This window comes from Electrophorus electricus, chromosome 5, assembly GCF_041902795.1.
Source record: "Electrophorus electricus isolate QZ-2024a chromosome 5, ASM4190279v1, whole genome shotgun sequence".
Taxonomy (NCBI): domain Eukaryota; kingdom Metazoa; phylum Chordata; class Actinopteri; order Gymnotiformes; family Gymnotidae; genus Electrophorus; species Electrophorus electricus.
In genome coordinates, this window is record NC_137501.1 from 23,762,283 (window position 1) to 23,823,230 (window position 60,948).

A 60,948-nucleotide genomic window follows, 5' to 3' on the forward strand; every position below is an offset into this window, starting at 1 on the left:
AAGTGTTATTTTAAGATGAAATGTATATTTACAGAATTGGTCAAACACTTTCATGCAGAACAACTTATATACTTATCATTACGACAGTACATGCACTCCCTGGGAAGCAAACCCATGGCACTGGTATTACTACCTCCATACCCTATCTGGTTCTGTTATGAACTAGAGGCAACACTACCTTATATCCAGGACTGAAACCTTGTTTTTTCTTGAGTGTAATCATGCCTACATGTCTGCACACAACTGTACCTGTTGTTCTGTATTTAAACCCATGTCGGTGTGTGCGTCACTGTCGGTCATTGTCTCTGTTCACATTGCTTTCATTCATGTCCATGTTCACATTGTCAATGCCTGTGTTCATGATTGCTGTTTATGTTATGTGTGAGTGCCACTGATGTATGCATCTTTCAATAAACGTCTGTCACCGTCAGGAGAGTCTGTGCATCCTGCTCCGTGCCCTGTGGTACTCGAGCCATTACACAAAGTTTACCAAATTCTCTCCAGGACACCAGGCTCAGGTCCTTGTGCATGCTGAGACGTTTTTTTTCTTTGTCTTTTTACCCTGCCTTATAACCATCCACAGGTGCACCACTTTAGTAACCACAGGTAAGTAACGTAATCTGGAACCCCCCTGAATGTCAGTGTCTGTCCCTAACTGTGTGACCATAACCATACCTAATAGTTGTACTGTTTGTAATTCAGTTTTTTGACACAGAACATTAATGCTTTTGAATCTGTAAATAAATGTATGTAAATATTACAACTTGTCCAGTTATGAATCACCAAAACTTTGATTTAAAATGTTTTATTTGCTTAGTGATTTGTAGAATGAATGGTACAGAACTATATAGAATGAGTTTTACATAAACGCACATACCATATATTCAATACCATACAATAAAACTGCACTACAAAATACTCAGATCTTAACAAGTGAGAATATCTTAATTCTAAAGTAAATATCTAAAATTAAATACCTAAAATTTAGAAATTTCTCATTTACAGATTGTTGTAAGAATATTAAAATTTGTAACATATTTCTAGAAGTCATTTTATAAAGTAATTTTATTAATTATCTGACCATACTGGCAGATAATTTTTGATATATGTATTTAAAGGGTGCCTACTTCAAAAAATATAAACTGTAAGACATTCACTATTTGTATAACAAGAACAGTTTTAATATGCACTTTTCTTTTGCTATAATGTCCGTTACACCCCAAGAATGTCTTATGTTGTATTTATGTTTATTTTTAATAAGTGTGCAGCCCTTTTATCAACCTGGTTGTGTCAAATGTGCTATATAAATACAATTTTCCTTGCCTTTCTTTATGAAGTCAGAAGTTGTCTGGGTGGAAAAATGCCACCTATTGTTAAAAAAAGATATCAGTAAATGATGTCATCTTGCTATAAAATCAGTAATGTAGGTAAGAATTGAAAAGGCCAAAGCAAAGCAAACATTATTCAAGTTGTATAATAGGTTTGGAACCCTGTTAGTCAAATTTAGACATGCCTGGGAGTTATTTTAAAATATGAGAAAATTACTAAATGCAATTTATGAACAATTTATGAACAGTTCTTGCACTCTGAACATAGTGAAATGTCCATAAATTACAATACATTTTGTTCTATAAGAGAAAGCTTATAATTTTTTCCAGATTACTGATTGATGTGTTTTTACATATAGAGCTCTCCACATATAACATATTTCAGTCTTTAGGCTTTGTAGTTCTTGTAAAACATCCTTTACCATTAATTAAAAATATCAGTCACCCAGATTTACAGGGCAGATAACCAAAGGGCTTGAGTTGGTTTCACCTTGCTTAAGATGAGGGCTAAAATAGGGCAGAATTTCATCTTCAAATACACAGCCAGTAAAAGAGTAAATGTGAGCCTTGGCTCCTATATCATAGAAGGAGACCAGCTCCATTTGTTGGTCTACAAACACGCCCACTTTCTGAGGCTTATCTTGAAGCAAGAGTGGGATTGGAGAGTCTTCCAGAGCTGCGTATTGATCCCCATTGTAATGCACGATGACCCAGTAGCCTTGGCTTGGTTTAAGGGACAAATTCCCCTTTCTGTTGGCCTTCTCCTTTGCTACCCCAATATCCCAGCCTTGTTTGTCACTGACATCCACTACCCAGAATGACTTGTCCCTGGGCAGCTGATTCAGGCCCAAAATACTTGCAAAGACATCAAACCTGTCAGAGCTGTCAGGGACAGTCCTTCTCTCTCCAGTGTCTTGGACTTCTCTCATATCATCAGACACCAGAAGCTGAGCATTAGAAGTGTTGGGATCCAGTGTCACATCCACTGGAAAGCAATAGTTAACATGTATGTCAGGTGAAAAATAAGTGGCAAAGTCATTTGATTATTCGCTATTTACAGCAGCAAAGGGGCCTAGGGAAGAAATAGAGCACTATTTAAGAGAAAATAGTCAGTGACACTGGTTAAAATAGCTGGTTAAAGTAATATGTCATATGATCCAAATGGAAAAGATAGCACTAAAAAATGTTCATATCTGTGTATATCTGTGACCCTTCCTTAGCATGCTAACATTGTTCTTGGATGCAGTGCAACAGTGTCCGAACAAATATATTATTGTGGGTATATTTTTTCTTTAATGGTTTATTAATTTTTAACAGCAAGATATGACTGAAGTAAAATAGTTTTATATTCCCATTCAGTGGTTTACTTAATTTTCAGCTTTTTAAGTTATCATTTGAATACATTTCAAAGTAGAGATTGCCCAATACCCTTTGGCCATAGATATAGAGAAAAATGTTTGAATGAAACTTAACTAGTGTTTTATTAAACATTCAGCCAACATTTAATAAAACAACAACAGAACGGAAATATGAGAAAACACTTCAAAAATCAAACAAACTGGCTACTCCTAATATACCAATGACCTTGCGTTATTGGCAGCCCACATTCTATGCTATTCATGCCTCCAGTTCCACACATTAGAATTCCTATGTGTATAAATTATTCCTGTGTCTAGGCTAGGTGGATCATTGTTATTGCTGTGTTGGTGTTACTGGCCCAGGTCTGCCGTATATGTTTTCATTAAACAGCTTTTTTATTCTGGACTTTATGCTTGCTTCCTGCCCCTTTTTGCTGCAGCCTTTTTGCACACCATCAAAGAAGGAATATCTGAAGTTGGAAAAGTACAATGGACTGAAAAGAACAAGGTTGTCTCAGTGGTGACAGAGGCACTTTGGGCAGTGACCCATAACCTGGAGGAGTGGGTCCAACAGATGCCAGGAATGACAACTTTAGCCTCAGTCCAGAAGAGCAAAATCCTACGCAATAGCAAAACTACTGTGCCACACTCTTAAATTCCCAGGTCTCTGGTAGAAGGCCAGAGTGTAAAGGAAATTATATGGACAAGAATGTTTCGAATATATGTATATGCACACCTTTTACCACATAAAACATTCAGCCTGCATACACTGTATTCTACCAACCATATAGTTCTTAAACGGCTTTGATAAATCAAAAAAGCTGTACAGTAGGTCCATTTATCTAAAGAAGCAGTTATGGCAATTATTACTTTTAGAGCTGCTGTTGTTGCTTTTCCAATTGTCCTGTTTTAATAGAAGAAACTGAGCAACAGTTGATCCTTTGTGGATTACTTGATATTAGGAAGAGTTTACAAATCTTTTCTGGTGGTTTAGGGTCTCTATATAATGGCAGAGGACACTCTAGGAATTACTCTAGCACACTCTTTTGTGATATAATTATATAATGTCTTTTAATTCTTACCAGAATACTTCTTAATCCTTTCAATTTCTACAAGGCAAATGGGTAAAGAGAGAATTATAGATCTTACATGTATGACAAAGCATATGTAACAAATAGCTAAACAATGGAAATTAGAAATTATGGAAGTTAGAATTTTTTTTCCCTCACCAATGCTGGAGAGCTTGTTTAGCTCAGTCTCAGTGTCAGTTTTCATAATTTTCACCAGGTTCCTCATAGTGCCAAAGGTCAAATGTGTATCCATTGTGACATTAGTCCAGTCTTTGCCACTTTCTGATGCTGGGACTGTCTGGAGATAATTCTGAGAAAACAGATTACACCATTGAAGTTACTACAACACACAGTATGTCATAACATCTTAATGACAAGGGCATATGGGCTCATTTATCAGCTATGACACAACCAATACACAGCAAAAACAAAAAATAATGCTATACATGCATATACTTTAATTTGAAAAACATGAATGCCTATTTTTCCAGGTTTAATCTGTTTTTAGAAAACATTATATTCCAATTGTAGGTCACAATCACAATTGTGGGACTTGTGGTTGGTTGCTGACCTGTAGGAAGAAAATGTGGTCTTCTTCCTCTGTGCTTGTTTGTAGTTTATAGATGATCTTTTTGAATTCAGTGATCTCTCGCTGCAGCTCCTCTGACAGGTCCTTCAGTTCCCTTTCCACATGACATGCCTTTTCCTCTAATGGACCCAGTGCCTCCTGCTCTGCCTCCCCCACCACCTTCCTCACAGCTTCAAAAATCTCTTTTATCTCTTCTTTCTCTCGCTTAATCAGAGCCTGTAGAGATATCACCAGCAGAGGGTGTTAGAACTGTTGTTCAGATTTTTCTTTCTTTTCACTACACCAGTTATTACTCTTTTGTTGTCCCTTGTATTTGAATTAATGAACAAGAACTTATGAATAAGAATTACATTAAAGTATAGGTCTGTTCAACACATAAAAACAAAATAGGCTATGCAGTGTGAACCACTAATATAAATTATAAATTAGTTTGGAAGACACACCAGGCACTTTTCTGTTGAATGTTGAAACTCTTTCACCTTCTCCTGATGGTGCTGCATTCTCTGTTCCATGTTTTTTATCACACTGGCTAGTATTTTCTGTAAGTAAAACAAACAAACCATTGGACAATTTCCCTCTTCTTTGGAAAATCTGATTCCATCCATCTACATGAAATCCAGTAGTATTACATTAGACCTAACTTGATTATAGCATGGAAGATATATGATGGTTATTACCTTTCTAGAGACACTTTCATTTTCCACAGATGTCACCTCTGTCCCTTCCTTCACACACAGGCTGCAGATGCACTTGTCATTCTGAATACAGTAGAGCTCCAGAGGCCTGCCATGGACCAAGCATGCCCGCTGGTCTAGATCCTTCACTGGAGCCACCAACTTATGACCTTGTAGGCGCAACTTGGTTTGGTGCCCCTTTAGATGATAATCACAGTATGACATCAGACATATCAGACAGGATTTGGTTGCTTTACACCTGCCATTGTTAGGGCACATGTCACAGGTGATCTCATCTGGGGCTTGAACTTTTGAACCCAAGCCATGGATTTGGCGGTATTCCTGCAGGATAGATTTGAAAATAACATTTATTGCGGGATTTTCCAATAGGGAATGCTTGCACAGAGGGCAGGCTCGGGTATTCTCCAGGTGGTGGGACAGGCATTTCTTGCAGAAAGTGTGGCCACAAATAGAAGTCACTGGCTCATCCAGCATATCCATGCAAATTGAGCAGGTGAGATGATGAGGGATGAATGTATCTTTCTGTAAAGCACCAGAATCTGTAGTGGATGTAATTGAGGAAGTAGCCATGTTGAAGATCTGCCTTAACCTTAATTGTGATCACAGGCGTGGTTCACTTCAAGTCAACATAAAACAGAATGGTTAAAGACAATGGTTAGGACTGAACATCTCAGCAGTTTTATAATGGCATATCAATAAAGAATTCAAATATAAACAGATTCATATTTTGGTACTAGCAATGAATGCAATGGAGAAAAAAAATAAGCTGAACAACCTTTCTGTAATTAGATAACTCCAATAATAGATAGATACATAGACAGACAGATAGTACAATTAAACCTACACAGATAATCACAATAAGTATTAAACTTAGATAGATAGATAGATAGATAGATAGATAGATAGATAGATAGATAGATAGATAGATAGATAGATAGATAGATAGATAGATAGATAGATAGATAGATAGATAGATAGATAGATAGATAGATAGATAGATAGATAGATAGAGTGAGAATACTACAGGAATATAAACTTTACTTGCTGACTGCCAAATAATGTGCTCATCTTTACAAACATTCAGTCTTCAATCATTTGTATAACCACCTGGTAACAGACTGAAAAATAAACTCACACCATAATGCTAACAAAGTAAGATTTACCTTATTAATTCTTTTATGCTTTCCTTTCCTTTTCCCCCCCTCATTCTCTTTCTCTCGCTCTCTGCTGTCTGCTGTTTTAACTCTCTCCTTTGAGTTTCATTTCCATTTAAGTTTCATTTCTTCCAAAAGACAAATTACTTCCGTGTTCCTTGTTCAAAAAGGTCTGTATTTGCATACATTTTCATGGATATGTTTGTACTGTTCATCACAGACTGAACAACTGGATGTTAAGTGGTGGAAACGGACAAGAGAACACAAAAGGTTTTAATAATAATGGTTGTTGGTATACTAAGATAGTAATACAGGGAACAAATTGTTCATGTGGATTCATGAACGCTTTTGCATGAACAATCCACTTTTCTGGTCGGACAACATAGCATGCTGATTCAGCAGAGTCATTTGGGAAGTGTGCAAGTCATCAAAGCTAAGGTTCAACATTCAAAATAAAGAACAATTAATGTATTATATACTAGTCATGGGAGTAACTTTGCTTTGATTAATACTCAGGACAAGAATGCTGATTGGGTGTTGCATTCCCCATAACAAATTAAATCTTCAGCAGACACGACAACTGAAAAGAAATCAACATTGGGCCTGAAAGGAAGGATTTTATGGCCAGCTTTGTCTAAAAAAAAATTCAGTAAGAAAAATAACATTTAACAATTGTTAAATGTATTCATTTTTTATTAATAAAAATTACATATATATTTTAATAACTAAAATGCTATTTCTTCATATTGTTTTTTATCACGTTTTCTGTTTTAAAATCTACTAAAGAATGTGACGGCCTGAGTGCCGTAGGGCGCGGAGCAGGACGCACAGACACCCTCGACTTTGACGGACGTTTATTGACACATAACGCATATGACGACGGCACTCACACTTAACATAAACGGTTCAAATGAATACACGTAACACTGGCATGAACACTAACACTGGCAACACGAACATATACGGTTAACATGAATACACGTGCGACTAGCAACACAAACAATGACCAGCGCCGATGCACACACCAACAGGGGCACACACACAGACGCACAGCATTAAACCAGGTGCAGGCGTGTGCCATCATGGGGGCGTGGTTACAAACAATACAAAGTGACTCCTACTGCACGCGGAGGGCCGTACCACGTGACCAGTGGCAACGGGAGCGTTCCGTGACAAAGAAATTTATCAGGATGTTTATTTTGACAACATTTTATTCGGTATTAAGTGTTGTTATAATCACAATGCTAAGCTAACCAAATAGATTTTTTCCACATGGGCTTAGTGTCGTGTCTCCACATACTGTTAACTGCAATAAGCTGATATGAAAGATTTTATAAAATATATTTAGTACACTTTCAAATGTGGTGGCGACATAATTAGCCAATCCAGAAAGTAGTAAGGGAAATTATGACTATAGTATTAGTTAAGCAACAGATGTGCAATATTGATATATAATAAGCTTGTTAGCTGCCAAACAGTGGAGCTGTATTTGGCTTTCAGTGTTAACACATTTCTAGTTAATTTATCTTAAATGTGTCACAAAGTGACTTACAAATTGCAACTAATAGTTAACCTATGGCTAACCTTAGGTTTACTAACAGCTTGCTTTAGTTTCCCATGTGCTGTTTATCGTTTACTGTGAAGGTCAATTGGGTATTACCAAATAATCAGCTTTTCGTGCAAAACTACCAAGAATTGAGCAAAAAGAGGAAATAAATAAATGCACTGGAATTGAATATTTGTAGCATTAATATACAAAAATATTAAATAAATTAACCTGGTCAAATTATATACCTCACCCCCACCCCCACGCCCCCACCCTGCTTATACATCCTGCCTCCCCTTTGGCAGCCCATGTAAAACTATCTAGATTAAGTAAGCACTGATCTTTATGTATGATAATCTAAGATAGTTTCATTTTCATTACTAAAGTCCACTGGGATGGCTAATACACAGAGGTGTGTATTAATTAATGCTCTACATTTACTTAAGTAACTTTTTGAACAAATTCTACTTTTAAAAAGTTATTTTAAAAGAGGGTACCTTATACTCTTACTCTAGTACATTTGTGAGGTCAAACATTTATATATAATTTTTTTTTTTTCTTTTGACCACATGCAGGAGCAGTTGTTAGCTAGGCAACATAGGATATCTAGCTAGCTATCTGGTCTTATTAATTGGTCGCCTAATTGCAAGTTAAATATAACAAACTGTAAGATGTCTTATAAGGTACCTTTGGCAAGAGCTTGGAACATTCCCAGAAACTGTACTAATCACAAAGTGATCACCAAGTCCAATGCGATACTTGTGGTTTATGTTATATGCACAATATTTTGCTGATACAACATAAAACAGCCTGTTTATTATGTATTTTTGCAGTTTTCAGGATTCCCTAACCTATCTTATTTGCATCTACATGTATGGCATTTAGCAGATGTGATCTACACAATTGATTTTAGCTGATTACTTGGAACAAACAGTTTATAACTGATTACACTCACATATTATGTATAGTAGGCCGATGGAAAATCGTAAAATCAAAAAGTGGACCTCCTCTGTTTTGCTGGACATCGAAGAAGGACGTTTCTGATACCACATAATTTGTGAATTTCATACACCTGTACTTATTGTAAATCTATGCCTGAGAGAGACAGGCCCGAGTGCCGATGGGCGTGGAGCAGGACGCACAGACTACCGAGATAAAGTGAAACATTTCTTAGCATAAAACACGAACGGCAATGGTGGCACTCACACACAACATTAACGACAGACATGACTTATACATTTAACTAAACACAGGCTACTACAGTAACATTTAACAATGACTACACATACGTTTTAAATACATCAGCAAACAAACAATGACCAATACGATGCACACACTATCATGGAGGGCGTGGCTACAAATGAACACGACGCACACACGCGTCAGGCCGTAACACGTGACTCGGGGGCGGGGGCGTGATACACACACACACACACACACACAACATATATATATATTTTACCGCGTTATGAAATGAGTTCCAATGAAGTAACCTGCTACTTTTAAACAGATACTTTCTTACTTTTACCTAAGTAATAATTTATATGACTACTTTTTCTTCTACTTGAGTAAATATTATTTTAAAGTAACAGTACTTTTACTTGAATACAGTTTTTGGCTACTCTATCCACCTCTGCTAATGCATTACTGAGAGAGCACTTAGCCTATGAATGTTACAGTTTTTTTAGAATAAAAAATACCTCACTGACAAGGTTCATTTAAGAAGATGTAATGCAGGTAATGAAACATGACAACTGAAGTTAATATATATATTTTTATATATAGTGTAGTTTTTTCATACCGCACTGTGCAAAAAAACAAAAACAAAAACAAAACAAAAAAACAAAAAAAACCGGACACATTTGATGTCCATTTGAGATTGAGATGAATGCATATTTTTATACTATTTATTCCTCTAATGTGGGCTACAAGAAAACTTGTTATTAATAGCTGACCTGTAGAAAGATGATGTGTTCATGAAAATAATTAACATTATACAAAGTAAAATATGCCGCTGAAGACAATTGTATAATGTACACTGATTATATATAAGTCTGTTTTTACAAAGCATTTTATCACTGTAGGATGGTACAAATATCATATTGCTTTCCGAAGTCCAGGTGCAAACTAGATGCTAATCAGTTGCAACAATTTCTATTATCTTTGCTCTAGTGTTTCCTTCTCTTTCAGCACAGTTTGCTGTGGGTGCTTTCTGTCACCGGGCAGATGCTTAGTATGTCTGAGGCCTTATCACAGCAGTACAGGTAGAAGAATGGGTACAGTTTCTCCCTGAATGAATCCATGAAGGTGTAGATGTGGCTCTTTATGACCACATCATAAAACGACACTTGTCCTTCCTCAAAGTCGACATAGACACCCACCCTCTTCAGCTTGGGCTCAATAGTAAGCAGAAGTGGTGGGGAGGAGGAGACACGGTACTCATTCCCCTTCTTCATTGCTAGTGCCCAATAGCCATGTGCTGTGCTTACTGTAATCCGCCCCTTTCTCCTGACAGATGCACGGGCCACGCCCAGGTACCAGTCATCCTTTTCACCCACTTGAACCTCCCAGTAATGCCGGCCAGAGCTGAAGCCCTGCTGGCCCAGGGCAATGACCACTGTGTCAAATCGCTCTGGTGTGTCTGGTATGTCCTGCCATGCCCCCAGATGACGCACTTGTCGTCTGTCCTCTGACAGCTGCAGCCATGGATTGGCTGTGTCAGGGTCAAGTATTACATCAGCTTCACAAACAAGAGGAAAACAACAATACAACCAAAAATTAACAGTGATGTTAGGACACTGCATTTTATGCAAAAAATAGATAGTAATTTATTATCTATTTTTTATAAGGCTACATCCAAACTGTACCTGAGTATTTCTGAATTATCTTAAGCTCTGGGAGAAAGAACAAAATGGAAAGCAGTTCTTGTATATCTTCTTGTATATATTACATATCATTAAATATATGATATAAAAATATAGAACAGTAATGGGCAATAATGAATCACCAGTTTCTGCAAGTTTCTCAATCTCCTGTGTCAAGGTCTCCTCCAGTTTGGACACAACTCTTCTAATGGTCCCTACACACTGGTCAGTGTGCACATGTGTCTCAGACCAGTCCTTAGTTTGTGGATGAGTGATTAGAGATGGGAACTTCTATAAATGGAGATTTATATCATTAAATGTCATAAGATGATTTTCTTGATATGCACTGCAAAAGATAAATGTATTGCTAGCACTCTTTGACACAGGCCACAAGATAGCAAAAGTGTACAAGAGCATTTACGTTCAAATCTTCTTCATACCCTTTGTGGAAAAATAGCCCAAGAATACCAAATGACTGCAGCCAAGCAGCCATGATAGTACATATAGCAGCTGTTGTTACATTTGTACTGTTTAACTTTCATATACCCACCTGGAGAAAATGAATGTGGTCCTCCGTGTGGGCAAGATGACTTAGTTCAGTGTTCCTCATCTTTAGCATGGTGATCTCCTGTTCTAGCTCCTCAATGAGTCCCTGAGCCCAGAGCACTGTTTTCCTCTGCTTCTCTTCAATAGCTACAACAAGCTCAGCCTGGGCCTTCTGAGTTGCATGCACCAAGTTCGAAAACACCTGCATACTGTGCTCAATCTCACTCTTGGAACTGCTCTAAAGGTAGCAAGACAATCACAACAAAACATCAATAACAGGTGGTGTAGTTCTTGGTTACTATGCAGTGATCAAACACATATTATGAGTTGGGATAATTTCTTAAACTACCTCATATTTTGTAATATGAAGATATATTCCAATATAGATAGAATGTTAGAATGACCATACTAAGCCTTCTCAAATATTCGAACATGATTAGCATGCTGGCCAGTGAAGAAGTGAAAATAAAAACTTACTTTATTCAGTTCTACACAGTGTTTGATTTCCTTCACCTTCTTGAGCCGTTCTTGAATCATCTGCTGAACCTCTGCCTCTGTTTTCCTCATCTGAGCCTAATAATCACCGGGATTTATTATAGTTAAAAAATGTGTACCTTCAAGTATTTTGCCAAGTTTTTCCAGTATGTAATTAATTTTTAATGTTTCTTCAACCTTTTCTTACTCACTTTCCTTTCATTCCATTCTCTTTCAACAGGCACGGTGTAGTGTGCCCTATGGTCCATTTCTGTGCAGAGCACGCACACCATGACCTGGTCTTTCTTGCAAAACAGCTCCAGTAGCCTCTCATGCTTTTTACACATGCGGTCCTCGAGATTCTGCACAGGCTCAATCAACTTGTGCTTGGTAAATCTGGCTGTATGTGTCTTTAGGTGCTCTTCACAGTACGATGTGAGGCACACCAGGCAAGACTTGACAGCCTGTTGCTGGGTAGCAGTGCAAACGTCACAAAACACTTCCCCTGTCCAGGGTCCACTTGATGGGATCAGTTCAGGCAATTCTGTGGGGAGCTCTTCTGTAAGATGCTCTTGTTCATAGACCTCTAGCTGCTGTTTTTGTTGTGGTTTCACAATGGGCTTGGCCCTCATTTCTTTAAACTGCTCTGCAATCTCACGCAGTACAGTGTTGATGCTGATGTCTGGCTGCTTAAGGAACACCTTCTTGCACATGGGGCACATGAAGAGGGAACTAGTTTTCCAGTAGCTGCCAATACAGGCCATGCAGAAGTTGTGTCCACAGGGGATAGAGACCGGATTAGTGAAGACATCCAGGCAGATGGAACAGTGTACCTGTTCTTCTGCTAATATATTTGTAGGTGAAGCCATTGCTGGGTAGAGGGGAAATTTTGTGATTTGAACTGAAAGATATTTCAGAGAATGAACTTGTGGATATAGAACTGATCCCTCAACTCATGATTGTCCAGTGCAACAATGTTACTATTACTAACTCTTTGCATTTTTAATTAATTTGACTTCTCACACACAAAAATATCTCAATATCTACACATTTTAACCATATAGGTGGCATTATGGCACCATGATCAAGCATATTCAAAATTTTGATTAGTAATCCTTCTGTTTGGATTGTTAGCATATGGTTTCAGGAGAATGTAACAGGGGTCTGCAAGAGCACTGAAGGCCTGGCTATTCATAGAGCTCCAAGATTTCCAAATATACCACTGCACTGCTTCACCTCACTACTCTCAAACAAGGACATTCATATCCATAAATTATCATTAAACAATTTGAGGTTTGAAAATAGTTTAGTGAAGTGTGCAGTGTAGTTTAAGAACATGTGAGACTTTGACAAGCAAGCAGTTGACTTCCTTCATGCTTGGCATTAATGCTTACCCAAATGCTACTTTCTCTTATAAAATGTGTCTTCTGTTTAGGATCAGAAAGAAGTTGTTGTATGTGTTAGTGAACATTGCTGTTCTGTTGTAAAACTACTACATATAGAATTTTAGATGGAGACTCACCAGGGAGCTGTAGCTGCTAAGATCCCCTGAAAATAGTGACAGCCCTGCACTAGGCAGCAGTGATATGCGACACAGCTGACTCCCCCCTTGGAAACACCACCCTCTCTTCTCTTAGCCGAGTTTCAAATTTACTCTTCCAGACCATGGGCCTCTCTAGCCCCAGTGTTAACCCCTTGCATGCCACTCCATTTTTTTTTTACTTCTTTCTCCTAGTCCACTTTCCACTTTTATGTAAACTGTAATTATATGTAATTATACAGAGGGAATTAAATCTACCCATAAGCAAGAAAGTGATATAAAGATATTTTTTATTTCAGTTTAGAAACCATACAAAACATACTTGAAATTAAATTTAGTGCACTGTATATAGTCTGTAATTAATGATCATTATTATTTTTTGCTAAATGTTTGTTAGAACACTTCAAAAATGAAGTTTACTTTATATGTCCATGTGAAAAATGTAGCCTTAGTCTTCTAAAAATCACCTATAAGCTCTCTGAGCAGTCAACAATTAAATATCCACCAAAATTGAATACCAGTTGATTGGAGAATTGATCCTTTCACTAACCATCAGCGATTTAAAAAAAAATAATAATAAATAAAAACCTAAACCTATCTGCTAGTGAATACCTCATATAAGTCAGAGAAACAGTCAGGTTTTTTAAAGTTGATGCAAACTGTTCCTTAGCTTTAACCATGCTTCACTGCTGTGATCACCAGGGCCCCCAGGTTCTTTCCCTCTTGGCAGACACAGGGACTAAAGATGGGGTACACGCTCTCGTCAAATGTGTCCAGGAACGTGTAGAGATGAGCCTGTGCCTTTATGTCATAAAAGGACACCTGTCCAACCTCGTGGTCCAGGAAGATGCCCACCTTGTGGGGCAGTGCAGGAAGGTGCAGAGGGATCCTGCTGGAGGCAAGTGCTTTCACCTCGCCATCCTTGAGCCACAGGCACCAGAAGCCACCTTCTGGGCTAAGTCGGATGTCACCCTTGCGACGGGCAGATGATCGGGCCACGCCGAGGGTCCATGCCTTCTTGCGGCCCACCTCCACCTCCCAGTAGTGCCGGCCAGAGGAGAGGCCTTCCCGGGCGAGCACAAATAGGGCAGGACTGAAGCGGCGTGGGCTGTCCGAATGTGACATAGACTTGCGGCCTTCTTCATAACGTACCTGCCGCCCATCATCAGAAACCACTAGATTACGCTGAGCAGTCGCTGGGTCCATAAACACCTCACCTGCAGCAGAAAGAAAAAAAAATCTTTTTGGCAGTCAGTCATCCAGGTGTAGAAAACAAACCAGAAATATTAAATTCCTGTCCTAGTGAAATTCAACAGATCCTGCCTGTGTGTTCAAAACTTAAGATATCCAAAACTTAAAATAACTTAAAATACCACTTACTTGAGTAGTTCTGTAACATTCTTAGCTCTGTAAAAAATAGTCAAAGTTATTAATAGCACTGATGTCGATAACAATAAAAAGGTAAACCACAGGTACGAGACGATTTTAGAGAGACGATTAGACATTTATTCCTGTCACCTGGCATGGTCCTCTGCAGCTATTCAATAACTGCTCTGCAACAAACTACCAACATGATTAGAATGTTTTTGTTTGATTAAGCTGACCTTTCCCATATAGGTGCTTCACATTTTCATGAAACTTCTCAATTAGACTGCTGACAGATTTTCTGATTGTGCCTAGATGCAGATCTGTGTTCACCGACACACTGGACCAATCAGCAGGCTCAGGAAGAGAGGGCAAAGTGGGCATGAGCTGTAAGAGAGAATATAGGTGAAGCACATGCACACACACACACACACATGCACACACACCTACGCACACACCCACGCACGCATGTACACACGCAGGCACGCACATACACACCTGGAGGAAAAGCACTTTGTCCTGGGTGTGCATGAGGCCATCCAGCTGAGTGGCCCTGTTCCTGAGGACATTGAGCTCATGCTCCAGTCGGGTGGCCAGGTCCCGTGCTTGCTCCTCAGCCTGCCTCTGCTGCATCGTGATCCGCTCCACTACCTGGGCCTGGCTCTGCTCTAGCAATCTCTGCAGCTCCGCATACACTGCCCAGCTGTCCTCAATCTCCCGCTGACTGTTTGACTGCAGGAGGCATACATACAATTAGCTTTACTGACCTTGTGCTACCTACTGCTTAGTGTGTGTCAGGAGAATGTGATAACATGATAAAATGTTTTTTACCAATATTTTATAGTTTATATAAAGACCACTGCCTCCAGTGTTGTACATGTTGCCCAAATTCATATAAAATGCAGCTCTCCTTCATCTATACAGCTACATATAAACAAATCCACATTAACTGCTGTGCCTGCTCAGGTTCCTTCTCACCAATTAGAGTTCAGGAGGGAATTTCAACTAGACAGGTGAAAGACATACATGGACACACACACACACAAACAGCTTACTCCATCCCTCTTGACTTCAAGTAACCAAGTGCTTAAAAAACAAGAACAGGCATCTATACCAACATATAGTAACATACTAAAACATCCAGTTATCAAGTCAAGACCTATGTAAATACTGAAGACATCAGTATTTACCAGTACAGATAAAATAAAATAGGGCGATTCATTTCATCTTATCAATTATTGAAAAAACAACAACAAATAACATTGCTTTCTTGATCAAGGTCTGTGGTCTGTGTTACAATTCAGATAATAATTGCAAATATGATCATGTGGTGGTAGTACATCTCTAAAAGGATACATCCAACACACATTTGACTCTAAACTTCCCCCACACATATGCACACATCCTTGCAAACATTCAGGTTTGTACAGTAGCTCAGATGGCAATAGCATAGCTCATCCATGCTGGGACGTTTGGTTTTAGTGTTTGGGAGCACCTGGACTGACTGGTTTAACTGCATAATGTCCTGAATAAACATTCCCACATAGTGTGCTCCCTGCACACTATTACAGCAGTGCACATAACCTCCACAATGTTATTTTTCCTTTACATAATCACCCATTTTTTATTATTTTATGATTTTTCGCCTATATAACTTCATCTCAGAGCATTAAACTATGCTAACATCATTTTAGCATCATGGAAGCATCAACAGAATATTGGGACTAAACGTAGACAATTGTTTTCACTTCAGTGGAATTAAACTTCCTTTCTGTGACATACTTAAAGGTACCAATGGACTTTATTTTATTCAGTGGAGGATTTGCAAAAAAATGTTAGATAAGAGATGTGTGATACAATATTTAGTTCTATAGTAAAAGGTTAGAATGCATTTCTTTTACAACACTGATCAAAATCAGACCTTTGATATCCCCTCACCCCTGAAAAAACGAAAGACAAAGATCTGGCACTTGTGTCAATTCATCCTCATTGTATTTTTAAACACAGCTCTAGCTGAGCTCCGTTTACAACCTATGATTTAATCCATCAACTAGCCTAAAGCTGCAACACTAACCTTATGCTCAGTCAGCATGTTATTGACACCAAAGCATACTAAACGTTTTCTCTAAGGGAATAAGAAGTTTAAATTAGGTCTTGTCAGAAAGTCCAACCCATCAATATTGTATGCTGCATACTCTATATCCTATTTGTCACTGTTTTCCTTTTAACTGGAGACCACTCCTTCCTGGCATTAATGAAACACAATTCTGTATGGGGTTTTATAAAAACATGCTTTCGATTTTTCTATTTTCCTTTTAATCCTGCTGTATTATGAAAAAAAGCTCTGTAGAATATCTATCTTCCCAAAACGTTGTTTTACTACTACTGGATGTGGAGAAGGAGGTAAATATTAGCAGTGGAGCTACTGGTTAGGAAAGTATGTTTAGAAAAAACAGGAATTTGCACATACAGAAGTATCTAATTTAAGCTTGAAGAAGCGATTAAGCAACTAAGGATCTTGAGTTGGGTCTGTTGTTTCTAATTGAGAGTAAATGTATTCTACACACTTTTGTACATTTTACTCTTTGCTCTCCACAAATGTACCCTCATTATTTATATTCACATCAATTTAACTATTTCAGTTTGTAAATAAGGATCAATTCAATCTGATTATATTGCTCTTTTAAAATATGCGCTTTCATTGTTCTCTGAATTTTAAGTTATGAATATTGCTGAATATTTTGGGGATGACCACACAAGCTTGGCCTCATTCTAATAACATAAAGAGGACTTACTTTGATCTCTTTGATGGACTGTTTGATCTCTTCTAATTTCTTGGCTCTCTCTTTGATTAGGTGTTTCAGCTCTGATCTTGTTTTCCCAAGCTGACTCTGTAAAACATGCACTTTGTGTCATTTTGGAAGCGATAGTAGGAACACTTACAGTGTGGCCACTGAGATTTTACAAAATAGAAAAAAAGGGAATTAGGAAAGAATTCAAGATCCATGAGTCCTGTTGGATAACACTTATCAGCATAAGTTAGAGGATCATCTGAATATTTAATATGGCCTTCAGAAATACAATTTGGAATGTGTTAGGAAGTGTTAAACACCAAGCATCTCTTTCTGTGATTACACCACCCCTGTACTCACTGTTTTCTTCTTGTATTCTCGTTCAGCTGGGACGATTTCATGTGATTTATGAGTGAGCTCTGCACATTCCCGGCACACGCACACCTGGTCGTAGCGACAATATGTCTCTAAGAGGCGATCATGCTTCCTGCACAGCTTGTCCTCCAGGTGGTGGATGGGGTCCATCAACTTATGTTTTGCAAGGGTCTTGCCCTTCTTGTGGTGCCGGAGGTGAGTCTCACAGAAAGAGCCAGGACAGTTCAGGCAGGACTTCATGGCCTTCATTTTCCTCCCAATACACGCATCGCATGGGACATCTCCAGATTTGGCGAAGTCACCTCCGTCTTCATCCCTTGCCACAGCTGCTGGCGAACTCCCAATGCCAGTCATAGTGGTGGCATCAGTACCCCCGGGTGAAGCCACAGACAGGCCCTGGAACTGCTCAGCTATCTCAGCCAACACACGGTTCACGCAGAGCTCTGGCTTTTTGGAGAAGCTCTTTTTGCACATGGGGCAGAGAATTTTCTTGCTGTGGTTCCAGTAGCCCTGCAGGCAGGCCTTGCAGAAGCTGTGGCCACATGGGGTGGAGACTGGCTCCACAAACACCTCTAAGCAGATGGAGCATGAGAACTGCTCTTCAGAGACAGGGCGACCCCGAGATGCTGGGCCTGAAAAGATGAGATAGAGTGGGAGAAAGTGGAGAGTGAGAGAGTGGGAAGCAGAAGGACGAAAAGTACCCAGTGAGTGCTGAAACTAGAAAAAGATGCGCTGTTGGTGCAATATTCTGCAAATGTTTGTGAAGATCCCACATGTATCAGCATGCATACACTGCTACAGTAATTTCAAATCACAGGGACATTTCTTGTGGTCTTTTTGTGTTGGCTGAGGCCACTCCTGAAGGCATGCCAGTTTTGTGTATATATATATATATATATATATATATATATATATATATATATATATATATATATATATATATGCAGATATTGAATAATGCTCCTCCAGTTATTCTACTTCTGTGGTCTCCACTGGTTTTATCATTCGCTTTTACCATGGCATTCACAATCTGTCTCATTCACTCTTCTTGTGACCTCACTGCCTAGATGGGGTCATAACAGTCTACACCAGTTTAGATTCCATCCTGTCCTGTGGAGGCACAGGACTCCTGATTGTTTTCTGAAGTTTTTCTTCTTTTGGTATAGCAGAGAGAAGCCTATTTATCCAATGAATGGAACACTTGCAGCTAAGTGATGCAGCCCTCCATATAAAGTGTGAAAAACACATTCACAAAAGGATATAAAGGTGCATCTCCATTGGTACTTGTTTATTGTTTGTGACTTGACATGCTAAAAGTTACAATACAAAAAGCTACATTAACAATAATAAAAAAAACAACTAAATAGCTCACACATTGCAAGCACCCCCAGCCTTTTTAACCGCAACCTTGCAACTAAAAGCATTTTCTTACTCATCTCTGGCTCCCATGGTGCTCTCTGTTCTAATGAGCCAAAGTTTAATTTACATTTGTCTGCTTTATCTTAGCAGAAGCAAGCGAGGTCTTTGCTACATAAATATGTATCTTGCTTGAAGAATGCCTTTTGGCAGAGGCATAGGATAATCCACTCTTCAAGGTATGAGTCTGTGAAAGTTCATATTTACCAATTATTAGAAATATAAATTATTAAGGATAGTAATGTCCCCTATGCTTTTTTTTCACTGATCTTAAACAGTATATGTCTTCATATGTTTATGAATTAAGAGCAGCTCAACAAGAAGCCTGGAATGGATGCCTTCTCTTAGACCCATATCGTAAAATCTCTAGATGTGCTTAGAAAGGATGGACCTGAGCCATAGTTGTAATCACATAATGATAACTGAAAAGAGAAGACAGCATTCTGCCCACCACTTTGGCTTTTCACATGGAACCACTTGGTATTGGTCTTTTAAATAGCCCAGAACTTTTCACAAATGCAGTATTGTAAACTTATCACTGATGTAAATTTACATGTTGTATAGTCATATGTAGTTGTAAGCTTTATACTTTTGCATATTCATGAGTAATTATATTTTCCACCAGTAGGGGAAAGCATTAGGAATGCAAACATAGAAATGACATGAAAGTTAAAAAGGGGTAACATAATATGCATTTGTATAGTACATTGCTTAGGCATTCTCCGTTTAATGTAAGTAGAAGTTAGATGCCTTATACATGTTCCTTGAACTATTTTTGGGTAATGTTTAATGAAAGAGGGTTTTTTTGGTTTTTTTTGTAGCAAATTAGCCTTATTGCTGTTCTTGCTCTTGTGGGCACACAACATACATATAAAAAATGTGTCCCATGAATACTATTCCAAAGTCCAGTAAATGATAAATTTATTTCACCAGAATTTCGCCATGGTCTTTAAAGTGTAGATGTAAAAAGAGTTATGTAAAGGCTTGGACGATTTTTAAATCTGATTTTCTCTTAGCTTTCTTAAAGGAGAACCATAAACCTCAAGGAATGCAAAGAAGATGAAACAAAAAGTATTCATGATTCTGCATTTCAATACAGAGCTCTTTATTTGCTATGATGGAAAAGTATGATTGAGAAAGATGTATTCCAAACCATTTTATGCAGCTTATCTTGCAAGAGTGTTGAGAAACAGCTCTCAAGTGTAGAAGAACTTGTTAGGGTTGGGATAGTAATAAAAAGAGACTTGAAAGAACAAAGTCATATAACATATAAACCAGTGTCAAGGGTTAAGGGCAACTTCCCTGCCTTTTAAGAGCACACCAATTTTTTCCTGCCCAAATTAAACTCGCCAATGTGCATTCAGTCAACCAATACCTTTTGCCACTCTTATCTAGACAACAGCCATTCCGGTGGATACAGGAAGCACTTATTCGTTGACCTGTGAATCTTGTATGGATTAAGGAAGAAAGGACAAAAATACCAAGACCTTAAAAGGCAAAGGGTTAACACTTTCCAGAACTTAGCCAAATCTAAGCTAAGGTAGAGAAACAAGAAAAACAGGTATTGCTCTCCTTTCTCATATGTTCATCAGTCGATCCCATATGCTAAGGGCATACCAATATGATAGCCCTTCGGATTTCTACTGTAGATTTGTATGCTATTTTTACTGTGGCTAAATTGTGGGGAGCTTACTGATTTAAATGTACTTGAGATGCTGTTAAACTACCAAGGTGGCATAGTATGGCATAACATGGGGTGTTTAAATGAAGCTGCCTGTTAGAGGCAGCACAAACATGTTACACAAGGAAAATCTAGAATAAAGGTAAAACATTCATAGTCATGTCATCTCAGGAATGCAGCAATACAGGATGTTTTACATCAAAACAGAACTCTTTGTATTAGCTATTTTTGTTTTGGGAAAAAAAATCAACTTGCAAACAAAACTCACCACAAGTAAAATGTAAAACACAAAACTATGTCAGAAACCGAAAAAGGTCTTTACATAACTTCATGAATAAAAGCAATGAAATTGCTTGAAATAAAATGCAATGAAAACAATGAAATGGCATAATAAGCAAACATCATTCACTAAAACATATGTAATAAAATTCACTTTCGTTAAGACAAAGAGGGTAGGCTATCGCATAATGTTTTTGCTTTAAACCCACACAACCTATCAGTAAAAATAATTATACATTTTACACTTTGACCCTAACACTCACCAGTGGATCTAGACTTTTCACTAGATCTTTCACATTAGTTTCAATATTCTTAGGACTGTAGTTCAAAGGGTTAAATTAAAACACAACTAAAATTATTTTTCCTACCACAGAAAATTTAGATAAAGTCAACTTGTCTTACTTTGCATGGTAACGTGTCTTATTCCTTCAGTGCTTTTAGTTGGCAGTGTTTGTTGTTCACATGCAGATCCAGATTCCAAACCTGTTCCTCCTCTTTCTCTGTACTCTGATCGGCAAAACAGCCAAATGGAAATTTTTCTAAGGCAGACCAACCCCCTGGGTGTGGTGAGGTTATATATATGAAGTAGAGTGGAGAAGCTGCATATGCATGGCTAAATGTAAAACCCACCAAGTAAGTTAATAAACATTTAATAATTATTTGGTTTGTGGTTTAAAACGAGAATGTCTATAATTCAGTTATACATTCAGTAATTTAATGTTGAAAAAAAGACTAGTGAGTCTGTATTAGCATTACATGTTCAAACAATGTAGAGGAAGTAGCCTTGTAGTAAATGATAATAACTGGTACAGATAAAATACTAACAAGAGACAGATTGATTTATTTTTACTTTTCCAACCAGGAAAACATCCAGATTTTAACCAAAAAAAAACGTTTGCAACAATTGGTAAAACTGTATTATCTTGACATGTATCAGCTAAAATTTAAAAATATGTTTCAATGGTGAATAACAAATCATTTAAACATGTATCTAGAATATTTTAGAAGGACTCACAATATGCTGAACTTTGAACATGTAGTCCTTCAAGGGAAACTGCAGCAAGGACAAAATGTGGCACTTATCCATATCATGACACTAAGGGGCAGACATGAGCCAGTGTTTGCCACAACACACAAGCTTTTCCTAACCAGGAACGAAGAGGGGAAAAAGAACACGTTACTTGAAAGAGTAAATACATGTTCACCAGTCAGTTGGAGTCATTTTTCTTCTGTATTCATTTCTAATTGGCATTGTAATGCCGCAAACCTGATTACATAATAAGCAGGGGTGAATTGCATGCTATATATGTGCTACAGCCTCACTGAAATCTATGATTAACACATAGAAATAATTGGAAGGTGTCATAAAAGTCCTGCCACAAGCATTACAGTGTCAAAGAGCTGCTTAACAAGGAGAAAGTCATTTCAAGATGACACTGCAGAGATTGTTTACATATAATTCTGTGCTGTGATATTGGCCAACTAGACCATTAGATAAAGGACCTTATATTTACATGTGCCCTAAAAGACAGTCCCTTCTAAGACCTCAAAAGACTAATTAGATTGATTCATACAATGCACTGGATATCAAAATTGGGTATTGTTTGTAGCAACATGTACTTTAGGTTTTTGTTTTAATATTAGATACTGTCATTTCTTTGAGGTAACAGAATGACCCATTCCACTCCATCTTTTTATCCTCTGATCCCTCTCGTCTTCCTACTCACTTTTGGTTACCTTGCCTATCTGAATGGTCTGTACTTCAATCACTGTGTTTTCTCTCTGGTTTATTATTAGCAGCACAGCCTTCCGCCTCTTCTCCCTTTCATTCTCTCACTTTCTTCTCTCTGTCTCTCTGTCTCTCTCTCTTTCTCTCTCCCTCTCTCTCTCTCACTTTCTCTCTCTCTCTCCACCCCCGCATAACAACACTTTGCACTGCTGCAACAAGTACAAACACACACACACACACACACACATACACCACACAAAGTGTTCTCTTTCAGTCGGTTGGTTTCAAGCAGAGTGCTTACATCATCAGTATAGAGTCTCCCTGATTCATCAAATTCCTTTTCAGTCATGTCCTTGGGCTGACTGTGATTGGATGATCCAGGGAAGCCTGAACGTCATACCATTGCATCATACACAGTACAGATGCAGATATCCTGAATTATTCAAATTATTACACCCTACAAATCTTAGACATTTATGACATATCTCACATTCCAGTAGCTTGTTTACTTTGGTTCTGGCTAAAGTATTTAGTCCTGATGCTACTTTTGTTTTTCCTTCAACCCACTGAGCAGGTCACAGAAGTTAACTGACTTCAGTTTGCTATTCACAATGTATTCCTTTGAAGTGAACTTCAGTTTTAGATGCCTGAGTTGCCTGATCAAATGGTGAGTTCTAAGTAAGACTGAATCTCTGGGATCTCCTTTTTAAAAATCTGCCTGCAGGTAATAGCTCCACTAAACCTATAGTGGCCTATTTAAGAGATACATATTGAGATCTCCTGATAACATATGACATTTCTCAGGTTTTTTACTCTGAGCTTGATCCAAATACAATGACAGAACGAATTAGCCATGTAAAATTTAACATTTCTGCTCAGTTTCATTCCCCTACCTATGACCAAAATAAGTGAGGACTTTTACCAGGTCTAGCTTATTGCAAATATACTATACTGTGAAAATCCGCTGGAGCAATGTCATCTTCAGATACAGTGCCAGATATTCAACATATAAGGCCTGTAGACCTTTCCCCTTGTTGGTCTCTCCTGATATAGGTCTCTCCAAAATAGGCATTCTTCTGCTCTGTTAAAGTGAACACTGTGTTAAAGTGAACTGTGTGACCAGAATAGACTGAATGAAATTTGTAAAAAAAAAAAATAAAAAAAATTGCAGTCATGACGTCATTCTACTTTCTTACAATACAACAGGACAAATCTTTTACTGATGACATAAGAGCTCACCCTCCACTCATGTCCTCCTTTCACCCTCAAACTTCATCTGCCTGCTGGACACACCTCTGCCTCTAACACGCAGCCAAGACTTTTCAACACAAATCCTTGTCTTTAACATTTTAGAAGCTATTGTCATGGATCATCAGGTTAAAATGTCATCAGTGTCCAGCACATCTGTTGCAGTTCATTATTTACAAATCCATGCTAAATGGACCAATATAGGACCAACATCATATTTAACCTGTACACAGATAATTAGCTCACATCATATAAAGCATATATGCTTTACTATAATTAGTCTGATGGCGTAGACAAGATAGTTAAATTTAACTCTTAAAAAATTGTATAATGAAGGAATTTTAAATGACTCAATGAGTGCCATATTTAAAATGTTGGAGTTGTTTGTACATTGTATTTCAGAACATCCAAAACCAGTTATTGGAAAAAAAGATATATAATCATTTATAATACAGTCTGCCAGAGGCCTGTTAGTTTCATGATGTGGCACACTATTCTTGCTCAAGATCAAAATGTGAGGAAACAAAGGTATATATACAATATATATTCTGGCCTTCTACCAGAGGCATTTGAAGTTGTGGCACAGCAATTTGCTGTTCCTAGGATGGCATTCTTCTGGACTGAGTTCAAGATGATCATTCCAGGGACCTTTCACAGCCACTCCTCCAGTTTAGGGATCACAGCTCCAAGTGCCCCTATCACCATTGGGACAGTGTCTCTTTCTTCTTTTAGTCCCTTTTCCAATTTCTCATATTCCTTCCTTTGGATGTTTCTATCACTTAGGATTGCTATTAAAACAGCAGCTTTATCCATCTGATTTACTTTCATGATGTTTTGATGGTTTGCCATTACTTGCTTGTCAGCCTATATTTGGAGTTTCCACAGATCTTAGTTTTGTTGCTTTTCAATGTCGTTTATGGTTTCTCCCATTTGAACTTTGGGGCATCCAGGTCATATATATCACATATGTTTTGTTATGTCTCTCAGTGTGTGCATTCCTTGCCACCATCTTGCATCCTGCTACTAAGTTCTGTCAGGAGCTTGTCTGCATCTTGAGTCTTCTCTGCTGTGATATACCCCTACTTAGTTTGAAATTTAATGCTTAGTGCTTATTCTTGTGATCCTGATTAGAGCCTCTGTGTTGTCCTTCAGTCCTACCTGTTACGGTAGGCCAGCCTCCCAGCAGGAAGAACACGTCCACTCACACACACGCACACACGCTGAACACACCCTCTCATTCACACACACAATCACCACACCTGCCCTGGTCCCAATCTCCTTCCTGTTAGCATTATACACACCTGTTCCTTGTTAAACCCTTTTTTTTTCCCCCTTTATAAGTGCACAGGTACCTACAGTCAGTACTGCACATTGCGAGTCTACTATGGAGCTGTCATTAGTGCCTGATTCTGTGCACTCTTCTCTGTTGTGTTTCTTAATATTTTGTGTTTTTACAGCAGCACTGTTAGCTTTTTGCTTTTGTTTATGCTCGAGTCGCGTGACAATGGATAATAAAGACTAAATCTTTCCTCGCCTCTCGCTCCCTTTGTGCCGCCACTGTCACACTAGCTTTTCTAGCCATTGGTAGGATTGCCTTGGTCCACCACCTCTGTTATTGTCACACTTCCATCTCTGAGCTTTCCTTGTCTCCATGATAACTGGTTTACTTAACTGGTTTTCTCATTCTCGTTTGGTTTGTTCGCCACCCTTAATTATTTCCAGCCCTTTTTACTTTTGTCCAATTAGTCTTCCTATTTAAATCCTTTGTGTATCACCTGTCTTTGATGGTCAATCTCTTAGGTTCTCCCTTAGTGTCTTATGGTTTCTTTCCGTCTAGGTATATATATATACCTAGTTCCTTAGTATTCTCTCAGTCTCTCGCTATATCTCTCTTTTGGTTGTGCTTATTGTGTTTTGTTTTTCTCGGTTTGCATATGCACTTTATGGATTCCCCTCATTTGTCTTACCCTAGTTTCCTCATTTATTTAGGTTACGATTATTTATATTTCATCTGTGTTGAAGCAAAAGCTCCCATTGTTACTAATGTTAACTATTAGTCGCCTGCGTTCTTTGTTTTACTTCTGTTTATAGTTACGTATATAAAACCTTGGTAGTGTTTTCTTGTTTGTTTTCCTTGTTTAGTTATTGTTATCCTGAGAACCTTTATTCTCTTCTGTTTTGGGTTTTCCATTTGATATTAAACTCACTGCTTTTTATTCTATCCCTACTGTCATTTAGTCATGGCTTCAGCACCTCCTGTGTTTTCAGATTATCCATATCCTCCATTTTTTTGAAGCACACTTTCCTCAGTTCATCCAAGCCAAGGCTTGGATATATTCATGGATGATTAGTGTTTCATCCTGGACAATGAATTTTACACTTTGTAGACTGGTTCATTTCTTCTGAATGGAAGCCATGCAGAGTCTCTTCCTGTCCATACCTCAGCGAGAGCATGTGCTACCTGTCACGGGAAGCCGGTCCACTCGTAATAGAGATTACTCCACTTCCTAGCCTCGCTCCCAATCTGCAGAGTATTAATTGGATGCACCTGTCCTCACTAATGATGTGTCTATTTAGAACCCACAGGTACACGAAAACAGTGCTGCACATTAGCGGACTATCCCGCAGCTTAGCTGGTGATCGTCACTGTGCTGCCTTCGAGATGAAGACTACCTTGTGTGATATGTGTATTTCGTGCATTAGTTACCTAATTATCTATGGATAATAAAATGCACTTCCCCGCAACCCTGTCTCTCGCTTTCTCTGAGCCGCCGGCATCACACTACCTTGGAAACTTTGTACTGCAGCACTTCTCTTACATGGGCAACTATGAACTCTTCAATCAAGCTGATGAACAGGGGTCTCAGCTTGTTTTTCCCATACAATGTGATACTGCTCAGACTCCTCCTGTTGATAATGGGATCATATTGGGCTATAAGCTGCATAGGAGTATGAACCTCTGAAGTTCTTGGGTTGGAATGGAAGTTCCTTTCAATGCAAACTGGAACTTGTCATCCACCCTGCTTCTCCTGAGCACTGGGGACCTGAATTTGGCTAGCTTGTAGTGTATCCAAGCCCAGCCAGTGAACTTCCCTTGATGGTTCCCTTGCAATGATGGTTCCCTTCTTGAGCTGGTGCCAGTCAAATGTAATGAATCCAGAAGTGAGTCTTAGATGGAAATTATTATAATTCACAATACATAAACTGTTGCTGGCCACCTACCCTGACAGCATTCTGATGCTATGCTTACCCTTAACATTTGAAGCACCCAGAGATTCTGGGTGCTGTAAGGTGACTCAAGAGTCTGGCTCCCTCTGTGTCTCTCCAGGGTAGTTATACCAGCTGCTCTTTGGCCAAGAGCTTCATCCTGGACAGATAGTTCACATAGGTTTCGGCATACTTTACTGAAGATGCATTAATTTGCGCATATATTTGTATCATTAATTGTTTATGTGTTCAGTTGGGTTTCTCAATCCCCCTCTCCTTATGTTCCCTTGGTGTTATAGCATTACTTATGTCCTGTTTTTCTGGAAACTCTGTATACTTTGGCTTTGGCTTCATAGCAAGGGTGTCAAACACCTGAACAAATTCAGGCTTTATAATTTGCTGTGGGATCAGTGTATCGGGCTAACAAAAGGAGTATTTTGATGTTTCAACTCTCCCAGAGTGCAGTTTGACACCCTTAATTTAGAACACAGACAATGAAAAGCAGAATCTCCTGAAATCAACTTAATCAGTAGCAAAAGTCATATGAACAGACAGGAATGGATCACTGAAGCTGCTATGAAAGCTCACAACAACAGCTGTTTCATACAGCCAGACATTACTAACACTGCTTTCTTATTCCTTTGTCCATTGTATTATTAAATAAAGTTGTTACTCTCCAGTGCTTAATGGGAATTTTGGAGTCTATTTGTATGATGACTGCATTTTCAGCAGTTCTCTATAATGCTGTTTAACATCTACTACCAAATCAGTGTAACATATACTGTTCTTTTAAGTTTTTAAAACTTAAAAAAGGTTCATGTAAATACGGAATGCATAGTTTGCATCAATCATGTATTACACAAATCAAATAAAAAAATTTCCAGCATGTTTCTGTATATTAAAACATCTGTCACTTATAGTTTATTAGGCCTTTCACTGCTCTCTTAATGGAAACACCCGGTTCCTGTGCTTCTGCACTCATGTGCTTCCTGTTTATGGATCCCACTTGCACGCAGGTGACTTGCGTCTCAGGGTGATATTAGGAGTTTCCATTTATAGTCTCCTTATTCCTCCCCTAACTGAGAGCCAGGAGAAGCTGTGTGTTTCTGTAGATGCTGTGTGTGAGCGGTGGCCCCTGGAGAGCAGCTATCCTAATGATGCTTAAGTCACAGCTCATCAGTCCAACAGCTGAATAGAGAGATACCCAGGAGAGGAGAAAAAGACAAACTATCATCCTCTGGGAATGAGCTTACATTCACTTGCCATGTAGCAGCTGATCTCCAATCAGCATATGTTTACTTAGTATTAGCATTATTATTTTGAAACAGATGGCTAAACTTTTCTGAGATCAGCAAGGAAAACATTGTTTTTGCCAATACCCTATGTGCTTACTCAAATGGTGCAGAAGATTCAAGACACCACTGAGTGATGTCAAACAAGTTAGATCATGTAAACTGTTTGAATAAAGCTGCTATAGTACTGCTTAATGCAATCTATAGACTGAGGAATAATTTTTGGGGTGCTAAAAATATAATGCACCATGTCTATAACTGCAGTATTTAGTTTTGGTACATTCACTTAAAAGAAAGACATCATGAGCAATGGAAATTTATTTAAGCAGTTGGCAGCAACTTTTAATTGTGTGGATTTAACTGAAAGCAGCACAGGAGGAATGTTTGAGTGCACTCTTTCTGCCACACAGGTTTACTATTTCCTGAAATGTCCAAGAGAATACAGCATCTGCAGTGCAAAACAAAGTATGATCTGTCACAATTATTTCCACATTACCTCTGTAGGCAATATGAAAACATTGCTAGCAATTACATATGTCTTACAGAGGTCATGTTCTAATCCAAAACAGCATCCTTATCCCCCTTCCCAATGGCTTTACTTAGAGCTTGGTCACTTTGATTGAATTTACAAATTCTAAACATAGCCACAAAAGGACTGCTGTAGCATTCCTAATGTTATTGATATTTACATAGTCTAGTCACATGTCCTGCAATGTCCATATGGGACAGCGCTATGGATTCCGTTTTAAGATTGGGCTCACAATAAAATTATCAATATAGAACAGAAAGGAGATTTTGTAACTCAGTAATTCTGAAAAGGTCCCCTGAAGCTTGGGGGTGTTGTGCTAGAATGCAGATGGATTTTTGTGGTTCTTCCTGACATTAGCAAGATCCCTATAGAGGCTGTTGAGGTCAGGCTGTGAACAGGGCACCTTGCTGGCAATGCTCTACTCATTCTTTCTGTTCCCTCTTAGCATCACAGCTATTGCTAAAGGTTTCAACACGCCTTGCAGAAATACTTAAGCACTGCTCTCTCCACTTCTCTCTGATTTTAATTATTTGAAGATATAAAAGCAATAAGGCAGCAATCCTGACAAATTAAACAAGTAGACAGTTCCATTTTGGCTAAGCAACATTACATCTGTGCTTCAAGGAAAAAAAAACAAAAAACATCTAGATTAGTGATGAAGAAAGGAAGTAAAGGAGGAAAAGCTTATGAAAGCATTACGACAAGGTGAGTTTAAGTACCTATTTGCGGGCTATAGTTACATTCACATTATCAGCAAAAACCATCATTTACAAGTATCTTAATATATAGGATATTGATATAGCATATATGGTATACATTGTGTACAGTGGCATGCTCCCATTTCAGATATTTTATCTTTATTGTCATTTAAGATTAATTTCTATGACATCAGCACAAGCCAAAGCTACAGTGTACATTTTAGACCTCTATAACGGCCTTTCAAAATCTGAGTGTAGCTGGCACGCTAAGTATGAGAGATGGAGGATTGAGGTGCCTTGAGGCAAAGTGAAAGGACGTCATAGCTTAAATGGGCTGTGAAAAATAAGGAGAAATGGACAATGTCTGTTGGGTATTCAGGAAAGTAGGAATTTAAAGATCTGACAATAGTGAAATGTGCTCAAGATGAACAAGTGACTTAATGCCAGCAAATGGTACTATTCAAAAATGGAGCACAGTGCAGACTCTGGGGGGTTATCATACATGATCTATTTCATTTAACCATGACAACCAGCTGAAGTCCACTAACACTCAAGCTCTTTTGGCAAGGACACATATCACTTTATAAGTTGTGAAGGGAAACATTCCAAAGCCATTTTTACTACCTATGACAGTAAAGACTATAGGTTGCACTCCTGCTTCCTCATGCTTTATTGGTGCATTAAGAGTAATTTGGTGCCCTGACTAACCTTGAGGCCTGTGAATGATAGGTAATGAGTCAGATCTGGATATGCTAATTGTGACTTTGTCCTCTAAATAGAAAAAGAGGTTATATTCCGATAATAGAGTATTAATTAGTTAGAGGTCTGACTTTCCAGATCAGGTCAGTGTGTTAAATGCTTCTGGGTGGGGGTGGGAGGGATGCCTGGTGCTGACAGTGAAATCTGTGCATTAGAATTTTATTTGTATATGTTTAAGAGAGAAAAGCTATTAGCTATACACTCACCTTGTCTACCTTGTGAGTACATGTTGCCCATGCCCTTGTCATGCACAATTTGTTTTAACTATATTTTAGACTTAATGAACAGTTTCTTAACGTAGGATTGCTGCTGCCTGGATATTTTTGGGCATCGGACCTATCACATGTACATCATATATTAAAACCTCAGCAACATCAGCGTGCCTGGTACTAGTCCAACTCCCAAAACTATGCCACTATCATGTCATAGTTAATGCTTTGTTCAAAATCATCTGCCACCCAAACATTATGCAGGCAGCAGTGATCCTGTGGATGGAAACAAAACAGGGATGAATGTGGTCAATGAATTGTACAAGGCAATATATAGCTGGAAACAGTTGGGAACATTTACAGATGAGAACACTATACTGAGTTTTCAAATTAGGTTCAGTGGTTTCTGTTTATTATCATTATACTGTACCTAATGCACCACTCAGAGTTGACAGATTGGTACCCTTTGGAAATCACGCTTGTACTTTCATACATGTTAAAATATATGTACAAACCATACACTGTTTATACATTTTAAAATATAATGATATATTTTATATGTTTTAACTGGTGATAATGTAGAACCTTCAAAGGTCATTACACCAGTGCACTTTGTTACTTCTAGTTTGCAACTACAAATAAATAATTTACCACCCCAATCACATCTCCGATGGTGTTTTCAGCTATGTCACATGCATCTTTCTAAATGTAACTTTTATTGCAGTTTTTCCCATTGTTTCTTAGTTGTTAATCTGCTAAATCAGTAAGGCATGCTGTTGAGCAACCAAAGATAGATCAGCAATTCAGGTTGGCATGGAAACAGCACACCCGGTCAGGGTGAGGCCACCATGACTATCACTAGCCACCAGCTCGCCAACTGGCCTGTTTCACTGTGCTTACGACCAAATGGTGCAACCACAGGGATCACTATGATATTACTGGCTAGTCAGGCATGGCAAAGTTAGGTGGTACATATAAAGGAAGTGGAAAGACGTGGGGTCAGAAAATGCTAATATGATCTTTTGAATGGAACATGTGTTCCTTTGTATCATGTGAAGAACCATACTTGGTGGATATGTAATAAAGCTTCCATTCCAGTCTAGGTAATGCATTCTGTGATGTCGCATGGAAATCACATTTTGGGAGAGCGGTTTTAGAGCTTGGGTGCATTTTAGGGCCTATATGTGAATTTTAGGACAGTCCTATGGCTATGCATCTCAGGTCATATTGAGACACAAAAATATTTTTGTCATTTGGGTTGAAAGGTATATATTAGGGGGGCATGTATAAGGCCATTTTAGGGGGGAGATATTCATGTTATTTTGGAGGGTGTTTCTTTCCGTTCTACCTCCCTTTTACTGCCTCCCTGTCTGTCTGTCTCTTCTTGCCCCACAATTTCACCCTGATGTGTGGAAATATTTTTGGTTGGTTTACTGTTGTTTGTGTGGTTTGTATAACTCTCACTTTCTTTCTGTATCTTATTCTTGCATATATTTTTTTTCTTTTTTTGGTTTCTCCTGGTTCGTTATGTATATATTTACTTCTTTTTCTTCTGAAAACGCCTAAACTGGTTTTGGATGGCGAGAGCAGCTTTCTCCGTCTCTGGAGCCTCCAGATCAATATCGATCTCCTCTTCCTGTTCAGGCTTCCCCGCCATGCCAGATGTCTTTCCTATAATACAATAAATCAATCAGCAAGAGTGTATAATAACAAAAATTACTAAACAAGCATATGCATAACCCAAAGATTAACCATACATAAGTAACCTAAATATTTAATAAGCAGGCCTCAGTTCTCTTCTAATCCATAGGCTGTGAAACTGTTTATAGAATCACAGACTACAGTGTCAGTGAAGTACAGCAGTAATATATGGCATGCTTTGGTTGAAGTTGAGTTTTCAGTAGTCCCAAACAGAAATGTTGTCTGTCAGAATGAAACCATTTTTTCCAATACTACAGTTACTCATAGAACCTTCTGAATTTACAAGTACGAAGTATTTGAGAAACTAAACTGATTTAAAATATATTGTTTAAAAAATGCAAATAAAAATACTTTATAAATAAACGTACTTTAACTTAGACAAAAATCCTAAGTTAAACATATGAACTACATCCTTGTGTCTCAGCAGGATACTTTAATCCATCAGTACATCAAACACAAGGATGGCAATTGCTTTCACATATTTGCCATATAGAATGACAACATATGGAAGTGTCACCCCGCGACTACTTTTCAGTCATTCTAAATCTGACCATATGCTATGCTTATACACCTGCACAGCTTGGGCAATAGTATAGATGTAATTCATGAGTTTTTCACTGAGCAAACACATGAAGATGGAGAAGGTTAAGGACTGATGAACAAGCATGTTTTCGTGCTGAAGCAATTGCCCCTTTCACAGAAAAAGGACAATATGAAACAGATAAACAATAATAACATGAATAACATACAAATCTATAACAAGATATGACAGTCAGAAAACAAAGGACTTTATTATTATTGAGTCCACGAATAATCCAAAGGGACAACCAGAGAGAGATGGGTAGACAGTATGGAGGCTGAGATACACACAGACCTTTGTTATCTGAGGCAGGCGTTTGGCTGCTGTTCGGGTTCCCTGCAGGTGTGTGCTGGAAGAGAGAGGTCAAAAGGAAGTCTGACCAAATAATTTAGCAATAGAAGACAACAGCTTTAAGTGATTTTATTTAGTGTAAGTAATTCAATTCAGTGAATCACTGATAAGCAAATCATTGTACAATATTACTTGTGTATGTAAATTCAGCAATGTGAAAAACATACAATAGGCACAATGGGCTAACAGGCAAAACATAAGAAATAAGAAAACAAAACCTCGTAAGCTCCCAGTATGCTCCCAAACTATTATAACTCAGTAAACCTCTTCTTAATTTTATGATGCACAATGGCATTCATGCATTACAAAAATGCAATTCAGCTACACTGCAAGCTTGTGCTGTTCCAAGCAAGCAAATTTATACCCATTTGCACTTCCTCTAGGCATGAACATGAACACTGGGAGGAAAAAAGGAGGCAGGGCTTTAGTGCATTATATATGAAGGGGAACGAAGCAATGATGCAGGACATCTCAGCACAGTGTGATGTGCCTCTGCAGTGATTTAGCTGAATGTCTGCATCAAACTTTGTCGCAACTGAATCTAGCTTTCCAGTAGGAGATCATCTCCCATTAATGTTGCATTATAAAATCCCCTGCTGGTCCAATGCTATATCTGTTGCAACTGATCCTTCCAGTTCTATGTATGTGTGTTTTGAGGTGAAAATGTGTAATGGAGATCTTACAATATTATGTCAGAATTATTCTATCTCCCAATAAAGCAGAGCCATTAGCCAGACTAGACTCCAGAGACCAAAACCTAATAGGTGCACATACAACCATACACACAGTCTAAAATTCATCCAGAACACACACACATGACACAAGAGCTGCAATGACCGGCCAATTCCTGTCTGACAACTGACCTAATTTTATCATCTCTTTCATTTAGTGCCTGTCTGCATTTTTTTTTTTTTTTTGCTCTCTCTCTTTCTGTCTCACAAACTTGCTTTCTGATTTTTACTGGTCTGGTTCGTCTGTCCCTAATATACAGCAAAGTGAAACATTACAAAGTGCATCTTCCTGTCTACAGGTAGCCATCAGGGTCTCGTTTGTGTGTGTGTGTGTGTGCGTGTATATGTGTGTGAAACCATGAGTCCTGACATTTAAGTTTCCTTTCCAGAAAATTAAAGCATGCATCATTCATGAAGTTCCTTATATGTGCATCCCCCTGTTCTCTTACCCACTCAGTGAATAGTTCAGTAGAGAGAATAGATGGAAGGACGGAGAAAGAGAGATGAGGAGAGACATAGAGCCGCATCCTTATAACACTGCTGTTTTATCACAGCAGCCTACTGAGTGATGGCGGCTGTCATGTCTTGCAGTACTCAGTACAGACTATAAAATTCTCAGACTTGTGGTGGAACAGCAAACTCTGCCTCCCCCTCCTTTTTTCTGTCCATTTCTGTCTTGCTGAGTTTCAAGCTGCTCTTTCACACTCTAACTATCTGAATTTTACCCTCTCATTCCTCCCTGAGTGAGAGAGAGAGACAGAGAGACAGAGAGGAAAAACAGACATCTGTGCTTGTAGAGCAAGGGGACCAAAAGAATGAATGAGAGGAGGAATGAAGAGAGCACACTAGGGGAAGGAAGGAAGCAAGGTCACAGTGAGAAACAAGAACAGGAATGGAAGAAAGAAAAAAAAATCCAACGCAATTATCACATTCACTCCCAATCTCAGGTCCATTCTATCGCTCTCTCGCCAGCTCTCGCTCCGAGTCTCTCCATCTCTCTCTCCAAAGCTTTTACATCCTCCCAATTCAATCCTACTTTCACACTCTTTCACTCTTCATCTGCTCATCCCTTCCTCTCCCCCTCGGTGTTTTTGTCTCTCCGATGCTTTCATTGCAAAGATCTGTCTTGTTTCATTTTCTAAGTACTGCAGCAGATGAACAGGTGAAGAGAGGTGAGGGATAGCAGATGGTGAGAAAGACAGGCAGAGAGGGAGAGAGAGGAACAGAGAGAGAGAGAGAGAGTCAATCAGAGGGAGGCAGAGAAGGCAGCGGTGAGTAGGGAGTCAGCTTCAGAGACAGAGACACAGAGACAGATTGCAGTATTTAAGAACCTGCCCTGGGGAGCTGCTGTAGGTGATGGGAGGAGCACCAAGAGAAAGAGTGAGAGAGAGAGAGTGAGAGAGAGGAAGATAGACATCTTACACAATTTAAACTGGTCACTGCTGCAGACTGAGTTTTTTATCAGCATATTTCAACACACCTCTACACTTTCTGCCTTCTGTTATACTTCTTTCTTTTAGAAACCTGCATATGTCCTATGATGGATCTCTGCTTCCTGTCATACTCCAGTCTCACATCAACCACAAGCGTCTTTAAGCCAAAGGGCTACAAGGTTGTTTGTGCCTTGCAGGCTTGCCTGTAGAGATTCTCTTTCTACAAAATCTAAAGTATTTGCATTTAACCTTGTACAGAATCTCTGCCTGTGTACTACAGCCATGGCTATTAGGCTAAGATTAGCTGATGTAACATTGGTCATACATATGAGTATAATATGATGATTTAGGAAATAGTCAGTGTGCACTGCATACTATGCCACTAAAGATACATATTATTTAAATACGTAAAATTAATGGTTGGTTTTGATGGTCTATCCAAACCAGATTTTCAAATATATAAAATAATGCTACGGTATACAAGGTGCTTAAGATCACAACACATCTTATAGTCCCTGCAGGAACACTTACAGTGGCCTAGTTCAGTTTCATAGCATGAATCAATATCTTTGCATTCACTGAGTATTTAAAGTCTCTGGATTTAATGGATGTTCCTGGCAATCACCACATATAAGCAAGTTTCGGACAGAGGTCCTTCATCAGTTGTGCAAGGAAAGTGCATGTGAATTAGTAGTAGGAGGAGCCAGTTTATACATGTCATGATACAGCCCTTCCTCCCAAACGTCTCCCTGTGTGTGTGTTTGTGTGTGTGTGTGTTTCATCAGTATTGCCATGCCCTCCCTGTGTTCCACACCTGCTCCTCATTTTGTGTCATTAGTTTACATGCATAAAAGTCATGTCATTGTTGTCGGTGTTTAACCTCGTTAGCCTGCGTGCTAATTATTCCACATTGTATGTTTAAAATAAGTGTATGGTCCAGTTTTCTGAGACTCATCCCTGCATTCAACTCAGCCTCCTCGTTACAGAAACACTGATCGTGGAAGGATGCCTGGGATGAAAGGAAAAAAAAAACAAGGAAGGGGAAGAGAAGACGTAGATGCCCTGAGTGTGGTCCAGGGTCGGACTCAGCGGAGTCAAACGGACCCATGTTGGACTACTGGGACTGATACAACGAGGTCCAGTACTCTGGGTTGGACTCCGCAGGGTCCTACTACCCCTTCAAGGACTACCACAAGGGCTACGTGGATTATGAACGGAATGGGGAGTACAGCGACATTAGTCTGCGGTCGGACTCTGAGTTCGACCATGGGGAGGACCCATTGATGGAGGTAGAGGAGGTCCTCCATAGGGACCCTTCCTCTGGCAGCGACACTGAGGCTGCAGACTACAAGAGCGAAGAGCCTCTGGCAGCAAAGACTCCACCCAAGGCTCCGCCCAGTGCCAGCCCCAGAGACTGGTGAAGGAGCTGTTACGCTTCCTAAAATGCGGACCCCAAAACCAGAACAGCCGCTGCTACCCAAGCGGGCGAAGGACAATCCCTCCCCAGCTGGTCGGTCTCCAACCCAACCGACAACTGGCTGGGGTCCCTGCTCCCTTTACCGGGCTGTATTGTCTTATTCATGTGTCTGTCCCCATCACCGTGCCTGTCCCTAATACACTTAATATACCGATCACTTTGTCACCCTTTGTGTCCATGCCTGTTAGTGTGTCCGTCCCTGTGTCTGTTCTCGTCTTGGTCCCTGTCCTTCCCCTCCTCTGTCTTCCTTGCGCTGGCCCGTTTCAGGTTGCCCTGTCCTCTGGCCTTGCCATTCGGCGTTGGTTTCTGGGCCATAGCCCGATAGGCTGGCGCACCGGGAGTTGCGCCGTTGGGCAGGGGCTCTGTCACGATACGGCCCCTCCTCCCAGACATCTCCCTCTGTGTGTGTGTGTGTGTGTGTGTGTGTGTGTGTGTGTGTGTGTGTGTAAAGTTAACATATCAAGTACCTAATAAGGTATATGGCCATGAATATATGCTATGTATTGACTTCAGTATATCTCTAGTCCTTTGAATGCTGTAATACAAACATTGCCATGTGATCAATAGGCCTTCCATAGGCATTTGACTTCATATCGGTATTTATGAAACCACTCAATTTTTTTAGCAATGTATATCAGTGTTGAATATTGTGAGAGCAGCTTTTATACCATATGGTGCTAAAGTTGTCTCATAATCTTTGACCATGATGTGACCTTGCAGAGTAATCACTGGACCTAATGATTGTTATGAGATACCATTATGGATCCACCACCAAATCTAACACCGAAGAACAGACTTTGTGATCTGAAGGCATTCTTTGGATTTCTCAAAAGTTGAACATTTACAAACGTAGTGAAGGGTGAAAGATGAGTTATTTGACTTTCTGTGGTTTTTTTAATTGCTCAGAAGTTTAGGTTTTTGTATACATGAGTCTTTGTCTGCTGGCCTTGGATACAAGCAGTTCTCTGCACAGCCATTAATTCCATCTTTGTAAAGCTTGTGATGTACAATAATCGTCTATATCTGTTGTTGAGCTTTAACTTGCTACTACTGTTGATCTTTGCCAATGCACTTAGTGTACGTTTTTCATGAATATTGGAATTTTGTTGGTAGTTGCCTCCATGGCATATTAAATAATTTTGCTCTTCACTTGTGCACTTGACCAATGACCCTGTAGCTGGGTAGCTGGCTTTAAAGTTGCACTTTAGTAAGGTCTATGGTAAATTACATTTCATTTCCTTCAGCTGCATCTATTATTTTGTCCACTCTTTGCATATGGCACTTTTGCAACTTGTAACTTGAGACACAAAAGTACACTTGTACAGAGAGACAGACACATGCACAAAAGCCCTGCTGCATGGATAAATATATTCTTCAAAAATAGTAACAGTAGCTAAGCCCAGTTTGTACATCATAATTTCCTTATTGGTTTTAATAACTGAATGTATTTAAGTGCTAGATCTGACGATTCAATAAGGTAGTCAAAATAGTAAAAACAAGAAGAAAAAAAAAGGAATAAACTAATAAAACCGTCCACATTGAGGACAAAAAAGAGAAAAAATAAATAAATAAATATATATATATATATATATATATATATATATATATATATATATAACTATATAAGTCAAAGGAAAAAAACATCAATAAAAAGGGAAATATTAAAGACTCAGATCATAAAAGTTTTTCTCTAATGCAAAAGGTACGAGGAGGTAAAGGAGATGCCCACTGAAGTTGTATTAATCGCCTGGCAAGAAGACGACAAAAGATACAAAATCGACTTCTGCAGTTGAAAGAGAGACAGAAGGGGTCACACCACACACGGCAGTTGGGTGCAATAGGTTTTCCTATAATATCTGTTAATGATTTTAATATCAATGACAGGTACTGACACAAAGAGGGGCAGGAACAAAATGTGTGCGCATGGTTCGTTGGTGCTTGGCGATATCTGTCACATATAGGATCAATGTTCTCACAGCAAGCAACTTTAGTTAAATAGGACCTCAAGAAGCTTTGACAGGGACAGCTTTGTGGCATTCTACTTCGCAAAAATGGAATGTACGTTGTGAGCACAAAGCGAAACTCATTCGTGGCGGATGTGCGCGTGAGTATTAATACTACAGAATGCACCCGCGCTGTTGCTAAGGAGAAATCAGAGACTGCGGGAAAAGGTTTAATGTCCTAGGATACAAGAGATAAAATAACATGAATCCTCGCAGCGCCGCCAGAAATCTCCCGCAGAACGTGAAAACAATCTGCAGAGGAAAACGGTCATTTATTTAGATATGTAGAATTTGTATATGCATGTAAGTAGACAGTGCATATATGTATGTAGACCTGTGTTATTTGTGTTGCCTGATCGAACTGTGTAGGCTATTTGACTATGGGTTTGCACATCAACAGCCCTTATTCGACTACACGTAACCCGAATAGCGGTCTACAGTTTATCTTTATCTAAAGTTAAATTATCAATCATCTATCTAAGCGACTACCCCATAAAGTCTTAATAAGCTGCGGAAAAGTTAGTTTAAGGGTTTATGATTTACCATACTGTAAGATATCTTGCACACATTCAAAATTAGACTCAGTTCAATAGCATAAAACATCTGTATTATGGTAGGTGTTCAGACAGCTACATTACCGTAATCTCGGAGGTGTTATCGGAAGACGTTCGGTATCAGACGTTGCATCTCATTTGGACTGTAAAAGCTAACGGAGTGTGCGACCAGAAAGCCTACTCTTATTTGCGTTTGTAATTAACAAATAACAAACGCAAGCTGCAAGAAAATGGATAGGGGCGAGATCTGTCAGAGAGACATGTTTTACTCTTTGTTACTGCACCTTGAATAACGCGGCGGGGGAGGTGGGGGATGGAGACGTACGAATAAATAAAGTAATAGAGCAAGTAGCATATACCAGTACATCAGCGGCATAAGCTTTAATCTCTTCAAAACTAAAACTAAAATTGCTTTACTTACTGAAATTCTCCTATCTCGCTAGAATGTTGCCATCACTTGTGTTACAACAACACGATACAATCGAGTTAACTGCGTTTATGCACACGGATCTCGGGATTAAGTTTCTCGAAATACTAATTTGCTTAACTGTCAGCAAGACATTGTTATTTAATTAATTGCACTTACGTCGCTCATGCTGGAAACGTGCTTTTGAGTTCTGCAGCGAAGCGACTTTCTTCTCTTTCTCACTCTTCCACTCGCTAACAGCCGTTAGGCTTTTCTTGAAGCGTCGGAGACTGGATACAAAATTGCAATAGCTGAATGCCGAAAGAGGATGTTTGGACAGAAAGGTTAGGCGCCAACCTCCCTGAACTAATCAATGGAGGTTCGGCGATGCGGTGGAAGCAATGCGGCTGTATGCAACAGAGCGTCAGAATCCCCCTTCTGGTCCTTCTTCCCTCGCCCACTCATAAGCGCACTAACTTACTAAGGAGCGTATTGGACCTCGTGTTCACTGAATTATGACGCCGTCGATGAACATCTATTTTACCCAAGGAAGTGCAATGTGAACATACAGTGTTCTATAATAGACATCCAGCACAGCAGGTTAGGCTATATAGTCACTGCACACCGGCATATCGTTTAAATTCACGATCTAGCTTGTAAGCTATCTAAGGTTTATTATGATCTAAGGGGACTAATGTTTCATAATCATATAATTAAAATATGAATGAAAAAGTAATACAGATGTACATCTCACATGAACTTCAAAGGCACGTCTCTAATTAAACGTATTAGAAATGATTAAAAACACAGTGCCACATTTCCGCCCATTCAATGTCTAACAGCTGGATGATCTCTATACAGCAGACTGCAGTTCATTTATCCCATGTCTACTAACAGACCAATAACTAGTGAAGTAAGACTGAACTTTCAAATCCTTAATGGCCCACTTTTCTATTTGAAGTTCATCACAGGAAAATAAATAAATAATAATAATTAGCAGAAGCAAACAAGAAGGGCAACAAGGGGAACAAAACAGCAATTCTGTGCTTGTAACAGCCTATCGGACCTATGAGAATGAGCGCCATCTACTGGACAATGAGCATCAAACAAGCAAAAACAATTCTAAAACTCAGGGAAATATTCAGAAAAAAAATATTTGTATGTGAGGTAGCTTATATGGCAATGGGAAGTGAAGGCCAACAGCAATCGGTGGGGGAAGCAGCTTGTGTGGTCAGATTTACAAGTATGTTTCTGTTCAAAGGTTGTGACCTGCAATGGGCCAGTCATACATAGCTGAATGTAAAACATAAAAAGTGCTGCATAATGCTACTTTAGAATAGGAACACTAATTCTAATGTTCCAGTTACAAGATGTACTTCTTTGGATTGATTTGAATATGTTGCTTTGAGATTATGAAACGTAGATGTGGATGTGGTTTGCATTCCGGTAGTACCGCATTTAAAATATTTAATTTTCAATGAGTTTGAACAAAATGTGACTGATTCCGAAGGTGAATGAACTTGCAATCTGAAAGGTTCCTTCTGTGTGGGTACAATGATGTTAAGCTGACATTCCATTCATGGGAAAGTGTTGCAATGCAGCGTGCAGGTCAAAAGTTGTGTAATGTACATGTGCCACATAGAAGGCATAGAGTGTGCTTGCCAGTCTGAACTTTGTAATAATGGCCCATATTTAAAAATTCAAAACCATTATAGAACAATGAAAGATCCAGTGCAAGAGTATCGCATTGAGGTTTTTCATTAATAAAATGATTGTTCTACAACAGTCAGGTACAGAACAAGTTTTGACAAGGTTGCTTTTATGCCTTAAGCAAAAGTCATTGGATTTACTCACTTGAATTATAGACATTTGTTCTTATGAAATGTTTGATTGCTTTAAGAATGCCTGTACATTTATGCTGTTTCAGCAACACTGTGCAGTGTAATATTGTATGCTCTTGTTTACTGCAATGACTTGATAGCTTTAAGTCCTCTGATTCATGTTCGGCCTGTTTTCTTAATGACTGGTTCTTTCTAATGTAAAGGCTACTGCATGGTGCTCTGTATTGGAAGCTGAAACTAGAAACAGTCATAATATATTTTCCTACAGTTTCATGCCAGGCTGCAAAGCTTGCACTAGTCATGAAGAGTTAATTTGTGTTAGAGTTGTCTTAAGATACTATAAAGATGTTTTATACATGTTATAAAGAATATTATTAATTAGTTAATATAATTGTTAACATAATTTTTTCACTTTGGAACAATTACAAATGATTTCATTTGTTACTCCATTTTTACTGAGTGAAAATATTGTTCGTTGATGTTCTGTGATGATGCCAGTGAATCCTGACATCACACCCAAAATATGTGAGTGACATTAAAAATGACTTAAGTGTATAATTACCCTGGCCCCATAGGAATAGCGGTACAGCTGTCTGTGTCTTTTTCTAGGTGGTGGTTGATTGACACAGTAATCCTGGGAGGGGGGAAAGAGCAGCTAAAATTTAACCTGTGGGAAAAAAGTTAAATAAAGCTGTAGCTGAATGTATACTTACCAGTAAACATGAGGAAATGTTAACTATACTGTATTTATTATGGATTATATATAGATAGCTGAACAACATAAACCATTTTACACCTTTTTTTTCACTCCTGGCTCAGAGTGAGTCTAAGGGTATAAAAGCAAGCAGGGGAGGTGAAATGGGAGTCAATTCAGTTGTGTTGTTTTTCTGTGCAGCCGTGTGTCTTACAAAATGAGTGATTCATACTGAGGAGCAGTCTGCTGATGAGAATGACTGCGGGAGACTGGCTATTCACTCTGTGAGAACTAAGTACTTTCTTTAATTTGGATGTGTGAATATCTAATAAAAGAAGAGCACTTGAGTTTACCTGGATGTGTATTCGCAACCTGTATTCGCTCAGTACCCCGTCCCGTTCATATTTAACTATCTTTTATTCTCAGTTGAAGTGGAGCTGCTGCAGAAAACTGCTGTGATGATCATAGGAATGAGAAGCCGGTGGGTGCCATCTGGATCCTGGGATGCCATTTATTTCTGACTACATTGCAAAATAAATAAATAAATAAATAAAAATTATATCTTGGCAAGTGAAAACATCTCTAATTATTCTCATGATGAGATTATTATAGAATGACTTTTTATTCAGTATAAAAAAAGATTATTCAGTATAAAAAAAATTATAAATTCATATTATTTTCACTTGCTAAAATAAATTTTATACTAAACACATTTAAGTCTATATATATATATATATATATATATATATATATATATATATATATGGGAGAGTAAGTGGTGTTTGTAGCTGTTTTTATACATTTACATATTAAGGTGAAAGACTCCTTCTGAAGGAGTGCTCTTGAGTATTTTGCAGGGCAGTAGTTTGGAAACATGTCCAGTAGAGGGCACTGGACTTGAAACAGAAACAATCTTAATCCACTTTTGCAGAGGTATTCAAACCAGAGTCCTCAAGGTCCTGGTTCTACAGATTTTCTACCCTCCCTTTACAAAGGAGTCAAGTGTGACAACAATGTGGCCAACCAGTTACATTAATCATTTAATGAACTATAAATGATAACAAAATCCAGTACCAGATTTGGATTAGTGGTATTTAAATACCACTGCAGTAGTTGACAGCAGAGTATGGTTGTAGCCTATATGTTGGACATGTTATGATTTGCGTAACAACAGTCATAGTCTGAAAAAATTCAAAAATCACATCTAAAGAGTTATGTATGTTATGTATGAATATGCACTTATGTTTACATTTCTGATCTTTCCATTATGTATAAAGACAAGGAAATTAATTTTCTTCCTTTGGAAGTTTACATCTCTTAATCTGAGCAATTCCTAACCCTGGTACAGTCAGCATCAGTTTTTTTACCTTTGCTTTGGTTTTCCTATCTTTAAGTGTCTCACCTGTTCAAATGCATTTGAAAACAAGGTGTCCAGTGATATCCATGGCAACAGCCACTCTACATTGCTCTACTGTGAACCCTCCTGTATAGGCAGCTGAAGCTGTTTCTCACATGTACCTACAAATATCTGCTAATAGCACCTATTAGCTCAGGAAATGCCTGCAATAATTAAGTCTAATATGCACCTAAAGTTGATGACTTAAGGATATTTTATCTGAATTATTTTTAGCATCCAGTTAGAGACAGTACATCAAACCTATTGAAATCCAGACCATTTAAAACAAAAATATGTTCCACTAAAAGTCATTCCACACATATATGACACCATTATTTTTCCTATATTTTATTGAATCTTTTCTACTATTTTTGAGTCAACATTTTCATATTAGTCACTACTATGTTAGATTACTTTCCCCTTCACTGCAATAGCAGTCAACTACTTGAGAGTTCAAACCCACACTCACTCTCCAACTCTCCTTTACTGGATATTCTGCAGAAAATTACATTTCTGTCTTTAAATAATTTTAAATTAATGGCACAAGTCTGTTTAGAAAATGTCTTGTAGGTCATTTTCTTAGATACTATCCAGCCCATGCATTTACTGCACTATAACCTATTTAAACTACTGTCATGTATTTAGATGTTTCTTTATGTTGGTGACACACCACTGCACTTTTAAAAATAAGACATATCTTGAGTTAGTATGCATATCTTGAGTTAGTGCTGGCTGCTACAGTGTTACACGCGAGCTTATTTGTCTGGTTCCATTTTAACATCTGTATATTTAACGACTGAATTATCCAGTGTTCAGTTTCCTTTTTATACTTTATTAGTGTCAAGATGTCACATGTGTCACATGTCCTGATTCTTATGAATAAACATCCCTGTAATCTATATGGATATGCTCCTTGTTAGGAGAGATGGAGAGTTGGTATTGTGGTTGGAATTCTCATTAGAAACACATTTCTAGCTCTGTACAGCAAACAGACATTTTCTCATTATCTTTTTTTTTTTTTTTTGTAATACCAAAAACAAACAAATAAACAAACCAAAAACAATAATAAGAGCTTGATCCCATCTCATTGGCAAATGAACATGGCAGAAATTAAAATACCATCTAAAAAAGGCATCAATGCTAGATAATACATCACCTTCCAGTGGTATTTTGTGGAAGAGAGAAAGTCAGATATAACAGGAGTCTAATTTAAGTTAATGCAAAGAATAAATAATGAAGTAAAACTGTTAAAATGAATCTAAACTTGATGTCTGACAATGCTGAATGTATAGTGTGAGAGAGAGAGAGAGATAAATAGAAGGAAATTGAGAGAGAGAGTAAAAGAAAGGGAGCGAGAGGAAGAGGGTGAGAGAGACAAAGAGAGAGACAGAGAAAGAGAGAGAGAGAGAGAGAGAGACAGAGAGATGGACTTGCAGATATCAGAAATAACAAGGAGCAACAAGAATCAACCAAAACAAGAATAGGTGGTAAAAGGAGAGTATGGATGACAGTAGGTGCTTTTGGTGAGATTACAAAATACTTGAGGAAGTGCGCAGGACAGAAGGCACAGTGGCTTGGAGTGTAATCGTTAAGGACCACCACAACAGGACCTACCAAACTTATAAGGTGCTCTACACACAAAACAACACAAATGCACATTTATAAAGTAAGACCAGCAGTCACAATCACTGGTACCTATTTCCATCAATCAGGGGCACGAGAGGTGGGGCTAAGGTACAGCTCGTCTCATCACATGATCTGATTTTGAGCTGGTAATGACCAGATTGTAAATAAAAATATTTCAGTGTTTGGATGGGTAAAATGAGTGGCACATAGGAATCAAGGTCTCAATGGTTTGTGACACATGCTGGGTAAAGCAGAAATAAAAATGTGACTCAAGAAAATGACAGATAATCAAATCTTTACAATGCAGGTCAGTCAAACTGACAGTGATGAAGGGCTATGTCTTTGACATGGTTTCATCAATTATTAATAAATAAGTCATCAAATACATTATGTTTCCAGCACTTGAGTGCTGCAATATAAATGTCATTTTGATTGTGTCTGATTGGGTCATTGATTGATTAGTTGATTTCATCAACAAATTACTGATTGATCAGTATGATTATGAGCAGATAGCAGATTTGCATCTGTCGCATTACTTCAAATAAAAATGACAATATTAACAATAATTTTTAAAGAAAATGTTTGGTCTATATTTAAAGGCGAACAAAAAACTACTTTGGGAAAACAACAAACTGGGCACAGTGTTTTTAAGACATTCCAAACCAGTCTTCTATCACTACCATTATAATAATTATTATTACTGATAATCATATCACATTTTACCCTTTAAGACACTTCTTGAAATAAAAAAACAACATTTTTTCTTCTTTTTCCTCTCTATAAAAGCTACACATGTTCTACTGGGATATCTAAGTTGTTAGTGTTTTTTTTTATTAATAGTATTTTTGCTGTTGCTAAGAAAAAAACTACTGATCTAAAAGGCGACATACTCAGCTTTTCCTTCTAAGATTCAACCACAGCTTTTGGGACTCATTTCTCCTCTCTCTCAGGCAATTTGCAGTTGAGAGAGGAGAAAAAATAGGACCAAATTATTCACCAAGCCTCAGTCTCTAGAGTTGAACTCAGTGATGTTGATGTTTCACTCTGGGACTCGGAAACTAGACCTCAGTCCTTCTTTATATTTCTTCGGAGCCTCTAATTGTGATGGCGATCCAGTTTCAAGGAAAGAAATAAAATAAACGAACAGAAAATCATAGTGGTATTTCTGATGTAAACACTGCCATGTTGCCTTTGTCAGCTGGCCAGCTGTTCTCATGTGTCAATTTCAGGTTGCTCTAGAATGCTCTATTCTTCCATCCACAGACACACAACTCTTCCAGAACTCTTTACCGCCTAGAGCTATTAAACATATATTGTCATTTCTTTGTGTAAATATTTTCCTGTGATGTATGACGCCTCTAAAATCCATATACAGCACTAGGCACTGAGACAAAGAGTATAGAAGTAGAAGAATTTTTGTTTCATATAATATCTGTAGAGGACTTGTCAGACCTAGCTGACACTGTGAATATGTGGGGAAAATAAGCATTGCTCTGTCATGTATTGTTTAAAGTGGTCAGCATCAGTACCATTCAGTCATCACAGCATCTGTCTCACAGTCTAGTAAATGTGTGGTAAGAAATGTTGCCACCCTTTTGGTTAATGGTTAAAGTATAGTCAAAATGCTGAATTCAGTCAAACAGAAGGAGCGCAATATTTTTGGCCTTCATGGTAAACCAGCTATTTTTCCATTAAAAAAAAAAAGATTTGTATTAATACCTAAAAATCTGTGTTGTACAGTTTAGTGTGTTTTTGCTTTTCTTGCTTTATAGATTGACATTTTCGGGTATTTTATGACAAGGGCAAGACCCAGAATAGCGCAGAACTTGAGTAGAAATACAACTTGGCAATTACCTTTACTGACAAAACAGACAGCAGTCAAGAAGGCCTCAGAACTCCTGGACAAGCAGGCTAAGACTAGCATACAATACTGGATATATGTCTGTGTGCACATCTGCATGTGTGGGAAAAACATGTCCATACACTGACGGGCAACTGATAAGGGGAATTTCAAGCGCATGGAAGGTTTTGAAAGCATATGTACTTGATTGTGGCTCATGTTGAAACTAGGACATTACAGCCTTGTGTTGGAGAACCTAATTGGCCTCAATTTAATATTCTCTCTCTAATTTTGCCTATATATCCTTCCCTTGAGCTCTGCATTCCTCTGGGGTACTCAAAATCTCTTAGTTCCCCACCAGCCGCTTTTCCCCTTGGGCCAAATCATCCTACATCCCTTCTGAAGACACAGACAGATTCTTTCTCATGCCCTGTTGATGGGAGTAATTCCCAGGGCTGCTGTCTGCTTCCAGGTCATCCTCCTCCTCTTCTGCATCTTCCTTGTCTAAATTCCCCTGTTCTCCATCTCCCAGTTTAAGCCCTTGTTTTGATGAATGAACATGTCCCAGAAGTGGTGGTGTCCCACCAATGACGGAGGACCTCTCCAGATCTCCGTCTTCCATGGTGACCCCATTTTCAGCCCTTGCTCTGTATCTGATCCAGTCCTCCACAGCCATGACACCATCTCCTTCACTGAAGAACTTCCAAAGTGCCAAGGGATCACGGCTCAAACCAGGCAGTATCACTCTGGAGGAGTGGTCGTCAGTGGTCCCAGTGGCTCCCCTTTTACGGCGGGATTTGCTGGTGTGGTTGACCTGTAGATGCATGGCCATCAGTTCCACAGAAGAGGTTCGGAAGGGACAGAACACACACTGATTCAGAATGTTGTCACCTCCTTTTGTTCTCCCTAATGGTGGAGTACCAAAAGCACTTACTGCTCCTCCTTCTTGCTCAGTTGAACCCACGCCAGGCATGGGACGGCGTGAGAGGTCCAGAGGTTCAAATCCACTTTGCTGGGAAGCACTTGGTGTCATGACACTCTGATATCCATTAGCTGACACCATGCGACTGGTAACAAGGGGCTTCCGTCTAGATAATTTGGGTATTTTTGGAGGCGGTGTCTCTCTTGTCCAGCGTCCATCTAGATCACTTGGGTAGATCTCACCCATCATTCCACTCAGGAATCGGTACTGACTCTCCAAATCCCTTTCTTTCTGAGTTGCTCTGGGCTTCTGAGGACTCTCCTTCTGTTCTGTGGGCCCAAGGACCAAAGTCCGGACATGTCTGGATGTGGGGGCTTCCACTGGACCTCTCCCTAATGATCCCTGGTTTGTGGATGGGAGTCGACGCTGTTTTGGGGTCCCCTCTCGTGGTGAGCCAGCATGTGAGGTAGTGAGGCTTGGAGAGGAGGAGCTAGGAGTGGTTGCCATGGCATTCCTCTCACGATGATGACGTTGCAGATGGTATTTAAGAGAACCGGACTGGGTGCCAGCATAGTCACAATGGGGACATTTGTACGGTCTCTCACCTAATCACAAATCAAAATAATCATTAAAAAACTTTTACAGGGTAGATTTTCCCAATAAATGACAGCTAACCACCATATAAATACAATTAAATTTGCTAATACATAGTTCACTAGCATTAAAAATAAACAACATTTTAAGAAATAGGCATTTAAAGATGAGGAACATTAAGGCAAGATAGGTAACATATGGCACATAAAAAAAATGCCAAGAAGCAATATTATGCTACAGCAGCAGATGGCACTGTTTAACATTGTTTGACCTAAGACTTGCATTTTTTTCAGATCACATTTGCAGTCTGAATTTCTTTGTAGACATTAAAATGAAAGTAATGCAATTTCTGTATCGCTGTCAAATGTGTAAAGTCAAATAATGCTTGTACAAACTTGTGTATTTTGTGTATGCTGTACATTTCATATGGTAGCCTCACCTGTGTGAACACGCAGGTGCACTTTAAGGTGATGGGAGGAGCGGAAGGCTTTACCGCAATAAGGGCAGTCCTTCATTCCTGTACCCCGCACACGCTCCCTTGGAGCTGGGGAAGGACCAGATGATGTTCCCCTCACACCATTTTCCCCTGGGCCTGAAGAGAAAGAGTCAACGTCAAGAAAAAGTCAAAAAGGTTGTTATGGTCTACATCCTTACTCTTGCTGAAAAAAGACAAATGACTCCAAATCATAAATAGCATTAATAGAAAGGTATTCATTACTGGCTTCATTAACCCTTATGTGCTCGGAATTGACCTCGGTTTATCAGATATCAGTGAAAACTTCTATCTGTGCAGAGTCTTAACAACAAACTCACTTGTCTTATATTATATGATCCTTACCAGAAAGATGTGTTATGACAGAATGCAAATTTGCAGCTGTCCCTCCTCCTGATGGGTGCTGTTTGGCCTCTTGCCTGCAGTCATTTACATTTCTTCCTCCTCCTCCTCTTCCTCCTCCTTCTCCTCCTCGTGTTCCTGCAGCCTTCTGTACCCCTTCCTCTTCTTTCCCTGCACTTCCTCGTGCACTAACATACTTTTGTGGTCTCTGAGCATGAACACGAGCATGGGCCACTGCCTGCTGCAGGTTCTGGAAAAGCTTTCCGCAGTCAGGGCATTCCCAGGGTGCCCCGGAAGCCTCTGGGTCCTCTTTGAGGCCGAGGCCACCAAGATAGGCGCGAACCTGCTCGGCCTCCCCGGCGACGGTACCACGCAAGGCAGGTCGCCGTTGCTGCACCAGGGATCTCTGCTGCTGCTGCTTCTGCTGGCTGGGCTGATCTGCCACCAGGCTGCGAGCAACCAGCTGCCACACGGCTGCTTGCTCGCCACCATCCAGCGCTTCTCCTCCCCTCTCTCCTCCGTTACCCATTTCAGCCACCTGAGCCACGGCTTGGAGGCGTTCCACACAGCTGGCTCCACCACTCTCATTCGGCAATCCCAGGTAGCCCCAAACCGAGGACTTGTTTGAGCTCATGCCGACTTCAGACCTGTCCCCCCGATTCCCCATTCTACTTCCTGCTCCTCCTCTGGTTGCTATGCTTTGTGCCAGGAGCAGGTTGGAGTATAGAGCCCCTAAGGCCTGGCTTCCTGCAGGGCCTTTGGACTGCTCAGGCCCTGAGGGTCCCAGATTTCCCAAGCCAGCCTTTAGGCCGAGCTTGTTGAGGTGCACTTTCATGTGGTTCTTGAGGAACCAGGGCTCCTTGAATCCACGACCGCACACCTGGCACTTATGATCGAGAGAGTCCTTGTGCTTGCGCATATGTCCCTTCAGGAACCAGGACTGGGTAAAGCGCTGGCCACATGTATCGCAGCGGAAGGCTGGGGGAGTGGGTGCTTGCGGCAAAGGCGCTTGCGGTGCTGCTGTCACGGGGCGACACGGGAAGACCGGAAGAGGTGTGGGCTCTTCAGGTGGGTGACTCTCCTGCAGATGAGCAGCCAGACGCTCCTCCTGATTGGCTGAGAAGGGGCACAGTGTGCACTTGTATGGGTTGTGGAGGATCCGCACATGACGAGCTAGCTCAGAGGCTGTGCGGAACTTACCCTTACATGCATGGCAGCGGAAAGCAGGTGCTGCCATGTTAGGAGCAGGGTCTTCAGTGAGAGCTGGAGGAAAGGTAGAAGAAACCGGTGCTTCTTCGGTCAGAGGCGGCGTCAGGGGTGTGGCTCCATCCACTAAGAACTGAGGGCTGCTTGCAGTTTGAAAAGGCTCTTCTGGAACAGTCTCTTCTTGCAGATTCTGATGCAATGACCTGGATAACGGACTCGGGCAGAGCTCTCTGTTACCTTGGGGCTGGATAATGCTATCACTCATATGGTCCTGCTGGGGCTTACCATGTGATATCCTGTAGAGGGCTGAGGCCCGGCGGTCCCTGTCCAAACTATGAGCTCGTGCATGAAGGGACAGGATGCTCTGGAAGCGGAATCTCTTTCCACAAACATGGCATGGGAACTTGAGTGCCGGGCCAGCAGTGGGACCCCCTTGGATGGCCACGCCTTCACTGTTGAAGAGCTGCAGATCAAGTTCGTTGCTGCAGGTGGCACTAGCCCCCGAAGAAAGGGCTTGTTCCAGGGCTCCAAACCCTGCAAGCGGTGCAGGCGGAGTGGCGGGAGGGCTGCTCTCAGAGGTGGGGCTACACAGCTGCTCTTCCCCTGGAAACAGTGCCACAGCCGGGGTGGGAGATGATGGAGCTGACAACTCCTCATCTTCCTCTTCCTCTTGCTGGTTGGCATCAGCGAGGGCAAAGGGTGAGAGGGGTGCATAGGGGGTAGTTGGGGGGCTAGAGGGGGCAGACTGAGGGCTTTGTGGTAAAGATCGAGGGCTGTGATCTAGTGATGGCATTGAGGGAGGGGATAGGGGTGCCTCAGAGGAGACAGCAAGCACACACTCTGGGGGCGAATCCATACTCTGTGCCAAACAAAGAATGAGAGAGGTAATTTTATTTGTTTTGCAAATGGATGCATATGATGCCTATAATAGTGTTTCTCGTATTTATGTGAGATTGTGCTTACTAGTAGTATTTGTATTCCATGATTCGTTTCCTTGTGTGAGAGAGGATGCACTTCCAAAATGGTGATCTGTGAGACCACCTCTTAAAGGTCCCTGCAAAACATAGCACAAATAAACAGAGTGTATGTGTGTGTGTGTGTGTGTGTGTGTGTGTGTGTGTGTGTGTGCACTTTACCACCACATGAATCTGACAACAGTATTAATATTTGTATACATTTACAGTATACATTTTTGTTAGAAAGCCTATAGATATTGTAACCAATGGAATCGGACAAAATCCTCAAGATTCTTGCCAGACTGGTAGTGGATAAATCTATGTAGGGCCACATAAACTAGCTAGCATTGCATCTCATGATATATATTTGTGATGGTGTTGGGTGGATAACTCTAGTATCATAACAATGTTTATAATATAATTCAATTTTTTTTTTCTCCTCCCAATGTAAGTTGTCCTTGGTTTGTTGTCTTCATCTTTTGTTGTTTGAAGGAATGTAGAATACTAACAAGTGATTTTGATAGTCTATAGCGTAATGGTGCAACATGAGTTTGTGTATGTATCTTTATGTGTGTATGTATGTATGTATGTGTGTGTGTGTGTGTGTGTGTGTGTGTGTGTGTGTGTGTGTGTGTGTGTGTGTGCGCGCGCGCGCGCGCGTGCGTGTGTGAGACAAAGCTAAGGGCACAGCGGGACACAAACTGTCCCAAACAGGATGGGCGCGAGATGTTTCCACTTCCCCACGCACCCTTCCTGCACACACACTAAAACAGTAGCTGCTCATATCAGAATGAAATCATATTCCTCACAGTCCAACCAGAGGTAAATGCATCACCTCTCACATGTGCCAACACACTCTCTCCATTCACACTCAAAGACACACACACACACGCACACACACACACATTCGCAAGCACAGTCATATACATGCCTTGTAAGGACATGCCCAAGCATAGTATGAAAAAAATGGTGAAAGAAAATTGCGCACATTGATGATAGTGGTGAAAATCTGCTGAATACAGGAACATCTGTGAGTGTGTCTGTGTGTCGGCATGTGTGAGTCACTATTTGTGACAGTTTGTGTTTTTCTGTGTGGGTGACAGTATGTTTCTATTTTTGGACATAACACCCAGCACCCATTTTAATAGAAACCTTCAATTATTAGAAACCAATGGAGTACAATAGGTAATTGTATACTTGTAAAATGCACCTATAAGACAGGTGTAGCTAATAAATTGGCTAGTGACAGGAGGTGCAAGGTTAATTTGTGTGTATACTTGTGTGGAAGATTACATATCCATACAACCAGGGTTGCAAATGCAACCAGCTTGCATGCGGTATGTATGTACATATTTATGTGTATGTTTGTATGGGTCTTAATATATGCATATATATTAAGTATATATTTGTATGTACACACAAGATTTTGCGGGCAAGTCAATGACACTGGTCTTGGATATCACAGAGAGCAGCATGGCCGGTTGACATTTTAGCTCAACCATGACTCACAAGACTGTCGCCACAATATCAATCATACCCTCCCTCTCCTCCCTCCCTCCATCTCCCTCATTTTTAATCTACCATTATTGTTACCTCTTTCTCTTTCTATCTTTTCACCTCCACAGACTCCTTCTCTTCCCATCCCCCTTTCTTTTTCCCTCTCTCTCTCACTCCCCCCCCCCCCCCCGCTTCTATTATTCACTCATTTTCTTTCATTCTCTCGCGCTCTCTCCCTCTCCTGCAGTGGTGCCAGTTGGCACCATGCCAGGGAATGCTGCTATCAGCTGGTAGATTGGGGCCTGCCAACATGGCGAAGGGAGAGGAGAAAGAGGGGACTGAGACAGACGGAGGAGGACAGAAAGAAAGAGAGGTGGGAGGGGGGGTTATATGGGAGAGACAAATCTGAATGAGCCATATTTGATTGGTAATTTTCTTATGAAAAAGGGGGCACAGAGCGTTCCCTGGCTCTAGAGTGGAGGATGCTGTGACTGTCTTGGTCTGATGGCATTATTATCATATGAATATCATTCGTGGCGATGCATTGTTCTGCTGTGACAGACACGTTCGTGTCCGACCAGGCCTGTCACACCAATGAAGCGTTTTTTTTTTTTTGTTGTTGTTGTTTTTTTCCCCAAAAAAATTTGGATAGATGGAAGGAGTGATAAGGTGCTAGACAGAGGGGGGAGGGGAAAGATGGAGGCAGGAGAGTGATAAAGCAGCATGCACAAATAACACACGCACATACACGTATACACACACACAGAAGCACACACACACACACACACACACACACGTGCACAAATGTGCACGCGTACATAAATATACACACATACAGACACACAGACACGCACACACTTGCAATATGGCAGCAAGTCACCAGATGATTCATGCATGCTAAACACCTTTGTCTGAATGGCCACATGGTACACTCCCCTGGAAGAACACATTTACACACACATGTGCACACAATTTGTATCCCTATTATTTTTATCCCATAAACAACACTACTACTACTACTACTACTACTACTACTACTACTACTACTACTAATAATAATAATAATAATAATAATAATAATAATAATAATCACAGGCTTTGTGCTATTCAGAAAGAATGTATCATCATTATGAGGTGAAAGTACAATAGGAATAAACTGCTAAACAGCAGTTATTTAGGTCCACTTACTCTATAATTTTAGATCACAGTTTATGTTTGTGCAGCTTTCAGTGCGATGAGAAGTCTGAAATGGGGTATTACAGTGACAATTGCTCTGTTCCTAGTTGTAGCATAGGTATATAGCACATGCTCAAGAGCTTAACTTATGTTAAAAATGTGTTAGTGGACATTTCCATTTGCACAATTTAACTAATATCAAAGCTTGATAGATGATGCTGATCTTTTGAATGAATAAGACAGATCTTTTAACTGCATAACAACAGTGTAATTACACAGTAGCTAGACTACAATCTTTAAGCACCCAGTCAGTTAAACTGCATGTAACGTGTCCATTGACAACCTCAATCTTTGTATCTCAAAAAAGGCATACATTGCAAAAAAGTGCAAAAACCGTCCATTCTGAAACCTTTTCAAAGGACATTACTCCTAAACCCAGCCTGCTTTAATGTTATAAAGTGTCTACGACAACGTCAACTTTAAAGAATTTAACATTCAGAGTAGGACTTTTTTTTATTAAGAATGCATACAATTATTGTATGTTGTTATTAAATGATCTCTTGCATGTGAGAGAAAAGTTTAAGCTTTGAAGACTTTTCTGTATGCAGAAGGTGCATACAAATCAACTGACAAATAAATACAGGAGTGCTAATAAAACATACATTCCTTTCTTATCCAGTCTCAAAATTACCAAGCTTGCTGAATAATCTTAGTCATCTAAGCATTTATAGTTAACCAATACTTTTTCTTTATATCACACTTGAAAACTGATATGAACTGAGTGCTGTAGTATATCTAATGTGCATGTACCGTGCATTCAGTGTATGCATCTGTGTAAAAAATGATTCTGCTATGGACATTTTCCTTCCTTTGCATGTGTGTGCACGTGCGTGTGTGTGTGTGTGTGTGTGTGTGTGTGTGTGTCTGTGTGTGCGTGTATGCATGTGATCTGTACATGTGATTTTTTTTGCCTGTGGTCGCAGTGACTTTCTCCACACCTCCACACGCAATTCACTTCCTGTTCTTAACATTGGACTGAACCTACTCAGTCTGCTCACCCTTCTCTGTCACACATAAGTCCCCCCCCCCCCCCCACACACACACACAACAGTTTTCTTTCTCTTTTCCACTCACTTTTATCAGTCTGAGATTTTCCCGCTCCTGAAAATTGTCCTGGAAAGCCTATCTGAGCTCATTTTTAGTCTCCCATGCCTCTTCTTGTCATGTAAGGAACTTTAACTTCATTTAACCCCAAACGCTAAAAAGAACACTTTTGCTGTCTCATTTATAGAAGCAATTTTGCACTCAAGTTCTATGTCAAACGTAAGATTAATAAAAGTTTACGTGATTACACATACATACTTAAGCAAAAGTAAATTTTTCAGAAGTGTTAAACTTAGATGGTAGGAATAATGTTTTATTCTAATGCTTCTGTAATCCCTTTCAAAATCTACTTATTGTACAGAAGAAAAAAAAAGTCTATTCTAAAAGTCTATCTATATTTTTAAACCTTAAGATTTGAAAAGAAGCCACATAGCAGTAGCTGCATAATAGTATGTATGAAGAAGCTTGCACATGGTTGAAAAAGTTCCTCTGATGATTACATTCAGGAATATCACTATGGATGCACTGTTAGAATTTTTGAACAGCTGATACAGTTTCTGAGGTGCAAACCTCGTGCCTATAGAGATTTACACATTATACAATATATCAGAATGCATTATGTGTTTAGTATTATTCTTCTTGGTATGTCAAATATACATTTAGGAAAGTGTGAAATGATAATATTAATATAATAGTATGTACAATATTTTCCTTGTTGCTTCATGCTGGCTCACACACTCCTGTTCAGGTATCATGCAAATGTTTAATATTGCATTTTCCTGAACCTTTAATCACATAATGTCACACAATATTAATAACATCTGTATTACTGTCACTGTAGTGGTTATGTTGGTCCATAATTCAAATAGAAGCTAAACAGTTACAAATGCTTGAAATTGTACTGTATTTTGCATAGTATCTCTTTAGATGTTTGTCAGATTAAAACTACAAATGTGGAGACAAGAAACAGTTTAATGAAAGATGAGTTTTCCAATGGAGTAGATCACAACCAGCACTAGATACAAATTTCAGTCTTACAGCAGCTTCATTATTGCAAAACACTAGTTGGAATGTTATGGTACCTTTATTGTACTTTTTAGTTTACTGTGTACTGCCTACTATACACTAAAGTACTATGTATTAGTTGAATTAATTGAGTAATGCGAACAGTTAGCGAGCAAGAAGTTGATGCAAATAAATAACCTAAAATACATCGTTAGTGACCAGCAGTCATAATGCGTGAGCCAACAGACATCACAAAGCTATACACATTCAACATGTTTTTCACACCATGCCATAGTTAGCTAGCTAGCTAGCTTGTTATCTGATATATGTCTGCCATGCATACTTTAGAGGTCGAAATAATAGCAAATCAAGTAGGATTTTGTCATCCATATAGGGTTACAAGTGTATATTGGACTGAAATGACAAATATTTATCTGATTTCACACTTAATTCTTACTAAAACAGCATTGACTTGAATTGGGCACCGTTATTGCTCTCCCCAACCCCCGCTCCTGTTTCTTTCTAGTCTTGGACAGCATCCTCCCTTTCTGATATTTACTTCAGTGTGGGATAACTTACTTTTAAGTGTATTAAACTTTCACATTTGTTTACACTTATGTAATGTGTAATCAAAATCAGTTGAAATTACTGTTTAGTATATAACTGGGTCTGATTTCACTGGTGCAAGGGTCTTGCTCTATGCACTCTGTGGTGTTTTTCCTATACTGACCCACATGATCAAGCTCATCTTATGTTCACAGAAACTTTGATATGAGATTTTTATGAGATAGACCTGTGGTCTATGATAGTAAAAATGTTTAGCAGTGGATCCTGGGAACTGGGAACCACTAAATTATAGTAGAGATTAGGTACAGCACAGTGCAGTGCGACTGGTGTTTACTACCAAGCACTGAATTGTCCTGTTCAACTAAATCCATGCTGTGAACTTTAAATTTAAATAGAGAGGCAGTACATTAGTGCAGGGATATGAGGGGATCTGCAAAATTATATATTTGCTTTCAGCTGACCTATAGTCACTATCTAAAACCTGCTACTCAAGAGATATACACCTGTTCTAACAATGAACAGCCATTAAGTACAGCTGTCAATCATTATGCAGCATTACATTAATGGCAAGTTTTCATTTACCACCTGTTGGTGTTTACTGTATGAAAGCATAATTCTGTTGTTAAGTGATGTTTATTTCAAAGTCTTTAACATGAAAAGTTGTATTATATTGTTTACTGCTACTAAAAAAGCAGCTTCCATGTTTAATAAACTACTTGGGTATTCTGCAGATACACAGCTCTCCCTGCAGATGCACAAGGGATCTAAGAGAGGTGCTCTCTCTGTGGGAGAGTACTAGCAGATCTACCTCCAGCTGAGTGTTAATTGCCCAATTAAACCAATCAGAACTTTCATTAGTAAAGTCTTCACTTTATAGTCCCGGCAGCTGCAAAAGTCGGTGGCATCTGGCACTGTTTTAAAAATAAAAGATATAACTGATGTAACTTCATCTATTAGCCCATTGCTTGTAACAGTTGCTTGTTTCTATATGCAGTAAGTAGTATCTGCCGCTTACTAGTAATGGTCTAAATGCTGCCTTTTCTAGCTTCCCGTTTCACTCCCAGTCACGTCAATTTTAGAAGGTTAGTCGGAAGAAACGTCTCATTCCGCCACCTCTCATGCGTGGGCAGTGACGAAAATACCAGTGGAAAATAATAGTCCTTTATGTCCATGCCCAAAATGTTTGTTAGCCCCGAAAGACATACCCAAATCGCCGTAAACACTTTGATATAAGATATGCGTTTATAACGGACATCTGGAAAACGGACATCTGCGAAGTTTCTTTTCGGGACTGTGGTTTAAAAGAAGTGCATCCGGACGACATAAATGACACGTCCGCCTCTTATCTGGAGAGGAATTTCCTCTGCGCCCCGTGTGATGTGCGTCAATAACGTGCAACCATTTTCAGTCGTTTTCTCCCCTTCCCTCTCGCGGCCATCTCAATTAAAAAGCCACATTAATGAAATAAATAATGGCTCACAAACAAACGCGCGAGCGTGCGGCTACCGGCCAAAACAGATTTGTGTTAAAGCGCACGTTCAAACCAAAGGGCACGTTCTTAAGTATCGACTCAGCAATTGGCCGTTTTGATCAAATATAGTCATAATTATGCAGTTTTCATCTCTGATCACCGTCGTAGCAGGCGGCTGACGGGATGTTGTTTCTCTCGTATCCCGCTCCATTTTCTTCCTGATTTTCTTTCAACAAAAGATAAAGGGAGGGGAAAGGACACGCGTGTGCGAAGAGGGAGCAGCTGAAAAGTGCCATCGTGGGTTTCATCTTGAATTTCACTGACAATATAAACCCCCCCTCCCCAAAAAAATGCAGACCGGTCTGTCTCTCATATGGGCCAGTAGCACCCTTTATAACTTTTTTTTTCCGATTTGGGTTTTACCTAAAGAACTTTCTCATCTATTCGTTTAATTCTGTAGCCAACAGTAATCCATGTGAAACGCGGTTATAACAGCAGTTGAGGGTACTTAAACTACGAAAGATCAGCGGGGGCATGAAGTAGCTTAGGTTGACGACCGGAGCTTGTAGCCTTGTAAGCTACTATAAAGAGGTGACATTAGGACAAGTGGACCGACTGTAACTGCTTGTAATTGTAGGCAATAGTAGCTCTAGTAATATGATAATAACCGTTCCACTGAAGTGCAAAGTCGCGCTGATTGCGCCTTGTTTCGCATAAAATCCGCACATATCGGAACATTTTTTCCCCCCAGCGATAGTTTTGCTTAATATGGAGTCGTGTAGGTTAGCGATTTGAGGAGTCCTCATCTACACATTATGTACAATGAGGCAGCCTGTGTTCGCTGAATGATTTTGCTGTTGAATGAAACGCGACCTCGCTGGCACTTCAAAATGTCAGTTTCGAGGAAAAAAAGAGTCCCAAAACTAGTGTTACAAAGATAAAACTAGTCTATCAATCTATCACTTGTGATACGTTTTCCTTAAGCTAAGGCATGGATAAAACGACATTAGCTAAACGAGGCATTGGGAAAAATAGAATTTGTGTTCTTGTTTAAGCAACGATGTTAAACAATATTTTGTATAACTTTGAATAAGTTCCGTTTATTTTCTCATTCAGATATATAGTCATCATTACTTCTGGACACTTTTATCCTACTTATAACCTATCTCGGATGAGCAAAGCGTACCTTTTTCTTTAGCCTATGTAACACTCGCTGGGGCTCCGAAATTAAAGTTGATGGGTTTTTATAACCGGTTTTCCAGTCATTTTAACTCCATCTTCATATATATAACCCAGGCTACCACAACACCCCGACTGGTTACTCCGCAAAGCGCACATCCACCGGCAACATACATGACACACACCAAAGTGCCAAAGAGTGCGTGCAATTACATGTATGATGTATCCTATAGTGATGCATGAGCTGCCAATCAATCTTTTCCTCCGCGCACAAGACTGGTAGCCTCATATCAAAACGGAAATTTAAAAGCGTTGGGAATTGAAAGCTTTGCATTCCAAAGCCATACGGGCAGCTTTCATTACCCGGATTAGCACCCAAAAAAGTCGTCGTCGGATATTTGTTGTTTATGGAGCCCACAACAATCGTTACATGTCCAAAACGGGGAAATCTACCACCGGAGTATTGACAAATGTATAACTACATAATCGTTTATAAACATACAAAGAGTGTAAAAATAATAGATCATTTTAAATTAATAAGATTTTTGTGATGAAAGTAAGACTCAATGTACTTACGGGAGAGGCGGCGAGGAGATTAATGACAAGACACGTCATGATTACGTTTCACTTGAATTAAATACATTACGAGTTGGAAAAAAATGGAAATCGGGGTAGTTGTATACAAGCATACGCCGTCTCCCCCTCCCGCTCCTTTCTCCTCCTCCCCTCTTCTCTCGCACGTCTCTCTCGCATTTTTTCAAAGATCCATTTATTGTGCAGTCGTGAGTGAGTGAATGAGAGAGAGGGAACACTGATGAAGGGGAGGGGGTGGCTGTAGGTTGCAAATGTAATTCTAATCGGACGGGCTCCATTTTAAAACATTATTTCATGCAGGGCGGCTGTGTTCCCGTGTACACAGCAGTGACTAATTTGTAGAGTTCGGGGAAAGGCACTGACACCTCCTGCTCCTGATATGTTTTCAAGATTTTAAGGTTTTGTTTTTTTTTGCACCAAATGATTGTTTTATTAATTGCATTGATGTGTAAGGTTGACCAACCTC

General features: G+C 39.5%; 4 protein-coding genes and 1 long non-coding RNA gene across 6 annotated transcripts; 1 reads left to right on the plus strand and 4 right to left on the minus strand.

Annotated features, from left to right (window-relative positions):
• Positions 1–795: 795 nt before the first annotated feature.
• LOC118241967 (E3 ubiquitin-protein ligase TRIM21-like) lies at positions 796–6,963 on the minus strand. 2 transcript variants are annotated; one of them, XM_081714454.1, is made up of 7 exons: positions 6,204–6,955; positions 5,023–5,656; positions 4,789–4,884; positions 4,328–4,561; positions 3,916–4,066; positions 3,769–3,795; positions 796–2,313 (listed from the first exon to the last, which is right to left on the minus strand). In XM_081714454.1, exons 2-7 carry the CDS (start codon positions 5,608–5,610, stop codon positions 1,766–1,768), a joined length of 1,644 nt encoding a protein of 547 aa, XP_081570580.1. In that variant the 5' UTR covers positions 5,611–5,656; positions 6,204–6,955; the 3' UTR covers positions 796–1,765. The 2 variants fall into 2 exon arrangements, with proteins under 2 accessions (XP_081570580.1, XP_081570581.1); XM_081714455.1 differs by lacking the exon at positions 3,769–3,795 and having other exon boundaries at positions 6,204–6,963.
• A 2,537-nt stretch (positions 6,964–9,500) lies between these two features.
• LOC113585404 (uncharacterized) lies at positions 9,501–21,596 on the minus strand. The gene is made up of 13 exons (XM_081714855.1): positions 21,475–21,596; positions 17,682–18,328; positions 17,325–17,420; positions 15,028–15,261; positions 14,769–14,916; positions 14,545–14,571; positions 13,842–14,381; positions 11,837–12,525; positions 11,628–11,723; positions 11,155–11,388; positions 10,748–10,895; positions 10,608–10,634; positions 9,501–10,480 (listed from the first exon to the last, which is right to left on the minus strand). The coding sequence occupies exons 1-13, from the start codon at positions 21,479–21,481 to the stop codon at positions 9,927–9,929; spliced, it is 3,447 nt and encodes a 1,148-aa protein (XP_081570981.1). The 5' UTR covers positions 21,482–21,596; the 3' UTR covers positions 9,501–9,926.
• Positions 21,597–28,848: 7,252 nt separating this feature from the next.
• Positions 28,849–40,462, minus strand: LOC113585393 (Purkinje cell protein 4-like protein 1). The gene is made up of 4 exons (XM_027022846.2): positions 40,160–40,462; positions 33,319–33,373; positions 32,285–32,414; positions 28,849–28,996 (listed from the first exon to the last, which is right to left on the minus strand). Exons 1-4 carry the CDS (start codon positions 40,166–40,168, stop codon positions 28,891–28,893), a joined length of 300 nt encoding a protein of 99 aa, XP_026878647.1. The 5' UTR covers positions 40,169–40,462; the 3' UTR covers positions 28,849–28,890.
• LOC113585395 (uncharacterized) lies at positions 38,960–43,075 on the plus strand. The gene is made up of 3 exons (XR_003411503.3): positions 38,960–39,120; positions 42,716–42,798; positions 42,941–43,075. It is a non-coding gene; the product is annotated as an uncharacterized LOC113585395 (long non-coding RNA).
• A 955-nt stretch (positions 43,076–44,030) lies between these two features.
• znf219 (zinc finger protein 219) lies at positions 44,031–60,609 on the minus strand. Its single transcript, XM_027022876.3, has 5 exons — positions 60,465–60,609; positions 51,897–51,987; positions 49,731–51,792; positions 49,332–49,484; positions 44,031–48,903 (listed from the first exon to the last, which is right to left on the minus strand). The coding sequence occupies exons 3-5, from the start codon at positions 51,787–51,789 to the stop codon at positions 47,765–47,767; spliced, it is 3,351 nt and encodes a 1,116-aa protein (XP_026878677.3). The 5' UTR covers positions 51,790–51,792; positions 51,897–51,987; positions 60,465–60,609; the 3' UTR covers positions 44,031–47,764.
• Positions 60,610–60,948: the final 339 nt, after the last annotated feature.

Coding starts and splice junctions, on each gene's coding strand:
- LOC118241967 (XM_081714454.1), bottom strand. CDS start 5,610: ATGGCTACTTCCTCAATTACATCCACTACAGATTCTGGTGCTTTACAG. Junction 4,562..4,788: donor ATTCAACAGAAAAGTGCCTG/GTGTGTCTTCCA, acceptor ATATCTCTACAG/GCTCTGATTAAGCGAGAGAA. Junction 2,314..3,768: donor AAGGATTAAGAAGTATTCTG/GTAAGAATTAAA, acceptor ATTGCTTTCCAG/TGGATGTGACACTGGATCCC.
- LOC113585404 (XM_081714855.1), bottom strand. Junction 12,526..13,841: donor GATCACAGCAGTGAAGCATG/GTTAAAGCTAAG, acceptor AATATCTTTCAG/TTCAAATCACAAAATTTCCC. Junction 10,635..10,747: donor TGAGAAACTTGCAGAAACTG/GTGATTCATTAT, acceptor TCTTTCTCCCAG/AGCTTAAGATAATTCAGAAA.
- LOC113585393 (XM_027022846.2), bottom strand. Junction 32,415..33,318: donor GCCTGCCTCAGATAACAAAG/GTCTGTGTGTAT, acceptor ATTGTATTATAG/GAAAGACATCTGGCATGGCG. Junction 28,997..32,284: donor CGTTTTCAGAAGAAAAAGAA/GTAAATATATAC, acceptor TTTGCACTGCAG/ATGCTGTATTCTCTTGGACA.
- znf219 (XM_027022876.3), bottom strand. CDS start 51,789: ATGGATTCGCCCCCAGAGTGTGTGCTTGCTGTCTCCTCTGAGGCACCC. Junction 49,485..49,730: donor TGTCATAACACATCTTTCTG/GTAAGGATCATA, acceptor CTTTCTCTTCAG/GCCCAGGGGAAAATGGTGTG. Junction 48,904..49,331: donor GCACCTGCGTGTTCACACAG/GTGAGGCTACCA, acceptor ATTTGTGATTAG/GTGAGAGACCGTACAAATGT.